Raw genomic sequence first — 72,089 nt, 5'->3', positions numbered from 1 at the left:
GCTGCAGGGGCGAGGGAAGTGTGTAACAGAACTTGACTGTAATTTTTTTGAGAGCCCAGTAATCTTTGCAAGGCCGCAAGACTACTTCTTTGCCATAAAGAAAAAGCTGGAAGCAGTAGGGGAATGTAGCCTTGCTGGAAGTACTTCCACACAGTGGCGAGCGGTGACTTTTTTCACCGGGTATAACCCCCCACCTCATCGGCTTTTAGGACACTCAAATGGTGCTTTTCCACTGCATGGTACGGCACGGTACGGTTCACTTTTGGGGGGTTTTCCACTGGGTACAGTACCTGGTACCTGGTACTTTTTCTAGTACCACTTCGGTTGGGGTTCCAAGTGAACCGTACCGTTACCATAACGTGACATGTAAACTCTGCTGATCACGGATTGGCCGGAGAGAATCATCACTACCTGCGTCACTGAACTTGCGACACAAACACAAAAGAACCGCTAGATTTAAATCAGCACAGCCAGTGAAGGATCGAACTGTTTTGAATGAGCGCACCTTTTTTAACAACCAAAAAGTGGCTGTTCCCCCTGTTGAGGAAGTACAGACGTTCCTCTCGTTGATAGCAGAGGAGCGGATCCAGCGAGAGCTTGATGAGGCGACACGGAAAGAAAAAGTTTTTTAGGAGTCGCGGCAGTAGAGGCAGCGCAACTATAACGACATGTGAATAATCCTGCCCATTCTAAAGGGGTACTGAACTGCAGTGGAAACGCAAACCGAGCCGAATCGAGCCGTGCCATGCCGAATCGTACCATGCAGTGGAAAAGCGCCAAAAAGGGATCACAGATGACAAATAAGAAATACTGTGGCAGGGGTCGATTTAAAAGTATGCACATTTCCTACCTTATTTGTAAATTAAATTAATCTCCAATCCTTCTTCTATCATTTCTGGTTTATCCATTGTTATTCGAATGCAAGAAAAATATAGCTGGTTTTCCAAGTAAAAACCGCCAAATAACTTTTAGACATAGTTACCTTATGATACGTAATCAGAGGGTGGGGAGATGGGGGGATTCCCCCGGTCTATATGTCTCTCTGCATCAGCTAAATTATTTTTTTTATTCCCAGTGTATAAGAGTTAAAACTCCCACCCTGGTGACACTACTCCAATAACAGACAATGCAAAATACCCAAAATATTTAAAATATTGCAAAGTAACGTTGCAACCTTGCAAACAATAATAAAATCACTTTATGACTTCAACTGTAAGCGACACGAGCTTACGCAAAACAAAGGGAACAATATGATGTTTGTTATTATTAAAATTGTATATACCCAACGTTTTTATAAAAAAAAAATTAATTTACCACTTAGGCAATAACGTTGACAATAACGTAAATCTTCAACATATGTTGTCTATGACCAAAAATGTAAGAAGATATGTATTCAGTGGACTTTTAAAATTTGCTTTGCTTGAGAAAATAAAAATATACAGTTATTGTTTTTTTTCTTTTGATTTTGTCGAGTTGGTTTTGCATCAAACACAATGTGATTCTCGATCTGGCAGGAACAGCTTTTTCTGCTTGGGCGAGCACTTCGCGGACAGCTAACCTCGCGCATGAAATCCAGCAGACCAGCAAAACATTGAGAACGCGCTACAATCCTGACGAGTTATAGCAATAGAGTGGAGGCGAGAAAGCTGTGAAGAATCCGCTCGCCCGGAAGCAACCGCAACTGGTAGATTTAAAGAAAATGACTGCCGTTTGGCAAATAAATCATTTTACGTACTTATTCTTAACTCTTTAAGTTAAGTTAAAGTTACATTTCAAATGACAAGGGATCAACTTATAATCATGTTTATATGAATTATCCCGTGAACTTTTTCTCTCAAATGGCCTGGGTATGCGGAGCAGTCACAGCTTATATGGACGGAACACCACTGCTTCCACATACTCATAAATTCCCTTCTGTTCTGGAAGAGAGAATGGATTAATCTTTCCATGGGTCACTGGCTCACCCGGAAGGGCACAGTATGTCAGTGGCACAGTCCCATGGTTGGTGTGGCAGTAACTGAGATGCTTGTTTAGGGCAAAAGACATCTTGATAGGTGGAGTAACATGACAAGATCTCAACTGACTGTTGTTATAGAGGACTTTTGATGGAAGTGAAATTGATGGAGATGGTCTTGCAATGTGGAGATGTAGCATAGGACAACTAGGAAAACAGTCTGTAAAACAAAGAGTACTCCACTTCAAGTCTTCTCCGGTTGACCAAGAAAGAACAGGATTGTACTTGAAGACCCAGGGTCGCCCTAATATAATACAGTTGATTTATGCACTCTTTTCACTCCTGCGTGTGACCATCAAATTAACCATCTCAAGGCTCTGATGGGACAAAGCAAAGCTAGGGCTGGGTCTGCCTCCTCCGGGGGCAGCGCTTGCAGGCTCACCACCTGATCCCTGAAGGGAGTAGTGGGAACCTTGGGCACATAGCGGGCCCGGAGCCTCAGGATTACCTGGTAGTCAGCCGGCCCAAACTCTAGGCACGAATCGTCGACCGAAAATGTGTGCAGGTCCCCTACCCTCTTGATGGAGCCAGTATGAGCCAGTCGTTGAGGTAGCTGAGAATGTGAATGCCCTGCTCTCTCAGGGGAACAAGGGCTGCCTCCGCAACTTTCGTGAAGACACGGGGCGACAGGGACATCCCGAAGGGCAGGAACTTGTACTGATGTGCTCGTCCTTCGAACGCGAACCGCAGGAATGGCCTGTGGCATGGAAGGACCGAAACATGAAAGTACGCGTCCTTCAGGTCGATCGCTGCAAACCAATCTCAGGGATGGATGCAACCGAAGATATGCTTCTGTGTGAGCATCTTGAACGGTAGCTTGTGAAGGGCCCGGTTCAAAACACGCAGATCCAAGATTGGTCGTAACCCACCGCCTTTCTTGGGTACAATGAAGTAAGGGCTGTAAAACCCCTGTCTTCATATCGGCTGGAGGGACCGGCTCTATCGCATCCTTCGCCAGTAGGACTGCGATTTCTGCATGCAAGACAGGGGACCACCGATGTACCTGCGGTGGGGCAGTACCCTACCCTCTCGGTGGCCCGGGAAAGCATAGCCGTTGCGATCTGACTCATGCATTGCCGCCGCCCAGAGAACGGCAGCGCAGCCGAAACTTCCTCTCCAGAAAGCTCTGGCTCACCCTCCGATGCAGCGATCGACATCCGGTCGTCGGGAGGAGCTCCAAATGATACCATACCGCCAACACCAAGAACTCCAAAGAGCGCGCTGAACTCGTTCAGTCTTCTTCTCTCAGTAGAGTAGTCAGGAGCAGAACGATGTGATCGCTCGGCTCCGAAGCGAAAAGCTGATTATGCGTTGCACCTGCTGCCTAGTTATACTCACGCTGCGATCAGCGGCAGCTGAATGCAATCATCACATGCCAGTGTGCATTGACTTTTTTAGTTTAAACTCGAAGTGGATTGGTCTCTCTAAGTGAGATCCCAATTCATCGGTCATCGATGTGACTCGGAGTGACCGACTGAAAGGGAACCATACTTTTAGTGCTTAGCCCTTAGAAGGCAATGATAGAAATCTGTCAGCCAGTAAAGATACTACATAGAAGAAATACATATTCAAGCAATTTACCATTATTAGTATTAAAGCTTTTTAAAATGACAAATTACTTCTATCACATTTTATTAATTACTGGCAATATTGAAAAATCATCTAAACATTTTACAATAACCTAATTGCATCTTTCTTTTTTTTACCTCGAGTTCTTTATATTTTTCAGCAGTTGGCAAACAAAAACAACACTTCCTCAAACCTGAGACATTATCCCTGTAAAGCCTGACATATGAAATTATACTTTGAATTTTTTTTATGGAATAATTTTTTTCTAAATTTAGACAACATTTGATCAAATCCATAAGTTTCTTTTAGACTGTTTTGACTCATGTAGTATGGAATATGAGAATATGAAGCTTAAACTTAAGAAGGAAAGAACACAGTTTTATTCAGAGGCATAAACTGAGCAAAAATGTAGCAATTTGGTGCAGATTCTGATATTTATATAATCAAAAATTAATATGAAATTCTACAATACATTGGTGATTGAGATATGAAGAAATAAATCTTTCCCAAAAGCCTGATCATCATATTTGGAACTCACATTTGAACATGATTTTTCTAAAAAAAAAAAAAAGTGATGAAATATTACTAACAATATCAAAGTTTTTCTTAACATTTATTTTATAAAAATCAGTCAAGATTTCACATCAAAAAGACATGTGAAACACAAGCTGAAGGTGGACATTTGTGCAATTATATTAAAAGACCTTTTACTTGATAAAAAGTCTAAACTATCAATATGACGACAAGGCATGTAGTAGATTGTGTTCAACAGATTTTCAGCAGTTTTGATGATGTTGATCATTTAGAGGCCTTAGAAATGTTAGTATCAAATATGATACAGTAGGGTTACAGAGCAAAATATGATAATGTCTCTTCTGCAAGTGGGTCAACAGCTGCAAGCATCTAAGGTACAGGCAAGCCAACAGTGACTCACACAGTATGTTCTTGGGGTAGGTCACCTAGAACCTCCGCATCCCGTCCAGGGACAAGACATGAAGTTTCTTGAGGTCTGGACGCGGGTGCCACAGGGTGCCCCATCTCTGAGCCAGTAGATCTTCCTCAGAGGAATCTGCCAGGGTGGGGCTGTCACGAGGAGCATTAGTCCCGGGAACCAGGTCATCCGTGTAAACCACAGCATGCCTGGAGACCTGTTCCAGGGGCACTCCTGCCCGGAGAAACACAAGGTCTGACCACGGAGTGAAGGTTTGGAGGCAGGCCGGTGTGATTTGGACCCAGTGAGTGCCTCATTGCAACGCCCACCTCAGGTCTCGGCCATGGAGCCAGTGTTGAAGTGGTCTCATATGAAGCAGTCCTAGCGGCGTGACTGCCGCTGCAGCTACCATATGCCCCAGGAGCCTCTGGAACTGTTTCAGTGGGCACGCCGTCCTGCTCTTGAACATATTCAGGCAGTTCAACACCGACTGAGCACGCGCCTGTGTGAGGCATGCTGTCTGTTCGACCGAAATCCAAACTCTATACCGAGAAAAGGGATCCTCTGCGTCGGGGAGAGTTTGCTCTCTTCCCAGTTGACCCGAAGGCCCAACCGGCTGAGGTGCAAGAGCACCAAGTCCCTGTGTTCGCACAACTGATCCTGAGACTGAGCTAGTATGAGCCATTCATCGAGGTAGTTGAGAATGCGAATGCCCTGCTCTCTCAGGGGAACAAGGGCTGCCTCCGTAACTTTCGTGAAGACACGGGGTGACAGGGACAGCCCAAAGGGCAGGACCTTGTACTGTCATGGTTGTCCTTCGAACGCGAACCGCAGGAATGGTCAGTGGTGCGGAAAGATCGAAACATGAAAGTACGCATCCTTCAGGTTCGATCGCTACAAACCAATCTCGGGGATGGATGCACACGAAGATGCGCTTCTGTGTGAGCATCTTGAACGGTAGCTTGTGAAGGGCCCGGTTCAAAACACGCAGATCCAAGATTGGTCGTAACCCACCGCCTTTCTTGGGTACAATGAAGTAAGGGCTGTAAAACCCCTGTCTTCATATCGGCTGGAGGGACCGGCTCTATCGCATCCTTCGCCAGTAGGACTGCGATTTCTGCATGCAAGACAGGGGACCACCGATGTACCTGCGGTGGGGCAGTACCCTACCCTCTCGGTGGCCCGGGAAAGCATAGCCGTTGCGATCTGACTCATGCATTGCCGCCGCCCAGAGAACGGCAGCGCAGCCGAAACTTCCTCTCCAGAAAGCTCTGGCTCACCCTCCGATGCAGCGATCGACATCCGGTCGTCGGGAGGAGCTCCAAATGATACCGTACCGCCAACACCAAGAACTCCAAAGAGCGCGCTGAACTCGTTCAGTCTTCTTCTCTCAGTAGAGTAGTCAGGAGCAGAACGATGTGATCGCTCGGCTCCGAAGCGAAAAGCTGATTATGCGTTGCACCTGCTGCCTAGTTATACTCACGCTGCGATCAGCGGCAGCTGAATGCAATCATCGCATGCCAGTGTGCATTGACTTTTTTAGTTTAAACTCGAAGTGGATTGGTCTCTTATGCATGAACATGTTTGACTATATTTTGTATTTTTGAATCTACAACTTCATATGATATCCAAAAATATATGATTGCTGACTAATCAACACGATTGCTAACAATGCATTTCCAATCATGCATTTACTATTATACTATTGTGCCAGACATTTGCTGATTATGCTGGATTTAAGTTAGATCCAACCTTCATTCTTCCATCCAAGCAATCAAACCTTAACCATAACCCTAATGAGGAAAAGGAGACGAAGACAAAAGAACATGACATAATGTACAAAAGGCCAAACCTACAAGTGTCATTTCTGACATATTTGAATTTTTTTTATGGAATAATTTTTTTCTAAATTTAGACAACATTTGATCAAATCCATAAGTTTTTTTTAGACTGTTTTGACTCATGTAGTATGGAATATGAGAATATGAAGCTTAAACAGGAAAGAACACAGTTTTATTCAGAGGCATAAACTGAGCAAAAATTTAGCAATTTGGTGCAGATTCTGATATTTATATAATCAAAAATTAATATGAAATTCTACAATACATTGGTGATTGAGAGATGAAGAAATAAATCTTTCCCAAAAGCCTGATCATCATATTTGGAACTCACATTTGAACATGATTTTTCTAAAAAAAAAAAAAGTGATGAAATATTACTAACAATATCAAAGTTTTTCTTAACATTTATTTTATAAAAATCAGTCAAGATTTCACATCAAAAAGACATGTGAAACACAAGCTGAAGGTGGACATTTGTGCAATTATATTAAAAGACCTTTTACTTGATAAAAAGTCTAAACTATCAATATGACGACAAGGCATGTAGTAGATTGTGTTCAACAGATTTTCAGCAGTTTTGATGATGTTGATCATTTAGAGGCCTTAGAAATGTTAGTATCAAATATGATACAGTAGGGTTACAGAGCAAAATATGATAATGTCTCTTCTGCAAGTGGGTCAACAGCTGCAAGCATCTAAGGTACAGGCAAGCCAACAGTGACTCACACAGTATGTTCTTGATGGTGTGAATTTTCTTTTTCTCACAGTACTCTAAAATCAATGGAACAAGCTAAACTATGCATGAACATGTTTGACTATATTTTGTATTTTTGAATCTACAACTTCATATGAGATCCAAAAATATATGATTGCTGACTAATCAACACGATTGCTAACAATGCATTTCCAATCATGCATTTACTATTATACTATTGTGCCAGACATTTGCTGATTATGCTGGATTTAATGCTTCATTCTTCCATCCAAGCAATCAAACCTTAACCATAACCCTAATGAGGAAAAGGAGACGAAGACAAAAGAACATGACATAATGTACAAAAGGCCAAACCTACAAGTGTCATTTCTGACATACGGACATCAATGCATACAGATGCTCATCTGGCCATGACACGTTATTATAAATTAAAATGTAGCTTACATTTACATTATGCATTGGCAGATACTTTTATCTGAAGCAAATTACATTGCATTCCAGGTTTGCTTTTTATTAGTTTATGCATTCCCTGGGAATTGAACCCATGGCCTTGCAACAAGCCCCATTGTTCTTATCAGGGGCGCCTGCAGGATTTCTTCAGAGGGTACACAGTTTTTTTATTTATTAATTTTTCTGGGGGGACACTGTTCATAATGAATGTGTCACATGTTTTAAACTCAACAAAATGGTAAAATACATATATCAAGAGCATGCTCACAGATGAAAACAGAGAACAAAACAGCGTTGGATGAAGTGGATTAGAGCCCTGCACGGGCCTCAAATATAGACCCTAGCCAGTCTTTTTCCCCTTTTCCCAAAAAAGCGTATACTACTGTTTCAGCAATTAAAATAGTTCAGTTTTGTATGTAATGGAAAAGTGATTATATTTCGTTTCGTTTTTTTTTATAAAGTTAATTTAGAAAAACGTTTGGAGCATTTTTTGTTCGTTAAATGCACGTTTTTTTTTTTTTTTTTTTTTAAGTAATGACCAAGCGGCCAGCGGCAGACAGTGAATTGATCAGTTTTAATGAGATGTTTGATCAATTTAGCCTTCTCAAATCATCACGACTTGCCTAAAATAAAATCTATATATAAAACAGTTCAAGCATATCACAATGTTAGTTTAAATGTTTAACCTAGATAAATGTGCCCTGTTAGACGCATATCCAATCGTTTGAGCGGAGAGTGGAAGCTGAAGCGCACTCTGCAGCACATGGAGGCACCAGCGCGATCACTTGCATTTTTTTCTAACAGTGGAAACAACTTAAAATATGCAGTAATTTTTGCTCATAAAGGTAAGAGTAATACATCATTCTAAACTGTAAAGGGTCTAGTTTTATTCGTGTGCACTCACAATATCAACAAAATGTTGTGCTTTTATAAAATAAAGAAAACAAACGCTTTCTGCCGTCTCGGTCTTGAACAGGAGCGCTTCACAATGATGAACCTAAACTCAGGGAATTGCCTCACAGACATGATAAAACATATATAGAAAGCTTTAAATTACTACTTTAAAACAAAATAATTCAAATCGAAAATAGATTGGATTGCATAATTGATGGATGTCTAAAATATTAAAATAAGGAAAAGCCTAAAACAGGCCCGATTAAAATTTGTTTCATTTTATAATTCTGTACAATTAAAAAATAAAACACAAATTACAATGGCATATACAGTATGTGTATATATATTGTATAGCTGCTTATATTTTTATGTTGCTCTGTTCTGAATACCTTAAAATTTAAAGGATTTGCTGCAACGCAGTTTTGTATGATGTGAATTATTTATTAGCCTATTTTTTTTTTATCCAAGCAGCAAATGCTCTAAAAACAGCTTTAAAGTCACCATGAAATCAAAATGGAAAATTCTTATTTTTTAATGGAATACTGTAGTGTTTATTATAAATAATTTATCCGTGCACTTCATTATTTTTTTTAAATTCATGTGCCCTCGTAATCTTTAATCAAAAACGTTAACCTTCCCTCCCCCTCAAAACGACTCCTCTTCTCTTCCGGTCACGAGCTATGGCGCAAGGGCGGAGCTAGTGACGTGAGGGGTAAACGCTGGGATAAACGACGAAAGCTGATGCTTCACTTTATAGCACTGACACCAGTCATGAGGGAGTATGTTACCCCTAAACATCGAAAAGATATTAGGATATTATGACAACATTACTCTTAGGACATCGCAAACTAATTTTTTGCTCAGTCGTTCAGGCAGTCTCTCTCGCGCGCACACTGTTTAGGCATGTTTTGTGCCATTGATCGTCGTCGTCGTCATCCTTAATAAATAAAACATTTGTTCATGCTTGGGTGTTGGCTGTGAATCCAGTGGAGAGAAATCCCCCACCACTAACTGCAAACTGGCATCTTAGATCTGCCTCCATTTTGTTGGCAACGCCCCAACTTCCAACGATCCAATCAATTCCCGTAGGACGAAATCAAGTCCCGCCCTCTCATTTCAGATGCCGTTTCACTCGGATATACGTCACAGCAGAGAAGAAAAGACCATCGCAACTTCCGTTTCATGCCGACTTTAAAAAATACTTTATTGCATTCCAGACGCATTTAAAGTACTTTTCACTATAAATTTTACGGGTAGCTTAAATGTAAAACATTGTCATGAATTCGTTGTATTCCCATTTGTAAAATAGCCAACAAATTCATTGTTGTAGGCTAACCCGAGTATGATGTGAATTATTTATTAGCCTATTTTTTTTTTATCCAAGCAGCAAATGCTCTAAAAACAGCTTTAAAGTCACCATGAAATCAAAATGGAAAATTCTTATTTTTTAATGGAATACTGTAGTGTTTATTATAAATAATTTATCCGTGCACTTCATTATTTTTTTTAAATTCATGTGCCCTCGTAATCTTTAATCAAAAACGTTAACCTTCCCTCCCCCTCAAAACGACTCCTCTTCTCTTCCGGTCACGAGCTATGGCGCAAGGGCGGAGCTAGTGACGTGAGGGGTAAACGCTGGGATAAACGACGAAAGCTGATGCTTCACTTTATAGCACTGACACCAGTCATGAGGGAGTATGTTACCCCTAAACATCGAAAAGATATTAGGATATTATGACAACATTACTCTTAGGACATCGCAAACTAATTTTTTGCTCAGTCGTTCAGGCAGTCTCTCTCGCGCGCACACTGTTTAGGCATGTTTTGTGCCATTGATCGTCGTCGTCGTCATCCTTAATAAATAAAACATTTGTTCATGCTTGGGTGTTGGCTGTGAATCCAGTGGAGAGAAATCCCCCACCACTAACTGCAAACTGGCATCTTAGATCTGCCTCCATTTTGTTGGCAACGCCCCAACTTCCAACGATCCAATCAATTCCCGTAGGACGAAATCAAGTCCCGCCCTCTCATTTCAGATGCCGTTTCACTCGGATATACGTCACAGCAGAGAAGAAAAGACCATCGCAACTTCCGTTTCATGCCGACTTTAAAAAATACTTTATTGCATTCCAGACGCATTTAAAGTACTTTTCACTATAAATTTTACGGGTAGCTTAAATGTAAAACATTGTCATGAATTCGTTGTATTCCCATTTGTAAAATAGCCAACAAATTCATTGTTGTAGGCTAACCCGATCTCATGAAAGTGCGTATAGCACGATTTTCTGCTTCTATTTGGCACAATATTTACAGTATATGCAGAAATTGACTCATGGCATGCAAAAGACTGATAAATTCATAATTAATGGCATGGCTGGTTCAGTCGACAGAAATACAGGACACACAGGCCTATAATAACTGCTGAAATGTTTGCGGGGAAAATCTCAGATCAGTCTGAGCGCTCATGGTACTCACAGTGCGTGCAGCCGTACACCTGCAGGCGCCACTGGTTCTTATTGTGTGTGTGTGTGTGTGTGTGTGTGTGTGTTTGGACTTTATTATATTTCAATGCTTGCATTACAAGGCACATAAATTCACTTTACACTTAAAACATTTTGGTTTGATTACTTATTGTTGGGTAAATGTCCATTGGTACCACAGTGCAAAGCTTAAATGTAAACGTAAAGGTCTTAGCTTGAATGTAATATAAGATGCTTTGGATAAATGTCTCCCAGATGTGCAAATGTAAATTAATATGCCTGTGTGTATAAAAGTATAAAAGGACTGCTTTTTTTAACTGTAACCCCCAAATACCTCTGTGTCTGTTGTCTTGCATGAGATGCTTTTCAACCCCTCGACCACCAGATGGCACCAGTTTTGATACACTTTGAAGCTCAGATTCACACAGATTTTGTTATTCATTGCAAAATAGGTATGGATGTTTCTGAGATTATAAAAGATGCAGATCTTGGAGATACACAATGGCAAAAAAAGTACCTTAGTGACCTAAGATTACAGAATTGCAATTAGGTTGCAGTGTATAGAGGAGTCCATTGAAAACAAAGCGGTATTATTATTAATTTATTATAAAACAGTTATAGGTAAAAAGAAAAATCAGTATCATGGTGGACAGATCAGTGTTGTACTGCTGTACAAAACAATAATAGAAAGTGTTTAGGAAGTTAGATTAGTGAGACATTTGTTTGAATGTTGAGGGTAAGAGGGATAGTTTGAGCAGCTAAAAGGAAATATTGGAAAAAATGGTGTAGTCTGAAATCATGCGTCACTTTTCCGGTGTCCAAACGCTCCTTCAGAGCCCAGAAGCAAACAATAAACAGTGCAAATATACACTGTAATTTTAGCAAAAAATCTCCATACCGAAACTTCAGATGGCCAGACAGTGATTCATCTTTTCTGAATCACTAAAATTTGTGTCTGGGACACTGTCATCCAGAGGCTGTGAGATTGAAAGCTTAACTTAATGAACCGACATCACCCTCATTCCCTTGACATTTTAAATTATTGCAGAAAACGAGCTCTCTGACCAACAACAGTTTATGATTCTTACATGTTTTACTCATCGTGATAAACTTCACAAATGAACACAACCTTTATCGATTATGAAGCCTAAATTCAATCGCCAGAAGTAAAAAGCTAAGCGTAGGCTATAAACATGATCATAAACATAGTGAGGCTGTGAAGTGACTAGGGATCTCCTGGAGAGCTACTGTCCTGCAGACCCTGGACACCTTGATTATCTGGTTCAGGTGTGTTCGATTGGGGTTGGAGCTGAAATGTGCAGGATGGCAGCTCTCCAGGAGCAGGGATGGTGACCCCTAGACTAGTGAGTAGATGAGTTTACCTGTCTGCTTCAATAGTCCTCTGTAGGCATTTAACCAAAAAACCCATTCAAAAAACACTGGAACCAGAAGTATTAAAATGCAACCTCGTTTCCAGAATTCAGACAACAAAAATATGTCTCCCCTGCAGCACACCTTACAATGTTCATCACCTAATCAGATAAAAAAAAAGAACGCGGCAAAGACATTACCCAGTCGCAGCAGTGGGATGGTTACATTAAAGACAATAAATGAAATAAAATGTGCTCAAACACATTAAAAACATCTCAGTAATTCACACAAAATGACTTCATCAGTTCATCAGTTAACGTCTTGTGAAGCAAAAAGCTGCATGTTTGTAAAAGACAAATCCATCAACAAGATATTACTAACTTAAAACCGTTGCTACTGGCCAAAATACGAGTCCTCCAGTGAAACGTGGTGTGGTCTGAATCAGGAGAGCAATCTGCACAGATCAAGCACCGTTTACAAGCCAAAACTGTCCAAAACAGTTTGGGTGGATTTTGATGCGAGAACAAAACGGGATGACATTTTTCACTGGAGGAAGCATTATTATGGATCATGGACTTATTGTGGATGCTCTCAAGGTATTTTGGACAAGCAACATTTTAAAGTTATAGGTGACATATTATTTCATATAATTTTACAATATGTAATATAAGTCTCTGGTGTCCCTACAATGTGTCTGTGAAGTTTCAGCTCAAAATACTCCACAGATCAATTATTATATAATTTTGAAAATACCTATTTTGAGTGGAAGCAGAAACACGCTGTTTTCGGGCCTGTGTCTTTAAATGCAAACGAGCTGCTGCTCCCCGCCCCCTTTTCCAGAATAGAGCTTCGCCATTACAGCTCATACCTGCTAAAAACATCTGTTTTGGTTCTGATTATCATGTTTATCTCTCTGAAATCATGCGTTTTAAACCATATTAGTTTAAACTTCTGATATAAGGTTTTCTGAGAGCACACGCACAGAAAGCGGCACAAAATGACGGCGCCTTGAGTGGAAGTTTACAGATTAAGGGGCGGTAATATTATAATGAGATCCCTTTGCCACGTCACCAAGGGAGCGAAATCAGACGCGCTCGTTTTCTCAGATGCTTGCAGAAAAGGCTTACCTAAAGAAAGTGATTGGGTTAATCTTTTTCACGTTTCCTTGGTTGGTAGATGCACCAGGGACCTGATTATAGCACTTAAAACCTGGAAAAGATATGTCACCTTTAAAACATCTTGATGGATACCGAGCTTTTTTCGCTTCACAAGATGTTAACTGATGGACTGGAGTGGTGTGGATTATTGTGATGTTTTTATCAGCTGTTTGGACTCTTTTTCTGACGGTACCCATTCACTGCAGAGCATCCATTGCGGAGCAAGTGATGGAATGCTGCATTTCTCCAAATGTGTTCCCATGAAGAAACAAACACTTCTACATCTTGGGTGGCCTGAGGGTGAGTACATTTTCAGCAAATGTTCATTTTTGGTAAACTATTCCTGGGCCCCTTTAAACTGTGTTCAAAAGGGGTTTACAAATCAGTGGAAAAAGCAAATTATGACAGATTTTGATGTATGCAAGTTCAAAAGATAAAAATGCAATTCATGGCCCCATTAACTTTTCCTGTGCTTTTCCTTCAATTTTGCAGCATCTGAATCCATTACCTCTAAACATTCATTGTCCTGTGGTGAACTTTCATTCATACCTCACTGCCTCTCTGTTCAGATGTGTAATTCATTACGCACTAGATTCTAGGCTGGGAGGGAAATCTCTGAGCATGTGCTATATTCAGGACATTTTTTTTCTCCTGTATCCACTTAGAGGCGTTTCTGTGAGTTGGGAGTCCCCACGGAGAGATAAGCCTCGCTGAAATGAGGGGCCACGTTACAGGGACCGACACACATATACAAGCCCACATGACAGGGAGCCTTTGTGGCCTAATTGTGCAACTTGGCTCTACTCCCAGGCTGAACCCTGAAAAGAAAACAGCTCATGTGAAGAGAATGTGTTCTCCTCTGGGCCAACAAAACATTTGCACAGATTGCTCTCTTGTTTTTGGGGAAAAGATAATGCTCGTCTTCTTTCAACCCCCACACTGTACCTAACCTAAAGTCAATGTTAGTCAATGCTAACATTAAACTAATGCTAACTAATGGGACCTTATTGTAAAGTGTTGCAAACCTCTAATAATTTATACCTGAAAAGCATGTTTTTCCCCACATACATTGCTGTCTGATTTTCTCTACACATTTTGCTTTTACTTCTCACATTTTTCAAAAGAAAGGGATTAAACGACTAAATGTAATGATATTACTGATTTAACTGCACTGATACGATCAGATGAGAACAAAACATGAAACTCAAATTGAGCTGGATAATGACACTTCACAGCTGAATTTGTTTCATTAGTGAATCATTTTACAAAAATTGCTGCTTTGCAACAATTTGTACCATTAAAAAAAAAAACCGCTATATAAATGTGACTAGACATACGGTATGTTGGAAATAAATCAGCTGTTTCATATGTGGCCATTTTATTGTTGAAAGGCATACGTTGCAGTGCAAACAGTCTTTGGCAAAAATACAATACAAAATATAAGAATAATTTTGACCACTTGAGCATGTTCAGTCTTGCAGGGCAGTGCAAGTCCATGGCAATGTGTGCACAGTTTGGTTTGGGGGAAGATCTTCAAGAGGTTGCTCGATCATTTAGGAAGGAAGGAAGGCCGTTTGGGAGTAATAAAACACTGATATAGAGTCACACAACAGAGATAAAAGAGTTGAATGCGGTCGCAAATGGTAAAATAACGGTCAGAAATTCAGCTGCTCTCAACACAATAGCACCACTTTCCCAATCACTAACCAGCACGACTACTAGCGTACAAGCAGACAGTAATTGTAATGGGGCTTCCATGGCGTTTCATACAGTGGAATGTTTAGAGAGGAGCAGCAGTGCAGCTCAGGATATGGCTTTCAATTTCAGTGGGACTCCAAAAAAAACAAAAACTAAACTCAAAAACACACCACAGCTCAGACGTCTCACCAGTGCAACACTTCTACTGATATGATTGGGACATCACACCAAGCTACTAAACAAGATTTTCCACAGCATCAAAGCAAAACTTGAGTCTTCAGTCTGAACTGAACAGGACAAACACAACGGCAAAAGCACAGATGACACTGTGAACTCCTTGCTGGCTGCACAGTAACAAACATACAGCACGAGCAGTGTAGTCCGACTCACAAACAAATGACTCCTATGCAGTTCAAATGGTACAACATTATTTAGTGATTCCTTAAAAGCACTAAAACGTATCGTTAATGGAATCAGAACATAAATGCAACTCTCATCTCAAATATTGCTCTTCTGCTGGATAAAAGCGTCTGCTGAATGAACGAATATGAATAGAATTGAACACTGGATGCTGAGAGAGTAGTGTGTTTCAAGTGATGTATTGTGATGAGGCACAACTGTTTACATCTCTCTGAACACTGTGTGAAAAGGAAGGAAACATCTGGACCTTGATTCATGACAAGAATATAAATACTGGGCCGGTAGAACAGAGCATTACAGAAAAGTACAGTAACACCCTAAAAGAGAGCCTGACATCAGCTCAGTGCTGCACTTCCCAAACGCTTCACCTCAGTCGCTCCCAAACCAAAAACATCGAGCTTTCTGTCAAGATAAAGCAAAGAACACCAGGTCTCAGAAAACCCGCAGTTGCCAAGGGAAACAAACATTTGGTGATCAGTAGAGTTTTTTTCCCCATTGCAAAGATTGTTTTCAAGGTATTCACATTTTTCTCCACGTGAGAGGAAGATAAAAAAGCGGGACCTAATATTCTACATATGTCCAGAATATGATACTATGCACCATAAACAAAGTAAAAGTATGAGTAAGGTTTACAATTTCTTTAGCGTAACTACAAAACGAAGGGTTTTCGCTCAAGTGCGGTTTTAAAAAGCTCATAATGAGTGTATATACTGTATGGTGCATTGCATATTGCAAAACAATTAAATGCATAAAACAACACTCTTGAGACTTGGGTAAATCACTTAAATGGAGTAAGATAGCACCAGTTCTTCAGCATCCCAAACCTGAGAATGCTTCTTCCGTAAAACAACCAGAAATGAGAAACTCCGGTCCTGGAGTGGAGAGTTCAGCTCCGTCCCCAGTCAAACAAACACATTTAGGCCTAAATTGAAGAGTTATGCATTTGAATTGCGTATCAAATTTCCATCCAGTTGTTTTATACAGTTTTAACATCAACTAATAAACTGTGATGCACTCAAAATGCAGATTTCGGCACTCAAAAAAAATCATGGCACAGTTTATTTGTAACTCTTTGCATCCATTTGATTTGATCTAAATATGAATATTTTCAAAATGCATTAATTGATTTTGCTCAGAATAAGCATAAATCTGTTCATGGTGAAAACAATTACATTTATTATAAGTATGAACATGGTTAAAATATGATTACCTCTGGAACAAGCAATAATCAGCTAGTTAGAATGTATGAGATTGAAACACATTAAATGTAACGATCATAAATATATAAACCTGGTTACTGTGTATTCAGTTTAGAAATCTTACCCGTTTCATTGAAGTATAACTGACAAATATGTATCGCATTGACGCTACTAGCAGTCCAAATGCACAGACATTTTATATGCAATTCAAATATGTAAATCTCAGATTTAAACATAAATATTTTTAGAATGCAACTGACTGTAATTTTCAAGACTTTGGTTTGGTGTGTTCGATTAGTGATAAGAGCTGAACTCTGCAGGAAAGTGGCCCTCCAGGACCGGAGCCGCCCATCCTCGTGAACACTTTGGGTAGTCGCCTCCCGGTTAACATGCCTGAGGAGGAAAACAGGGCCCCAACATTCATCTGTTCAAACACTTTTTAAGGCAGTGTATTTTTGGTTCTTTGTTTAGGGCATCTGAGGATATGCAAACAAAAATACCAATACATGACAAACAACAAAAAACCCTGAAACGCAACTATCGTACAAATGGAGGCATGAGCTCAAGGTCACATTGGTTAAGTGTCCCGAGGTTATACGTGGCGCTCGTTATCCTGCGGTTGTGACGGCTGGTTGAGGCACACGGGGCAGCATGAGCCTTTGGGCATCACTGGCTTCAGACATGCTGTCTGCGGACACTTTTCCACGAAACACGTCACCTGGGCCTCCTAACAGAGACAGAGACAGAGACACAGGAACACCTGAGCTGTAAATGGGTCAATATTTCTGCAGGAATCATCACAGGTATGTGCCTTTCTTTTACTTGTGGATTATTGTGGTGTTTTTATCAGCTGTTTGGACTCTCATTCTGACGGCACCCATTCACTGCAGATGATCCACTGGTGAGCAAGTGATGCAATGCTAAATTGCTAATGCTAAATTTCTCCAAATCTGTTCACACGAAGAAACAAACTCATCTACATCTTGGTGGCCTGAGGATGGGTGAACTATAACATTTTTGGGTGAACTATTCCTTTAAACTACATGTGATTGACTGCAGATTCTATCCCAGATTGAGTTATAATGTTACAATGACACACAGTACCATGTGAGGGCATTTTTCAGTTTTTGACAGCTAAAGTTCCCCCCCAGTTTGTCTACTGATCTATCTATCAACAATTCGAAGTACATGAGAGTGCTAGAATCCTGCATATTCATTTGCAGTGAGATAAAGTAAACACAGATGTAACAGATATTTCACATCCAAAACGAACACTCAATAAGTGCCAAAAGTGAGTAGAATTTGGCATTATTGAGTACATAAAATCTTCTCAATGAGTCATTTGGTAAATCATAAATAAACTATTGCAAATGATTTTCAACACAGCCTAGTGAAACTTAAAAGTGTGTAATACAGTTGAAAATCCATTGTTTTTGTTTATGTTAAAATCAATAACAACGCTTGAGTCTCTGCTACACTACATACTCCACTTTCCTGTAACCCTGCAATTCAGCATTGAAGGTTGCATTTTTTGTAATGAATCACACGGTCAAGACTGTTTGATACAGTCAGAAAAACAATGCTACTGTACAAGCAATTCTGTAATCCTGAACCAAAGCCAGTTGAGAATCACTGCTTGAGATAAGTCAAATGTTTCTGTGTCTAGAGTTCACAATACCCTGAACATTGGTACATTGTGTAAAACTACCGTGTTCACATGCTCATGAATGCAAGTAAAAAATGCAGCACAGTCTACATGTCAGAAATGCTCAATGCACTGATAAACTTACATGACACTGACAGGTGGTGCAGGGGTTCTTCTTCCAACTCTCTCCATCTACTCGCTCTCTCCCGTCCTCATCTGCACAGTCTGTCCTGCTCAGACGGCCTTCAAGTCTTTTTATCTGTCAGTTCCAACAGTGAGAAATTGTTTAAAATGTCTACTCTATGCATTACAATAAATGCTACAGTATATTCTGTTTTAAAGCACCATACTATACTGATTCATATTATAATGTGTGGGAGTGAAAGGCAATGGCAATAAAATGACTACTTTATTAATTGTTATAAAAGTTATTAATTGTGAATGAGCAGTTACCTTTTACAAACAGGTGGTATAGAGTATAATCGGGTATTTTGCAACATCTTTTGTTCTGCTAATTCACTGCTTTATCTGATATCGGATAGACTTGAAAACATCTATTGTGAAGTGGACAAAGAAAATATGGAAGCTATTTTTAATATCACTGTGACTGCCTTGTGTTATTAATCAAAAGAAGTGTCTGGAAAGTTTGATTCTTGGCCTGTTGCACATTTTCAGCATCTCGGCATCACCGCCAAACGCTTGTGTCTGAGCAGATGGCGATCGTCCTTATCTATTCAGTTTACCAACAAAAGTCAATTCATTCACAAATTTCTGCGACTGGATTTTCACAAGGTTTATATAAACGGATAACAGAAGTATATAGTGCAGCTTGGCATTGCATTGCACCAAGTGAATCATGAGTCCTAACCTGTTTTCGTAAACTTGTGATAGTTTTCTGCATGTCAGCAACAAAGTCTTGGAAATCCTTAATGGAGGGTTCAGTGCTTGACTTTGGTGATACAGTTATGTTTACTGCAGTTAGAGCTTCTTCCAAAGCGCTGAAAAACAGAAATCATTAAAAGTATGATTGATTGATATATAAGCTTTAACAATTTAAATTATGCATTATTTGTTATTACTACAATAGACACTTTTCACAGACTGTGATGACGTTTCCACAGTTATTTTCATAAAAAAAAAAAATGTAGATTTGATATAGTAAAACACTATACTTTCTGTTATCACCTTGGCATTAAATTTCAGAAAACGGGTTATTCTTTTCATCTTTTAGAAAGACATACACTGTAAAAAATGACCGTGAATTTAACTGTAAAAGACTGTAAAAATGCTACAGTAAAAACCTGTTAAATGGCTAACTACTACATACGGTGAAAAACGTCTCGGGTTACTTATGTAACCATGGTTCCCTGAGGGGAACGAGACACTGCTTTTGTGCCATGCTGCGGACACAAGCTTCAGACGAAGAAGTGATGATGTGCGCTACCGGCGCCTATTTTGTACTAGTTGCGACGGTAGTGACGTCATGGCTGTCGCCGGCCAAACAAGTTGGTGTTTTTTCAATGTAGGCTTCAGACACGGGTCACGACGAGGCGTTCCCCATAGCGACCCCTAGAGGACGCAGTTCGAAGTTCCACGAAAGGGAACTGTAGTGGACATTACATGTGATTTTACGGTAGTATACCGTTTTTGAAAGTGCAAATGACCGTATAATTTACAGTGAATAACCGTAAATTGAAAGCGTTACATTTCAAATGTGATGGTTTTTGTTGTTGTTGAAATAACTGTTTCTTCTTAGTTTTTTCTAATCAGTTTTGTATATTAAGGTTGTGTGTTACACCTAATGTTGTTAAATTAATTTTTATAGAATTATTTCAGTTTCATGTGTGTCACCGTGATGGTGTTTAGTGTTTGTGTGAATGACACTGTGCACCTTCTATATATGTTATTATTTAAAAGCTGCTTGTGATGGGCTTTTGTTCATCAAGTGACTTTCTCATCACCTCCTGCATTTGGTGGTTATCAGTTTATTACAAAGGTACAAAACAGATTTCAGTACGTCAATAGGTTGGTACATTAACATTATATCAGTTAATGAAATTACGGTATTTAACTGTAAATTTACGTTAAAACGGTAAAACCTAAAACGTCGCTACCTTATTTTTTACGGTAAAATTCCGGCAACCACAGCTGCCGTTTTTTTACCGTAAATTTTACAGATTTTTTTTTACAGTCTAATTTCTGTTCACCACTATAGAAGTTTACAGAACTTTGGGCCAGTGCAAACCGTCTTTTGGTGTTAAAATAGTACTGTCAGGATTTACTAAAGACGTGCAGTGAAGAATTAGCACAAACGGCGTGGGCACAGTTATTTTTGCGCCTGACCTTATTGAATATGCATTTGTAGGAGTTCCCTTTCAGACGCAAAATTTATTCAGGAAGAGAGTATTCAAATGAAACACGCAACGTGTACTAACGTCTGCGCTCGTCAAATTACTGGTATTTGTGCCATTATTTAACGTCCAAAAAAAGCATGTCTTAAAGCAGGCGGTAATTTGCGCTGCTCTTGGTAGATTGTGCTGGTCATTATGGAAATCAGATGTTGCGTCTGTGTTCTTTAATGTGAACCTTGCCAGTAAATCACACGCAGAATTATTTTCCCCTCCCATCGGCGCTTTTATGGAATTGCGCTCTAATGCTAATTTGCCCTGTTTAGTAAATCTGGCCCTATGACTTGTTTCTGAGAATCCTGGAAATGTGAAAAGGATCCATTATCAGTAATGCTATGAGAATTTACAAATGATCTTTGGTGAAATGCAGAAATTAAATGGAGCATGTGAGTTGTACCTGCTGTTGTCGGTGAGGTTGCTGGCAGGTTTCTCCTCTGCATAGCTGTGCTCGGCTGACCTGCGGCCTCTGAAGTGGTACGACAGGGCGTTGAACTGACCTTTAGTACGGCAGTCTGCAGGTGCAAGAAATTCAGCCTTTATTTGAAGCAGAAAAAAACAGCTGTACAAAAGACTAGACAGCTTATACTATGGTCATTTACAGCACTGACAAATTAAAGCGGTCAATGATTGCAAAGCATTGTACAGTGGAGCTGTGAGTTGAATTACTTCAGAAACAGAAATGCTTATAATGTAGTGGTTTCGTGTGTGTCTGTGTGTGCTATGACTGATGAAGGGAGCTTATTAATATAGAACAGTGTTTTAGCTACCTCAGCATTACAGAGTTTTAATAGACACCTTCCAGCCAGTCAGAGTATTCAGATAGACTATGGTATAATTATTATTTAAATCTTACATTTTACACAATGAAAAATGAAACAAAACTATTCAATATTAATGAAGAGGAATATGAAAATGAAGAAAAGATAGAGCACAAATGTCAAAGACATTCTGTAAAAAACATACAATCACAAAAGAATAAATAATTCAGTGTATATGTGCATATACAAGCAAGTCTAGCTGAAATTATTCAATAATTAAATTAAAAGCAACACAAAACGTATTATAAGGCCTTAGTGAGAATACTGCAGTTGAAAACAGTGATTTGATGCTGATTATGCTGTTTACGTTGGGTTTTGAATGCCTTTTCTATGATAGATATCCTATCCTACATAGATATGTTCCTGTGGCCCAGTGGTAGAGCATTGTATTAACAGCGCAAAAGGTCGTGGGTTCGATTCCCAGGGAACACACATACTGGTAAAAAATATATAGCCTGAATGCACTGTAAGTCTGCTAAATGCATATATTATTAGATTTAAAATAATCAGAAATGTTTCTTGAGCTGCAAACCAGCATATGAAAATGATTTCTGAAGGATCATGTGACACTGAAGACTGGAGTAATGATGCTGAAAATACACAATTACATTTTAACATCCATATTCACATATATAAAAAAGATTAAAACAGTAATATTGTGAAATACTATTACAACTGTTTTCTATGTATATCAAATAAATGCATCCTTGGTGAGCATAAGAGATGTCTTTGAAAAACATGAAAAGTCTTAAACATTCCCAACTGACTGATAGAATATAAGATGTGAGTCATGGTAAACCGAGTCTCGTACCTTCACAGCAGTCCTGCCACATACGGAGGTCAATCTTTGGTAAATCGTCACAGCTTCCATAACCGTGAGGGAATTTAGCCACGCTAAAGACATCTGACTGGACTCGGGTGATGTTGTCACTATTGTCACACAGCACCCGGGCGAGAGACGTCTGCTTCAGTTGCGTCAACTGAGCAGGGCTAAAGGACCCAGGGTTCTCATACCAAAACCTATAATTACATAAAGTGAAGTTGATTAATTGATTTAACCGTGTCTGGGATCATGATTAAAATGCAGTGGCTGCCTCTAATTTCAAATGTCTAGAGATCATTTTGTTTAAGGCCAGTTTGCTTGTTATAGAGCAAATAATATGGAAGACAAATGTTTTTGGAACAAAAAAGCACGTTGAATTGCACTAACTGAAAAAAGAATGCATTGCGTTAACAGTGCTTGCATTTTTAGTGGCTGAAATCCAACATAGTTGTATATTTAAGCTGTGAATATTTCAATTCAAAACATTTCACACACATTTTCATGATTAAAAATTCAATAATTCATATTCACCTTCTAGAGTTCACTTCCAAAATATTCAATCTGTTTAAAAATACGATGTATACTATTTGACAGGCAATTTTCGGTCCATTTTATTTCACTTTACAAATTCGCTTCCACAAATTCAGTGGTTAAAATTCGGCATTGCACATCCGGGAACTGCATGAATAGCAGTAGAGCACCGATGCATGATCTCCAGCTGCTGTCAGTCGCTCACCAGCAGGTGGCGCAAGCGGCTGTTGATAAAAACCAAAACAACCGGTAGCGCAAGTCATTCATTCATTCATAAAAGCTGATTTGCAGGAATGGAGCAAGCGGTAAGTAGAAGTGATGATAATCAGGGCCGGTATGTAGCCTATATGCGGAAAAGCTGATTGTGTTTACGTTTAATTCAACATCTTCGCTGTTACTCGTTTAGCCTGCATGTAAGCAGGTTTCTCTATCGCAAAGGAGATTATAATGCTATTTTAACCGATGCTGACGCTGTACAGAACTAACATTACATTGGAGGAAGACATATATTGATTTTGGTTGCTTATTTCCCTTAACTTTGTATCATGGCTTGTGTGACGCTGAGTTCCCCTCATACGTCACACTCCAGGATTCCCCAACGACACGTAACGTGAAAAATGCATAACGCACGACAGTGAACTAATGCAGTGATATAAGAAGACCAAACTTACACCTTACCGATGATGCAAACTATATACAGGCAAGCAAATGAGGCGAGAAGAACGCAATGTGCTGCATTTTCTTTATAATCGTCGCTTTTCTATCGCCGTTAGTTTTAGGATCGATATTCGCCCGACATTCGCTTTCTCTTGCTACACTGATATAGAGTCAACAGTCCTACAAATATATCACTACCACGATTAGTTTTAACAATATGCAGCCACTTTATATCGACATAAAAAAAAAATGTCAAACCCGCCTATGTGTATTGTAGCTGCATATTTAAACAGGAGAAAGCTTTGACGCGCTATCTCAAGCCATGCCCAAGGGACCGTCTGACAGTTCCACCGACTGGGTTCAAACGTTCAATGTATTGTAATTCAAATGACTTTTAACATTTAAAATTACACACTGTCAATGTATTACTCATAGTGTAATATCCCTATACTCAAACACAGTACACAATTATGGTCATAAAAAGTCCCCTAAAGGCTTTTTTTCGTGTTCCTAAAGGTTGTAGTATGTTGCTAGTGTCCAGGTTGACTTACTACAGGTGAGATTTTGCCTTCATATATGTACAGTACACAATTATTTTAATAAAAAAAAGTTACAGTAAGTCCCTGAAAGGATTTTAATTTAGTACATTGCTAGATACTAGACGACTTACTGCAGGTGAGATTTTGCCAATACCTCCCTTACTGTATGTACAGTACACAATTATTAAAAAAATACTGTAAGTCCCCAAGAGTGTTTTCATGTTATATCTGTGTACTGTACTGTGATAAAATATCTGTGTACTGTAAGGGAGGTATTGGCAAAAATTCACCTATAGTAAGTCATTCTAGTCACTAGGAATGTACTACAACCTTTAGAACATGGGAAAAAAACATTAGGTGAATAATTATATACTGTATGTACAGTAAGAAAGATATTGGCACAATTTTAGTCTGATCACTAGGAACATACAATATTTGGAACACAAAAAACTCAATTTTGATGAATTAGGCTACTTTTTGTTCTTAAAAATACACTGGGTACTTTACATACTTAGGGGAAGTATTGTCTAAGGCGAGAAATTGGCAATATACAGCATATTTAGTCATTTTGCCCTCTTTACTATAGCCTTGTAAACATTCATTTGAATGAATTATTGTACTTCGTTTTGTACTGTGTAAACTGGTAAATTTGCAGATGGTCCCTACAGCAGTCTAGACCAGAGCATGTGAGCGAGGAATGTACTACAACCTTTAGAACATGGGAAAAAAACATTAGGTGAATAATTATATACTGTATGTACAGTAAGAAAGATATTGGCACAATTTTAGTCTGATCACTAGGAACATACAATATTTGGAACACAAAAAACTCAATTTTGATGAATTAGGCTACTTTTTTTTCTTAAAAATACACTGTGTACTTTACATACTTAGGGGAAGTATTGTCTAAGGCGAGAAATTGGCAATATACAGCATATTTAGTCATTTTGCCCTCTTTACTATAGCCTTGTAAACATTCATTTGAATGAATTATTGTACTTCGTTTTGTACTGTGTAAACTGGTAAATTTGCAGATGGTCCCTACAGCAGTCTAGACGAATATGCTGCGAATATCAAACCTAAAACTAACTTTGTGCTTGGTTTTCTATAGGAGAAAAAGGCTTAGGTAAAACTTTGTGGGTTGTGTTAATATGGGCTCACCTGCTTAACTATACATAGTATATTTTATTAATTAGATACCGAATTTGGTCATTTATTATCAATGTCTTATAATCAAGGCAATAAACGTTAGTGTTTTCTTTATGGAAAATGTTTAAAGTGCAGTTTTGCACATTGTGCAAATTGAAATTGAAATATTCACAGCTTAAATATACAACTATGTTGGATTTCAGCCCCTAAAAATGCAAGCCCTGAAAATACAAGGCATTAAAATGCAAGCACTGTTAATGCAATGCATTATTTTTTCAGTTAGTGCAATTCTACGTAGATGACCACTGCTGTATGTACCATAGCAAATCTCAACAGCTTGATTGTATATATTGTCGAAAAAATTTAAACTATATGTAAACAATATATTAAAAGTTGGATATATAGTACATCCTATTTTACCAACATACATACTGTATACTCATGTAGGACGATATATACTATATAGCAAATCTCAACTGCTTAATCACTTGTATTATCGCAAAATGTAAACTATATTATCACCTAGCTGTAATCTGCTAAACTTGACTAGAAGGTAGGAATATAAGATATTATAAACAAGAACATCATAATTTTTGGAAAGCTGCTTTGAAACAATAGGGCTTCTCATACTCTAAACCCAGGTAAACATAATTCTGCTTCACGTTTCACACTGCTCACAATTTATCTGCGGATAATGTTCTTATTTGCTGTGTCAGTGTCATTGATTGAAAGAAAGTAGCAATACATGTTTACATAAAATTTTACATTGCGCATCCATATTTTATATATTGCAAATTGTTAAATTGTCTAGACAATTGTTGCAAACTGCTATCACTGCTCCGGAGCAGGCTTTCATAACATAAAACTTGTCTAAATTACAAGTGTGAAGCATGCCTTAAGCCGAGGTTAAAAATGGGGTTTATAATCACGATAACCCAGGGTTACGCGCAGTGTGAAAAGCCCTAATGTGTATTATGAAAAAAAACTATAAAAATAAGTTTGAAATTTGGAAAAAATAAAGAAGCAATTTGAGAGGAACAAGGCCAGGTCTTACCGGTCACCATCTCTGAGACGCTTGAATTGGGTTGCCAGTAAACACATGAGGGTCGGTCCCAGTCTGCTGCCAGGCACCAGCTCTTCAGCCATCAGCGCAGGAAACAGGTCAATATTCTGAGGTGTGCCATACAGCCTGGGAGCAGAACAGACCATTACACCCAGAAAATGCTGAATGCGTCTTTCAATGACATGTGATATAGAACGAGACCTAACCTTTGAAGCTTTTCTCGCACGCTGGGGTTCTGAATCTCATTCCTTAGATCATCAAATGTCTGCGCGGACGTCAGGTTGCAGAACACCCGGTAGTCATTGTAAGGTGGCATACCGTGGTCACGTCCCCTTTGGATATTCATGGCAGCAAGGTCAAGCGCCACGGAGTGCGCCATCGAGAAAAGGCGTTCGGTAAGTTCGGTGTTAAGCAGTTGAGTGGACACTCGCATTTTCCCCGCCACTCCAAACAAGCCACGGAGCAGAGGATCGATGCCTCCTTCGTTCACAATACGGAAAGGTGAGAAAAAAGCCTTATGCAGCGAAATGTGTCCTTGCTGGATGGGCTGAAAGTTTTCGTCGAGCCGGTACAGAATGGGGTTAATGAGCGTATGGCCAAAGCGGAAGGCAGCAGTGGCAAAAGCATTGAGGATGCCAGCATTAATATTGGGATTATAGCCATTATAGTCACCCATTAGCCTCATGCCAGCCTCGCCCAGTATTTTGGGCAACCAATGGCTGTAGGTTATATGCTGCATTTGGGCTCCGACTATCTTTCGTGCCTCATGGTAAATGGTGTCGCCATCCCAATGGGGGTTGAGACGTAGCAACTCGCTGGCTATGCGGTTATGTTCACGAAACCAAACCGTGTGCATAGCCGTCAACCCAAGCTGCTCATTTGCACGATGGTCCCCAGCTAGGAAGCAAGGAATGGGACTTTCGTTTTCGTCCCGCATGCACTCTGTTGGTGGGCCAGTTGCAAAGGGGAGCAATGGCTTGCCGGTGCGTTGCACAATACCCTGCCGCAACATGCCCCGATGGCTGGCCAAGTCACGGATCTCTTCTGTCTCATGCTGTGAGCTGCCGTAAACATTGGAGGCATCGATGTAGGAGGTGAGCTGGTTCATCTGCTCGCGTGGATACACAGAGTTCATAAGCAGAGAGGTCATTCCACTGCCGCAAACAGGACTAGAGCGCACAAAGAACATGCAACGTGCTCCGTTGCGCCGCTGCCGATGATCGTCAGGAGGGAACATGATTGGAAAACAAGGTGGGTCATTGGTGCACACCGAGGTACACAACTGTCCATCAGAGAAACGAGACTGGCTGAGGGATACAACGGTTGAATCCAGGTCGTGGTCAAGGAACTGGCCCCATTGCATAAGCATGTGTGTGTAGCGATCATCTGGGGTGATGGTCTCCGTCCCAATCATGGTGGTGGAGACCAGGCGTGGAAGAGGCAGAGGGAAGCTGTTATGCCTTCGTTCAGTGGCGCCACGCGGGAGATTGAAGCCATTGTCATAGACGGGCTTTAGTAAGCGCTCAAAAGCAGTGAGTGAGGCGCCCCACATAGGGTGCTGCAGGTTGTTGCAAGTGCCATCGTGGGTGCGATACTTCTGGTGGAAGCAGATATCTGAGCAATTGTTGAAGCGTCGATGGGCCGTGCAGCCAGACAGGTTAGCTATCATATCCAGGAAACGTGGCGACACCAAGTCATTGTAGCGGTAGGCTGTTAAGAAAGAAGGTACGAAAGAGTGAAAATGTCACTTGTAAAAATCACTCTGATCTCAGTTTAAAAAAAAAGGTGCTGGACTACTACTATTTTGTAAAGTGACAAATACAGTTGAAATTAATGGCTCTAAAGGGATAGTTTAGAGAATTTTGTCATCATTTACTCACTCCCATGTAATTCTAAACCCATCAGACTTTGGTTAATCATTGAAAAACTAATGAGGATTTTTTAAATGAAATCTTGGATCTCCATTGAAAGTTCAAGTAATCAAAACTTAGGAGATCTGAAAAATGAAATCCACATGTATTGAGTGTTTAAAAAAAAAAAATCTAAGTCATGTGATTAATTTAGGGTTTAATTTACATCTGAACAATGATCGACACACATAGATTGAGAACATCACATATGGTAAACACAGAAGCTCAAACACACACGTTTATGATGCACACGTTTCTGTTTTTATCATATGTGATTCACTATGTATGTGTGCCAAAAAAAAAAAAAAAAAACGCTTCGTATAGATTTGGATAATTCATATAGATTCATTTTATGATGCCTTTATGACCTTTTTGGATCTTTTGGACCTTTTGGTTACCTAGACTTTCAATGAAGGGACAAAAACCTTTTTTGAAAAAAGACATTTGTCAAAAAAAATTTTGTTTCAAAGATTAACCAAAGACTTATGTGTTTGAAACAGCATGAGAGTGAGTAAATCATGTCATAATTTAAATTTTTGGGTGAACTATCCCTTTAAGAGGGCACTTTAGTCTCATCCTCAAGCAATAACTGGACAAAACTGGTTCCAATCGGACTGTCTCACAGCTATACCGTTACACTGGTTATTAACAGTCTGGTAAGAAAGTTGTGTTGATATAATGTGAACTAATTAGATGGAAAGTGGACCAGACCCTATTATGATGGTTAAATTCTGATTTAAAAAAATGCTGAAATTCTGATCAGCAATAGATGCAAGTAATTGTGCCTGTTGACCCCTTCTTGGTACTTGTGTCAGTGAATGTGTCCAGAGGGTAAATGCTCAGATTGGGGCAGGGCTTGTCCAAACATGTGAGGCCATTTTGCCTTAGTGTGGCGATGAAAGCTGTGCTGTTGTCATAACCAGAAAAAACAGTGACCCATGTCTTCTGCAGCAGAAAGCGCCACAGTGTCTGCTGATTATTTAGTAAAGCAGACATTTGCCATATACTAGTTGCATAATGAATCACCATAGCAAAAATCTCTCATTTGAAAAGCAGAATGTTGGTGTGAGATACCTGTTCCATTAGTGTCCACCATGAGGCCCTGATTCACATGCCTCTGGATGAGAAGTAGGGTCTGCTCAAAAATCTCTCCAGCTCTGGCCTGCTCCACTGTGTAGGGGTCCCGGGGGTAACGAAACAGAGCCAGAAGCTCGGCAGGGGTACGAGGAGATCTGATGATGGTGGAGAACACATTAACTTCCACATTCACAAAAGCCATTCAGACTCACTCTGGAAGAGAATACATATTAGCAAACTGCAGACCTGCATTACATCTAACAGATAAGTAGATCAATCTCATAGCGCAATCTCATAATTTCTTATTAATCAATTCAAAACTTTTTTTCAAACTGTGGACAGTGGACAGGCAAGACACCCCTGGTAAATAGGGTAAAAATTAATTTAATAGATGTCACCATGTTTTCCCCTATTGATTGATTATATGTGACCCTGGATCACAAAAGCAGTCTTAAGTAGCACAGGTATATTTTTAGCAATAGCCAACAATACATTGCATGTGTCAAAACTGATCAAAATCGATTTAGCCAAAATCATTAGGATATTAAGTAAACAATAAAGACCAGTGACATGTCAATAAGTTACATTTTAAAAGCTGACTACAAATAACAGCCTACCTACCTAAATTCAGTTATTTATGTCAGAATAACTACAAACTAATTTAGTGTTTACTAGGGTTATTTGAGAGAACCATACCAAACAATGAATAAGCGTTTTGCCAGAATCAACAATAAGCATTTGCTCCAAGGCTGTTGGTGTCGATTCAAACAAAAGCTAAAGAACATCAAAGCCGTCAGCATTAATATAATTTTTATCATTCAGAGAGTTGGCTTCACTTCACATATTATCTCTTGTGAACTAAGAAGGTGCCAAGTTATAACAATATATCTGTGGTCATTTGTGCCAAAAACATTGACAGGTTTTTTTTTCACCCATGACCAGTTGTTTTGGACTGCATAAATTCAATAAGCATGCTTTAATGTCTTGGCAAGCTTAGTCAAAATGTCAACTAACTTTGTAATTTAAAATTTAAAACAGTCATGTGAGGAAAAATGACATCAGTTTTGTAATTCCAAATCTAATCTTTGGCAATCTCTCTTTACTATGATAACATATCTCCATTAGACTTCATTCAAAAGCATTTGTCTTTGAAGCAGTCCTCTCCAGTTATGAAACACACACACTCTCAGTGAGCTAAAGTGAGCTGGCACTGGCCTCGACAGACAAAATAACCCCCTAACATCAAGCTCAGAGCGCAGAGTTCCCTTGCAGTGATAAATTAGGAATCATACCGCAGTGACCAGCCCTTGTCTAAGGCATAAATGCTCCCAGTAAATTCCTGATGGGTTACGGCACTGTGACTCACAGCAGAAGAAATTGTTTTCTTGGCATGTTTTGCCTGTAGCACCAAACGCTTACCCGTCAAAGAGCTGCCTCCTGGTGGAGTCTATTGCGCTGTTTATGCTCCGAATGGCCTCTTCAAGAGACGTCGAGACAAACGGATCACCCTCCCTGCTCACTTGCGGGACTGGAGAAAATGATACAAAAATCAGTATAAATAAAAGCTTGTGAATTGGAGTTTAGAAGGAAATTTTAAGCTGCACACGTGATGAAAGACTGAACAGAAGTTCCATTCGTTAACTGGAGCTTTAATTAACAGTGACTTAAAATGTTAAATCATGCAATTATTTAAAAATACAACTTAATTAATTGCATGATATGCCAATAAATTAATCAAATGAATCACATATCAAATGCTTGCTGAGAAGTCTCCAAATTAAGAAAATCTAATGCATTACATTATTTTCACAGATGAGTGAATAAACATTACAACAAGTGTAAGACCCTCGTAGAGATTTAGACAAGTGGAGCTGGGGGAGGTGGAGGGTCCAATCGTGCAGGACCAGCTAACAGTAAACAATGAGACAGACTATTCAAATGTTAAGCAAGTGACCTCATTGGCTACAGATCCAGCAGAGGCCAATCAGCTTGTGCTATTTAGTATTACTAGCAAATTACAGGTTTTTTTCAACTTCATGCTGTGCTATGTAGGCCGATCAGCATCTGACTTGAAGCTGTGCATCGTGGTTAGAAATTTTGTTAACTTGAGACAGCACCGAGCTTGGAGCTCGAATAGCGACACAGCTGTTTCACAATTGGCAGGATTCTCAAATGAAGATGAGTTTTTACTGTTATGAAAAAAAAAACTAAGTATGCAGTGGAAAAATACACAGTTTTGTGTTTATTCTGCTAATGCTCACAAATCCATGTTTTTATAACAGTAGAAACTCTTTCATGTTATTTGTGTCATGTTTATCAAAATAAGATGAATAAAAAGTCCACACTTTATTGGTGTTTAAATAGTCTTATGTCCTATATGCTTATGTTTACTTTATTCCTGTACATAAAGGCACATACTGTGTAAGCAGTACGAAGTTTTGACTGAAAAGGGTTTCTGATGCTACATGAAAACATCTGAAACGTCTGTGTATCTGGAAAATATCAAATATAATTTTTTTTTTTACAATATTTAAAATATTTAGTTATGATAAAGTATGCAAACACTGTATAAGTGTCATTATGAGGAGCAGCAAATGTCCAACTTCACATCTCTGTTTTTAACTTTCCCATCTGCAAGTGGCAAATCTCGTTGATCGGTTAAATCCAGTTAAACACACTTTACATATCAAGGAGCTATCAGTTTGAGCCAGTCTACATTTTCATGAATTAATCGTTAATTTCAACATGAAAAAATGTGCCTAGATCTCCATACTCATTTTGTTATGTTCCATCCAACTATGTTTGAACGCAAAAAGCATTATTCCAGTTTGTTCTTCAATGGTCAATCCTCACTACATTTGACCACCCTCCCACCTCAAAATCCTCAATATGTGTTTACAGCCTTCAATTCTTACCTTGCACTGTTAGCACCATACTAGATGAGGAATATCCAATGGAGTTGCGGGCTACACACTCATAACGTCCCCCATCGGCAAGCCCCACGTCATGCACTTCCAGATAGCCATCTGGACTGATATGAAACTTCCCACTCTCTGTAATCTGGACTCCATCCTGTTGATCAGGACCAGAGATTGTTTAAATGAGTCTGGTCACAAACCCAGGATAGTCCCATGGGGACCAAAGTGGTGGAAATGGATGGATTGGCCAGTTGTTAGGGAATGTGGCAGCTAATGGATCTAACCTTGCTCCATGTGATGATAGGTGTGGGCTCACCCTGCGCACTGCACGGAATCTGGACATCTGATCCAGACTCCACAGTCGTATCCCTTGGAGCACTTGTGAAAACAGGCGTTACTGGTGATGTAAAACCATATGTTAATGATTACAGCGCACAAAAACGCAGCTAAATCTATCATGAGTCATGCACATAATGTACAACATGAAAAGAACACGCACAGGTCATACATGGTGCTAAGATCTTGCCGACTGTCAGGGTTCTGTAATTATAAAATCTATGAAAGGGCAAGAGGTTGAGTCTGAGAGAGGCATATGTGAGTCTTCAAGGCCAAAATGGATTGGTTTGTTTAAAGAGCTTTATCCAAACAAGGTGGTGCTGAGGTCCTTAAAGGGATAGTTCAGCTTGCTGTTAATTTACTCATCCTCAGGCCATCCAAAATGTAGGTGACTTTTGAGCGAACTATCCTTTAAGTTATTAAAAACTAGTGCATAATTACCCCATTTTACAGTTGCTCTATAATAATCTATAAGAATTTGCCATCAACTACTATATATATATATATATACACAGGTATATATTTATTTATTATTTTTTTCCGTAGAGATGGAAAATTACATTTTAAATCTTGTTTTGTTAAAAATATATCAAAATGAGGTGAGTTCTTGCTAAAAATAAAAGAAGAATCTACCAATGGGGTAAGAAAAATAAACTTAGTTTAAAGGGAAAACAAGGTTCTTTTTCTTGTTAAGCAAAAACTCACTTAATTTCTTATTTAATTTTATTTTTCACGTTCAGTTCTGCTCACAAGTTCACATACCCCTTGCAGACTATGCAAAATGTTTATAATGTTAACAAAATGGCATGTTATTTTTCTTATTTAGTACTGTCCTGAATAAGCTATTTCACATAAGAGATGTTCACATATACTTCACAAGACAAACAAACTGAATTTATAGAAATGACCCTGTTCAAATGTTTACATACCCTTGAATCTTAATACCGTGTCGTTATCTGGATGATTAGTGTCTGTTTTTATGTTTTGTGAAAGTTGTTCACGAGTCCCTTTTTTTTTGAGCAGTTCAACTTCCGACTGCTCTTTAGAAAAATTCCAAGTCCTGCACATTCTTTGGTTTTCCAGCATCTTCTGCATATTTGATCCCTTTCCAACTGTGACTTTGATTTTGGGATCCATCTTTTCACACTGAGCGTGCAATTTTTACAATTCTTCTTATTTTGTTAAAATTATTAACATTTTGCATATTCCACAAGAGGTGTGTGAACTTATGAGCAGAACTGTAAATGTGTCTCAATTTAAGAACGTTTAGATATTTTTACTGGAAAACAAGACAACATTTTTTGCAGTGCTCATGTTGATTTCTTTCTGCATCATTTTGGGTTATCTATTCCTTCCATGAATTCCTAAACTTTCATTTAGTCTGTACTCACTCTTTCTGCAGCTGTTATAACTAGTAGAATTTCTCACAACTCTCTCCATTTCTTCAGATACTTCCTGTAAACCTGTTCTAAATAAAAGCGACCATGAGCCAAACCTGTGTCTGGGGTTTGAAGTAAATACAGGCGGTTGTTATGCAGTGTGTTAACAACCATTACTACATGGAAACATCTTGCCATGTGGGAATTTCAAAGCTGCATGCTTTCCTGGCTATTCCACAAGTCTGTAATAAAGCTTAAGAGGTGGTTTTTAAGGCACTTACATGCAGGGACCGGGTCTTATGTCTGTCATTGAGACTTTACGGGGGTATTGTTGTTCTAATTGAAGGCTTTGCTGGTGGGTAAATGACAAATTAGTTTATGAAGCCAACCCTCCTTCCCTCCTGTTAATGCCATGTCTAGTCTTGTTCTGAAGGACCGTTGAATGAAGAATTGACTTACAGTTTATGGTGTTAGGGGCTTGTTTTACGCTATACTGAAGTAACATGGAGTAACATAAATGCTGTGTCCCAAACACGTCAAGATGAGGCAGACATTAAATGGAGTTCATTTGTTTACGGTTGAGGAGTAATGTCGTATCTCATTGCATTAATATATAGCACATGTGATGTGCGCATGTCAGAAATGAGAACTTATTAGATTTACTCTTTTGAATCTTTTGCAGGGTTACTATTGTTAACTAAAACCATAACTATTGTTATTTGAAATAAAATAAACGCTAACTGAAATAAAACTAATAAAAAAAAAATAAAAAAAAATGTTCATTTAGTTTAAGTTGAAGTACTAAAATAACTACAATTACATAAACTAAAACTAATAAAGCAACATTTATAAATATCTGTAACATGGGGTTTTGGGTTTTGTTTCATGTTCATGTTTTCATGTTTTCATGTCTTTTATTTTGGAGTTTAGTCACGGCCCTTGTTCTGTCATGTGATTCTCTTGTGTTCTGATTGGTTCATGTGTCATGTTCTCATTGGTTGTCTTAGTCATGTGTCCTGTCTCTCATTGATTGGTTATTGTCATGTGACCTGCATTGTTTGATATAAATAGCACTCATGAACTGTGTAACCTGCTGTTGGTGAGTTTGTATTTCTGTTCATGCTGAGTCAAATCTGTTTAGAAGGCAGAAAGAGCTTTATTGCCAAGTATGTTTGCACATAAAATTAATTTGCTTTAGTGTCACAAGCTTCCAGTACACAGAGATAATAATAAATAAAAAAAAGGTGTGAATAAAATACACATGCATAAATATAAATAAACCATAAAAAAAATAAATTGTATGTACAGGTGTGCTATAGATAGAATAGGGTTATTGCACAATGGGAGAACATTAACTGTCCATGAGGTAGTGCCTGGCTGTCCTGGTATTCGGTGCTCTGTAGCGCCAACCAGATGGCAAAAACGTTCAAAAAGGAGATGACTTGGATGTGAGGGATCCAGAGTGATTTTCTGAGCCCTTTTCCTCACTCTGGATGTATACAGTTCTTGGAGGGTGGGCAGGAGACCAGACAGCCAGCTGCTCAACCTCTTGTCTGTAAGCAGACTCGTCGCCGTCCTGGATGAGACTGATGACTGTAGTGTCATCTGCAAACTTCAGGAGCTTGACAGCGGGGCCTTTAGAGGTGCAGTCGTTGATGTAGAGGGAGAAGAGCAGTGGGGAGAGGATGCAACCCTGAGGGGCGCCAGTCCTGGTGGTGCGGCTGTTGGACTCAGTACTTAGTTGAAGCACCTTTGGCAGCAATTACAGCCTCAAGTCTTTTTGGGTATGATCCAACAAGCTTTGCACACCTGGATTGGGGGATTTTCTGACATTCTTCTTTGCAAATCCTCTCAAGCTCGGTCAGGTTGGATAGGGACCGGCGGTGGACAGCCATTTTCAGGTCTCTCCAGAGATGTTCGATAGGGCTCAAGTCAGGGCTCTGGCTGGGCCACTCTAGGACATTCACAGAGTTGTCCCGTAGCCACTTCGGTGTTGTCTTGGCTGTGTGCTTAGGGTCACTGTCAAGCTGGAAGTGAACCTTCGGCCAAGTCTGAGGTCCGGAGCGCTGTGGAACAGGTTTTAATTGAGGATATCTCTGTACTTTGCTCCATTCAGCTTTCTCTCAACCCTGACCAGTCTCCCAGCCCCTGCCGCTAAAAAACAGCCCACAGCATGAGGCTGCTACCAGCACACTTTACTTTTGGGATGCTACTCTGCAGGTGATGAGCAGAGCTGCTTTCCTTCAAACATGATGCTTAGAATTGAGGTTTATCAGACCAAAAGAATCTTGTTTCTCAAGAGTCTGAAGGTCCTTTACGGTTTTTTTTGCAAATTCCAAGTGTGTTTTCATGCGTCTTCACTGATGAGAGGATTGAGTTTGGCCACACCTCCAGAAAGCCCAGATCGATGGAGTGTTGCAGTGATGTTTGTCCTTCTGTAGGTTTCTCCCATCTGCATGTATGATCACGGAGCTCAACTAGAGTGACCATCAGGTTCTTGGCCACCAGTCTAGACAAGGCCCTTCTCCATCATTCGCTCAGTTTGGCTGGGCGACCAGCTCTTGGAAGAGTCCTGGTTGTGCCAATCTTATTCCATTTGTGAATTATGGAAGCCACTGTGCTCTTGGGAACCTTCAGTGCAGCAGAACTTTTTTGTAGCCTTCCCCAGATCTGTGCTGCGATACAATCCTGTCTCTGAGCTCTGCAGACAGTTCCTTTGACCTCATTGTTTGGTTTTCGCTCTGATATGCATTGTCAGCTGTGAGGCCTTTTATAGAGAGGTGTGTGCCTTTCCAAATCATGTCCAATCAATTTAATTTACCACAGGTGGACTCCAATCAAGGTGTAGAAACATCTCCGCAATGATCAAGAGAAATGGGAGGCACCTGAGCTAAATTTCAAGTGTTGTTGCAATACTTATGTAAATGTGATATTTCAGTTTTTTTCTTTTAAAAAATTTTTACAGACATTTCTAAAATTCTGTTTTCACTTTGTCATTATGATGTATGGAGTGTAGATTAATGAGAAAAAAAATGAATTTAAACAATTGTAGTATCAGGCTGCAACATAACAATACTGAAAAAAAGTACTTTCTGAATGCACTGTATATACCGTAAATGTGAACAGAACTTTTCTGTGATTTTGGACGTGCTGGCCACCTCTCGTTGAACATACTGAAATAATCTGTCAGAAGGTGATTTATATCGTAAACAGGATCTCACCGGTTTGCAGGATGTTTAGATGAACAGCTGCTCTGACAGTGCCAACAGGACTGACCGCCTGGCACTCGTACTGGCCCTGGTCATGAAGGGCCACGCGGCTGATGCGCAAGCTTCCCGATGAGAGAACAACGTGCCGTCTGTCATTAGGCAGGGAGCTGCCTATTGTAGGAGAACAGAGTTTTAGTGATTTTGTCCAAGCTGAAAACAGTTGATATAATCACTGACAGAAAGCAATTCAATAATCTATAAATGTGTCCTTGTGGCCTTTTAAGGAAAGTTCAGGAGAAATTAAATTCTATCTGAGGCATGCTGTTGATTCAGACTCATCTCTCAGTTAGTGAAGACAAACAAAAATCATGTTTACAGCACATACAACTGTGTAGGCAGTGTTAGAATGCATCCAATCAGAATTTCATAATTAGATCTTTGTGAAAAACGACACCTGTAGTACACAAGTACAAGAATGTACACTTGTAAAGGGCTTCAATCGTAAAAGCATATTTTATATTTGTACTTGCAGATAATATGAATGAAATAAAAATCTACTGAAATGTACTTAGACATTCTTGACTATGTTTCTTAACACACTTTTATAAAGTGCACTTTGTAATAATGTCAGATTAAAAGTTTTACTTTAAAGCATATTTTAAATACATGACTTACAAGTTTGAACAGAAATGACATTACAGTATATTTTAGCTTGTCAGTGATTATTATATACATTTTTATTTAATTGTAAACACTATGCAATTAAGTGTCCAACTTATTAATTTAAAGTATATTAAGTAATTTTTTTAACAAGTAGTGTTTTTTTTTTTTTTAAGTATGCCAAAGTGTACTTTTTGCATATGGGGATTTATCCCCCTTTTTTCCAAACTGAGGGACAAATTTCTGTGGTAATTGACAGCTGGAATTAACTTGGAACATTCGTTTAACCTTAAACAAAACCATTGCCTGGATTGTTCTGATATACTGCCCTAAACTGTTTGAATGCTATATTATAATTTTTAAAATGAATAAATGCCAGTTGGTCAGTATTAAGTGTCCAACTTATTAATTTAAAGTATATTAAGTAATTTTTTTAACAAGTAGTGTTTTTTTTAAAAATTTTTTTATTTTTTTTTTAAGTATGCCAAAGTGTACTTTTTGCATATGGGGATTTATCCCCCTTTTTTCCAAACTGAGGGACACATTTCTGTGGTAATTGACAGCTGGAATTAACTTGGAACATTCGTTTAACCTTAAACAAAACCATTGCCTTGATTGTTCTGATATACTGCCCTAAACTGTTTGAATGCTATATTATAATTTTTAAAATGAATAAATGCCAGTTGGTCAGATTTTTACTAAATAAAAATGCTGACCAGACTTGACTTAGGCAGATTGTTGAATAGTGTGGACTCCACTCTAGCAAGTCAAACAGACAAGGCGGCATTATGTAATCTCACCGCCGCGAGTCCATGCTATGACAGGCTGAGGATAGCCGCTGGCCTCGCAGGGAAACTCAACTGTATGACCCTCCAGCACAGACTGGTCCTGAGGGGTCACTGTGAACTGAGGACGAGCTGAGGAAGAAGAAAAGAATTGAGAATGAGCACAACCAAAGACTGGCAGAATGACAGACAGAACTAATCTTTCATATCAAACAGGTACAAGCTTTGGATCAAAAGAAAAAGAAAAGAAAATTGTTACAGAAAAATGTATTAGTTTTTTCAAATTATATTTATGATTTGGTTCCAATCTTAATTTTTGATTTAATATTAATTTAAATGTAATTTCATACAAAATAAAATAAAAAAAAGCATTTATTACAAAAAGCCCATCAGTTTAATAATTATATTTTCTTTAGACATTAGCCAAAGTGTTACTTAATGTAGATCAGTAAAATATGTTGGGGCTTTTTACAACCTTATTTCATCATAAAAACTAATTTAGGTTTAATATAAAAGCTGAATTTTCACTTGGGGTAAATCTAAAACATTCTGTTAATGTTTAATTTTGTTTACTTACTATTACTATAGACAAATTTGTCTTTTTAAAACACACACACACACACACACACACACACAAAGCACAAGAAGGATTAATTAAACCCTTAATAATGTATTCTATCTATGTGTTCTGCACATCAACACTGTTCTCAAACCAAATTCTATTTAAACAAAATTGTTTCTATTAATTCTTTGTATGGGGAGTCGTATTTGCTTTTAGACAAACTATGAGGAAACTATGATTAGACCAATATATATATATATTTTTTTTAATACACTTTCATTAGTGCTTTTTGAATAAGAGAACATAACGCTGCTTATCCCTTCCATTTTGAAGGACTGGATGTTTACACTGAACAGTTTAAAAATACATATTTCCCATTTGACTTACATCTGTTCTCAATCAGAGCTTTTGTGCTACTTCATATATAAAATCCACAAATGAGTAAACAAATGAGTATCCACAAAAGTAACAAAACGTTATATATTATGTGTATACATGTTACATTTTGATACATTGTAACAATATCTCATAGCTGCTTTCAGATTATATGTATGGTGAAAGGCTCTATATACAAATAAACATGACTTGGGTTAACTGATTCCTGGCTAATTTTTTACTTCCATCCTTTACACTGTATACCACGGGTCAATGCTCTTTCATTAACTTCACAACTGCCACCTTAACGTCACAGTGAATGACACCTTTAGGCAACCATTACTTGAAATTTAAATAGCATATACAAGAACCTAAATTATGTAAAACAGAATCATGATTATTAACTGACGTAACACATTTCCACTTCACTTACCCTGTACTATAATTTTTGGCGCTCTAGCGGTTAATAAACAGAACTGCACACATCCCGCGGAAGAACATTCCAACCGGAGCTACTTCTCTAAGTTTATGTCTATGGCGATTCACGCAGGTATGTGTTACTCCGCAGCGGTGACGACCCGACCAGGCTACAATAGTCCAAATATAAGTACTTATTATAAGTGTACCGTAGTGATTCGGAATAAGACAAAAACGCAGTTTGGAAGATGAATTCATGATGTACTCGCTCATTATATACATTTTGCAAATTTTTAACACGGAAAAAGTTACATAGTGCTGCTTTAACGTCCCAAGTGTCGCTGGTATTGTATTAATATGTGTATCTTGCTCTGTAGCATCAGCATAGCACAGCAGATCTATTCGGCCAAGACTAAACACATTAACATCATATCAACTAACATGCTAAAACTATATTCATGATTGAAATAAGTCTAATTAGTACTTTTATGGCGTTTTTGTCATTTTCAGACAGCCTCATTATGGAAAGAGCTCTCTAGACATGCTGTAATATTTCTTCTTGTGTGTTCCATGAAAAACAGGTTGTGTCTGCTTTGAGTAACATGAAGGAGAATAAAAGACGACAGAACTTTATTTCAAGCTGAAACTATTCCTTTAAACATGTACATTGAGGGAGGGAGCTTACTTGTTTCTGAGCCAGATGATCTGAGGTTTGGGGTTGCCTTCTGCCCTGCATGTGAAGTACACAGTGTTCCCAGAGGTTACGTCAACATCCTGCGGCTCAGATGTGATCCGGGGAACTTCTGCTCCACAGTAGAGACACATTCAGATGAAACTAAATATAAGTGTGCCGCAAAAGACGAGGTGTGAGGAGAAGTAAAACAAGTTTAATTTGGTCTGTAAAAGCTATTGGAATTACAGCACTGAAGGTTTATTTGTAGTGGCACAGTGCGACTGCTGGAAACAACATTCGACATCTCCCTCTTGCCTCACTTCCTCTGAACTGGTTTGGCTGCCCGTGTTGGTTGACGGCCAGGCACGAGGTGATTGTGTCTATGGTCACAACGGCATGTGCCAAACCCCAAACATTACCCACCAACACCAATGTGCACTTGGTGAAATGTATCCCTGAACAGTCTGACAGAACTGTGAAACTCTTTCTACTGGCAAAACCAAACGTCTGGTTGCACACTGAGTCAAAGTCCTTGCATATAACAGAAGAGGGACAAAATTCTCCTTTCGTGTTCCAAAGAAAGAAAGAAAATCATGCAGTTTTGCAATTCCAAGGGGATAAGCAAATGATTACAATATTTTTGGGTGACCTTTACTTTTCATTCTATGACTAACTTTTGTATTGCATTGCGCAGTGTGGCAGTAATGCGACAGGTCCTGTGCCAGTCCCAGAGAAACAGCAGCTGTCTGGCGGGCTGGTGCTGTGTTTTGACAGGTGCCTCAAGCGTCTATGTGCTGTGTTTAATGTATAGAGGGGGTGGAAAAGCCATACGGTGTTAACCCCATTCTTCTACAGAGACAATAGGGCCGTTTGTGGAGCTGCAACAAGCCTGAGCAAGTCTATCGAGCACAACTGCTACTGTACTGAAACCTCTACTGCTGCTCAGAGGTCACCCAATGGACCACATTTCAGAGAAAATATGTAGACGGAAATAATTATTATATCAATTATTCGTTTCATTTCTATTTTATTGAACATAATAGTAATAAAATAAATAGTATGTTTAATCATTTATTACTAAAAATGAAATAAAATCAATTAAATGAGTGAGTTCCGCCAAATAAATACTGCTGCAATTGTACGAATATGTTTTATTATCTGATGGTTCTATGTGTTACATGTTAATAGCCTTGAAATAGCTTCAGTGTAGTCCATTACGTTTTGTTCGTAGCTTGTAGTGCAGCAGCTAACTACTTTTTCTGTGGGTGGTTTGACAGTAGTTTGAGCACTTGAAATTATAAAAGGCTTCCGTTTCGAACCACTGTAAAACTGTAAAAAAAAATGCCACAGCAAAATACCTTTTTAACTGTAAGTCACGTAACATATACAGTGGAAAAACCATCAGATCATTTCATTTAACGGTCAAATAAAATGCATGTTTTTGCAAGTAAAATCTATAAATTACTGTATTGTTTATGGTGAAAAACACTAAAAATCAATTTTTAAAAGTCCCTGCATGAGACATGTCATATGATTATATTTGACTTAAATAGTGTAGTTTCTTCTTATTTTTGTTATCAGTTATGTACATTAGGGTGTTCTGTGTTATATTACCTGTTATTTAGTTAATGCTTATTGCATTATTTTAGTGTTGTGTGTTATCCTGATGGTGTTTTGTGTTTATGAACCTTATGGCCAGGCCACTAACAATGAACTCTGATTCATCAAGTGGCTTTCTATTGTATCAGTTAGTACATTAAAGGTACAAAAACCTTAGTATTTCAAATAGTTCTGTATATTAAGATTACCATAATTTGTTTTTCAGTTAACCACTGAACTGGTAATTAACCCAATATCTGAGCTGCTTTTTTCCCCAGCTGACAATTCTGACGTCAGAAAGCCCAGTAGAGTTGACCTGTATTTGTTTCACAGATGGTTGAAACTGAAAAGAGTCACGTTTGACCCTTCACTCCTTCCAGTGTTTCACGAGGAGGTGGCGTAGCATGCAAACAATGACACATCTGGGAAATCTCTCCATAATCCAGCTCCCAAAACCAGATCAGCATCTGTTATTTATTATGATGATTAAAATGTTCAAAGACATTGAGTGGTCCAATTGAGCAGAATCATGTGGGGGCAGATGCTTTAAATCTTTCAATAATTTAGTGTCAGTTCATCATTTTGTTTTTGATTTGAAAACTATGTGTATATTGGTGTGTGTTTATGTGTGTGAATGGCCTCACCACAGTTGAGCTCCTCTGCAGTGAGAGTTGCGACCGAGCGTCCCTGCAAGCGGCTGGGATAGTCGCATGTAGCTGCGGCAGCATAATTTAAAATCACGAGTTTAAAGTTTGTCGATCGCACGTCTCCAGTGAAGCTGAACTCTCCTCCGGTCCGCATTCAATTCACACGGACCGACCGTCACACAGAGAACACAGGCATTGATCATGCAGGATACACATGCACACTTCAGTTTGCAAGGTTTTTGAAATTGGATGTTTATTAGACATTCAAAGATTTGTTTAAATGATATAAATGCGTATTTGCTGAATGCTGATGGCAAACAAGAAAGTATTATAATGTTTGCCTTTCTATTACTAATAATATTAAAGCAGTCGTTATAAGACTTTTTGTATACATTTTAATTCCTTTGTTCTATCTGATTATTAGACAGACTTCTATCCGTATTTAGACAGAACTGTTAAGGACAACAGCGAACAAGAGGAGGAGAATGTGAGCACTGTGTGTCCAGGCGCTGCCGTTCTCAGCGCCGTCAAAATAAAAGTCCTGCCTCAAACGCATCGGCCAAACAGGAAAACTTATCGGCCGATGCTGATATTTAAAAAATGCCAAATATCGGCCGATATATCGGCCTTGGCGATATATCGGTCGACCACTAGTTAAAATAAAATTGTTTCCTTTTTTGCAAAGCACAAATTCACATGGTTGTGACACTTGTAGCAGACTGGAAAACAATGCTTTCTGCTCAAATCCCTGATACATGTGTAGGTTGTGTAGTTGGTGTGGTTGAATGACTGCTGAATATTCAGCTTGGCAACACAGGAATAAATTACACTTTAAAATATATTACTATAGCAAACCGATTAAATTGTAATATTTCACAATATTACAATTTTTACTGTATTTTTGAACAAATAAGTGCAGCCTTGGTGAGCAGAAGGAAAAAACTGTAGGCCTAATTATTCCGAAATGTTGATCTGTGGAACAGAGATGCAAAGATGAAGGTCCACAGGGATGTTCTTATTTTCTACCAGGTCAGATGGGGTCACATTCCCAGGGATGACATTACTGTTCACAACTAGTCAAATAAACAATGGGAGGCATACTTTCCAGATGCAGATTCGTTATACATTTTCACTTCTTCACCAGCTTCTAGCTTCTCTGTAAACTCCAGCAGCGAACTGGTCCCTAACTCAAGTGTTAGTCCTTGTTTATGTGCGAGTGACTTTCCCGTCATTGAAAGACATCAGAATGTGTGTGAGTACAGCGCAACAAATCTCCAAACATTTAGAATTCGGGTCAACAGAAAGAAATGCGACAGAGAAAACTGTAATAAAAATGATTTAAGCTGCTTGTACAATTTGAGCTAAACAACACAATCCACTTAAAAATTAAAAACTGATCTATTTCTGCTGGGATTACCTGAAACTGGGCAGTGGATTGTTAGTTCCCAGCATGCTTTGCACAGGGCTGGATCATGAGAGTAAATGGTGGCATTAAGTGCTATTTTATGTGTTTTTAAGTAAAGAGAAAGACCTGAACCTTCATACTGAAGTCACTCAATGATGAATAGCTGTTACTAAATAAGTGCAGTGGCATGGAACTTCTTACTTGTTCACTGTAAGCATGTGCTTTGCTACATACAAAAACATTAAGTGTTAATCAAGAGTTCATATTACTTACATTTTGTTAATACTTTGTTAAAGTATTGTGTAGACTTAATTTAAAAGACTAATTTATTTTGTGCATCTTAGTCTTTACATTTAAGTGGTCTTAGGGTGACCATAACGTCGTCTTTTTGGACCTAAAAAAATTATTTCTAAATCTCCCAAAATGTCCGGGATTCGGCTTTTGCTTTCTACAGTCGTTATTCATTGTCTGCACTTTTGTATTCGTTTTTGTAAGACTGTTTTCTTAATCCTGCTTCCACTGAATTTCTGACCATTACCGGCCTGCTCCCACAACATGTCTTTTCCGCTCCTGCGATTTTTGTGTCCAGTCCCGCCAACATTCCAATACTGCATATCATTTTCGCGCATCAGTGAGCAGAGCTATCAATATGTGCAATATTGAAATCCCTTTTGAATGAGTGCTCGTGGTTCACTTTCGATTTCGCAATCATGCGTACTCTGTGTAAAGGAAGCACATCTTACGATCTAAGATATTTGTCAATGAGCTCAGGATCTGTTGAGCAGCAAATCCGCCACCATAGTCTGTCGGTCATCTCTCCTTACTCTCGACCCATGATCAGTCAAATCTGACTCCTGCAGCTCGTGTTGGACGCAGGGCTGTCAAGTCCGCGTTTTCTTCAATGGATTTGGGCTACTTTTAAACTGTTGCCAATGGGTTGGTTTGCATAAATTACATTTGACTGAAATGCTTGTATTGAAACATTTTAGCTATGTTTATGATCAATCTGCATAACAGTGACTGTATTTTGAATTCTGATATTTGGGATATGGTCACTGCACTAATTTGGGGGCTACTTTAAAAATATGGTCACCCTATCTTTACCCAACACATGGGATGAAATCTACCCAAACAAACTGAGTGCAAATTGCACCCTTAATTTTTTGGAATAGTTTCAACACTGGAATTGGAGGAGAAACAATTTTCATTCCGACAACAGAGAAAAGTGAATCTCAATAAACCTGTTGTACACAATTGGCATATTTAAGATATTTATATACTTTTATGTATAGTATCTGCTATAAGATCTGATTTACAGCTATCAGAATTTCATCTTACTCTTTGCCTACATAAATATCAGAATCCAAATTGCATATTTTTACCCAGTATGAGCTCCATATTCTCCCTTCAACATACTATATGAGCCAAAAAAATCCTTATGTATAAAATATGATACAATCAAAAACACACATGATTTTTCTTTCATATGTCAGGGTTTACAGGGTCAAAACATTCATTTGAAGACAATTCCTCTCTCAAAACAAACTAGAGCATAGGCTACAGCTCATAGCACACATTTGCCTACACGCTCGTCTTTTTTTTAATCTCATTTCAAAAGGGACGTGTTGTCATGACTAAACATGCAACCCTGTAGGGATCGGAGTGACGATTTGAGGTTTGAGATGCATGCGTAACTCACAGCCGCTCCAGCTTGGGTAGATGAGAGAAAGACACCGGCTCCAATGACTCAATGTTGTTGAAGTGCAGGTATCTGTGAGAGAGAGTCACATTGTTTTACTTGCCATAAACATAGTATCTAGAGCTTTTCCTCAGTTCATTTTGAATGTTATTACCATGATATAACAAAGAGTGAAAAATTTAAGGGGGTCTGAATACTTTCCGTACCCACTGTATATATATATCTTTTCTTTTCTTTCTTTTAATTGTTGGTTGTTTTTTACAATGCAATTCCCATAATAAATCATAACTGGAGATATTTTTTCATCATAAAAATATCATTATAGTGACTTCATTATATGCACTATATTCTGAGTTTTCTGAAAGCTGTACAATAGCTTTGCATCAGAAATTGTGTGAACTATTCCTTTAACTTTGAGAGATATTAAAAACTAGACAGGAGGTGACAAGGCAAAAGGTTACTTACAGCTGTTCTAGAGAGACGAGCCCCTTAAAAGCTTCTCTGTCTATCGCCTGGATTTCATTCTTGTACAAATAGCTGAAAGAATTATTCAGGAATATTAGTACATAGCGAGTGTCAAACATTGAGGGATCTCCTATTTTTAACAGAGAAAAGAAAAATAAAACATGCACGACATGTACACACAGAAATAAAGATCAAAATGAACTTTTTAATCAGATAATGCAGGAATAATAGAAAAAAAACTGTTGCATATTGACTGTATACTGATAACACAGATAGGGTGGCCTGTGGGAAACAGGAAGGAAAGTTTGTGGTTTTCCTGTTCTGTTGAGAACCAGCGCTCAGTCACATAAACCACATGATCCTGTGACCTTAAGGACTATGACACCATCCCACAGGAAGTATATGCTGCAGATATGCCGTGCCTTCCCATACAAGTATTCAATATTTGCATATATAAGCACCACTAAAGCAATGCACTTTAAGATGTGAGAGCTGTTCAAGTTAAGAATCTGCCAATAATATTATTACTGTAATGGGAATATCACTCAGACCATGATGGAAACTGAAATCATTAGGAAAAAAATTTCTTTTTCAATATTACTCCATTGATATTAATTTCTCTATTGATATTATCAGTAACAATTTGAGTAAAAAGTCAAACTGAAAAGTGTATATGAATATTGTTCCTCAAAATGCCTTTAAACGTTTTGAATTCCTAACATTTTCTACTTATGTCCAGGTTTCAATGATTAAAAAAAAAACAAAAAAGAAAAAACAGATTTTTGGACCCCACTATATATGTAAAAAAAAAAAAAAATCCAGCTGGTGGCTAATTAAACTATTATAATATTAGTTCTTCTAGATAATATTGGGATTTCAATTTTTATTTTCATTTTAAAGTTTTAGTTGTGTGTTTTTGTTGTTTTTTAAAATGAATTGTATTTCAGTTTTAGTTATATTAGTACATAAAGTTAAACTAAATATGTTATGTAACTATAAAACGGGAATAAAATCAACCCTTTTTTAGATTTCATTTCACAATAATAACCCTGAAAAATGTGAGGTTTTCTTATGCAAAACCCTGTTGAATGTTTACAGTGTCTGAATTACAGTGGTAAAATGACAAACCAGCCACAAAGCAGGTTACATTCACTTTGTCTGGACCACTGGACCTTGCTTGAGTAACCAGAAGGGGACATTTTAAAGTACTCTTTCAGACAACTCCACAGCTGGACATCATGACTGTGTGAACTATCACATGTGTCTGATGGTTGTACCGCCCAAGACCAGGTAATGAATGAAATAATACTCAGCCTGAGACTTATAATACTCAGTATGTTTATCTGGAGTGACACACGAGTTGTAGTCTGTGAAGTCAGCGTTTGTCATTTAGACCACCAGCACTAGAATAACAGTGGGCTCCAACTGTTCAGCCTCTTGTAGAGATTGTTTAGGCTTCACACAGTCCAGTGGTCAATCACCAGTGAGTTGTACAAATATTTTTGTATTATAATTCTTAAAAAGAAAATTAGTGATGGATACACGATACACTAAGAGTGAACTACTTTTTTTTGGCTTGTTTTGGCAGTATATATATATGATGAAAAAAAAATACAAATAAATACATAAAAAATAAATAAAATAATGTAAATAAATAAAATAAATACATATTTCTTTATTTAGGGGTAGGGATGGATGTCCCAATAATAATGTGTAAAGTAATAATAATAATTAATGCCACAATGCAAAATTTGTCATAGTGGTGATAAAAAAAAAATGCTTAATTTTCTTAACCCTTTAGGTGCCAGGGATTTTTGGAAAAATGCTGGATTTTGACATCAAGATTTCAAAAGCTTGTGGCTTGAAAGGGCTTAAAGATAGAGATCTAATGTAAATTAGAAAAATGTTGGGCATGACCGAAAGTTTATGTGGGGTGTAAATATGCTTGTCTAATCTGCATATTATGACGTCATCAGAGGCGGCCATCTTGAATTTCATAATATTCAGGAAATAGTAGATATTGAACTGATGTTTGAACTTATTTGCATGTTGTTGTTTTTTTATCCTCATTCCAAATGATCAGAAAAGAGGAAACCAACAATAAAACAGGAGAAAGTACTAAATTATTACTATAGTACTATACTATATAGAGAGTATAAACGCATGTGAACAGTAGCCTACTTTTTGATCAGTTCATCAGTAATATTCAGGAAATTATTGATATTGAATGGATGTTTGAACTTATTTGCATGTTTTTTTTTGTCTTTTTATCCTCATTCCAAATGATCAGGAAAAGAGGAAATCAACAGTAAAACAGGAGAAAGTAGTAAATTATTACTATATTACTGTGCCATAGTAAAATGCATGTGCCTATTTTTTGATCAGTTGGCCAGCTATCTGCCCAATCAGGTATCTAGGTGACACAGTTTATAGTTCTCGAGAGTATGGTACCTCTCATTGCATGGCACAGCGCACAGACCTACCCCACACTGTCTGCACCGTGTACCACTTCTTTGGGGCACTGGATCCAGAGCCGCTCTGAGTGGATCCAAAGAGCTAGTGCTACTTCCAGCCCCATTTCTCCTACCCCTGCTGCCTCTACCTCTAGCAACAGCTCTCCTATGGACACTACGACCACGTCCACCCCTGCCACCCCATCCCCGTTGGGCAAAGGGTCGAAATGATCACTTGTTTGTGCTTCGTGAACACTCTCGCCTTGCACGGTGGCACCGGGAGAAGCGTGATTATTAGACGACCGATCGTCATTTCCAAAAGACAAATATTCCACTTCAGAATCGGCGAACAACATTTGCAACACATCCTCACGGTACAACTTTTTATTAGCCATTTGGCGATTTTCTCTCACAAATCTCACAATTTATTCGCACGCTATGAACTGAACTGCTTCCGCATCAATGACACGATCGCTCACTTGCTCTGCTATTTCCTCGAACACTTTGAATAGGAACGTGACGTAATTTTGGTCTAGAATCGAAGTACTACATGTCTGTCATCTAGTGGTAGGGAATACAAATGAGATATTACACCATATTAGGAACTACAGTCTATTTTATTAAGTATGACGTCTTATCGCAATTTTGCGACTTTGGCGCTTAGAGGGTTAAAGCAGAAATATGTATTTATTTTGATTTGGGGGTGAAATATGACCAGACATGTTTTTGACAAGTTGGTGAGATTGACCTACACATACTTTACTCTTACTGTATTCTCTTAGCAGCTGAGTTTAGATGTTATCTAGGCAAAACCAGGTGTGAAACATTTCAAACAACCAACTGTATTTAAATATAAACACAGGCTGCTCTTACCACAACTAAAGTTACAGATTCTCAAATTGCTCTGTGACGAACAAAGACAGGAACTGTGCAGCGTCTGCCCAGAGAGCAATTACTCCAGCTCCGCCTGACTCTGATCTCCGCGCTTTTGGGTCAGGGCCGTCAGACAGATAATTTTACAGTGCAGGTAGGCAAAACCAGGTGTGAAACATTTCAAACAACCAACTGCATTTAAATAAAAACACAGGCTGCTCTTACCACAACTAAAGTTACAGATTCTCAAATTGCTCTGTGACGAACAAAGACAGGAACTGTGCAGCGTCTGCCCAGAGAGCAATTACTCCAGCTCCGCCTGACTCTGATCTCCGCACTTTTGGGTCAGGGCCGTCAGACAGATAATTTTACAGTGCAGACAATTAAGTTTCCCACATGTGTGAGAGTCTCTTTCCATGACCTCAACTCTCTTCTGTGTCAAACAATGGCAGTAGTAATGACTGAATCATTCATACAAGTGGTGAGCATGGTGCAACATGTTGGCTCATGGTTCTGAAATCAAGTTAAAGGGAACATTTTTATCATATCACCTACTATACTGTACATTTTAACTTGAACTTTCAGGCAGTGGTTGTACAGTAGCTATGCTTTAAAATTAATATTACTTGACTTCTCTAACTCAGAACTTAAGCTTTTATCCATAAAGCATCACTCTTTCTGTATTTTTATTTATCCACAATTTCAATATTTTAATAAGCAATCAAAAGAGGTAAAGAAAAGCTCACAGATATTTTAGGTTTTCCAAATCTTCAAAGGCTCCTCTTGGGATTCTTCTAATGTGGTTGTTATTTAAAAGCGAATTTTTTTTATAGACTTGTCAGATAAAAAAAATAAACGCAGCCTTGGTGAGCATAAGAGACTTTGTTGAAAAACATTTTAAACATTGTATTCCCACCTAAGACTAATATAATATAACTAGTATAGTTGCACAGTGAGATTATATATCATGTGAGTACCCTGAGAATGTAGGTAAATATTCAATTATTGCACATAATAATAACAGTTATTGTAAATGCATTGAGTGAGGTAGAAATTGTGCATTCAATATCTAACGCTCCCAAACCCACCAGAAGATGTATACCCCTTTCCTTCATGGCCTCTGAGATATGGAATACACTCAGCTTGAGTCTATCTTCTGTCTAGCCAACCTCTTAGCATATTTATAGATATGCGCTCAGCTGTGCTGTATTGTTAGGCCTGCTGGAATCCCGACTAGTATTCTCAGGATATAACAGACTGAGGATATTAACCATAATCAGGGAATAAATCACAGTTTTCTCTGACTCTACCTCACAAGCTTCTGTCCTGATCAGATCCAGCCCCACCAACACTTTCCATTATCCCCCACCTTTAACTCATCTTTTCTGAGGAACTGTATCTGATGTTTGTCATTCCATAAGCCAGCAGATGAGGGATGAGGGATATTTCCCTGAAAACTGCTTGGATCGCGACGGTAATCTCAGGCTGGGCTCCAATCATATAATTGCAACTATTATATGTTATTTAATAACACATTAACATGTGACTATTACGCTTTTCTGTAACTTTATATACTTTGGCCTAGATAATTTAAAGGGGTGGTTGACTTTTTTTTTCTAAAATGTGTTAAAAGGGATAGTTCACCTAGCCTGCTGGAATCCCGACTAGTATTCTCAGGATATAACAGACTGAGGATATTAACCATAATCAGGGAATAAATCACAGTTTTCTCTGACTCTACCTCACAAGCTTCTGTCCTGATCAGATCCAGCCCCACCAACACTTTCCATTATCCCCCACCTTTAACTCATCTTTTCTGAGGAACTGTATCTGATGTTTGTCATTCCATAAGCCAGCAGATGAGGGATGAGGGATATTTCCCTGAAAACTGCTTGGATCGCTTGTAATCTCAGGCTGGGCTCCAATCATATAATTGCAACTATTATATGTTATTTAATAACACATTAACAAGTGACTATTACGCTTTTCTATAACTTTATATACTTTGGCCTAGATAATTTAAAGGGGTGGTTGACTTTTTTTTTCTAAAATGTGTTAAAGGGATAGTTCACCTAAAAATGAAAATTTGCCTGTGTTTTACTCACTCTCAAGACATCCTAGGCATGTCTGACATTCCTCTTTCAGACGAACACATTCAGAGTTATATTCGAAATTGCCACAGTTGGCTAACTCACGCTGAGCATTATGGCAATGTCATCAGTGCAGCTGCTTTGAAACAGTTTAAATAAAATTGAATCAAACTGAAACTGTGCTTGCTGATTATGTTGTGTCTTTGGTGCATTTACCCGTAAACTGAAACAGGCATGTAGTAGTATGGCAAGGTACTAGTGCTCAGTATCTTCACCGGCATCATAAGTGAATTTAGTCCATTATGACAACAAATACCTTCAGGATAACATTACAAGCAGTGGAAGGCTGGCTGTATTTTCTCTCACGGAGATCACAACATTGATTTGGCTTGCAAAAACCACCAAATTGCTGTGTAAACAGGGCATGTGCCAACTAACTTCTAACAAGCGTCTCCGTAGAACGTTCTCAGAGAACAGGGAATGAACTCCAACTAATAACAAGGTCCACAAGCTTTTCACAAGATTACTGCTAAATCTGCTTGTGATATATCATCATTTACTCATCCTCATGTCATTCCAAATCCCTTTACTTTCTTTTATGCCATCTATGTAAAGAAAGAAAGTTGAGGTTTGGATTGACATGAAGGTGAAGATGACAAATTTCGAAATGGAAGAACAAAAGCAACAAGAAGATAATGCACATCTTCGCAGCTCTTAAAGTTTTCAGTGTCCACTTTCTGTTGTGTGATGTAAACATTTAAGTAACCTTCTTAAGGACTTTTCTATTAAGGACTATTAAGGAATTCTAGTAGCAGAGCTTTAAATCCAGTCAATGCCAAATCATTTGGAGTTAGCATTATGAGTGAGTCGAATCAAGTTATAATTAATTCAGATTTATAGACTTGTGTAACAATACACACATACCCCCCAAAAAAGGTGGACACCTATGTCATGCTGGAACAGCTACTTCAATGTTTTACTCCATTCACATCTGCAGGTGTGTTAGAGGTCTTGCGAGGTCACAGTGTGCATAAATTCAAACACTGGGAATTCCTCACTGACCAGATAACTGATGAAACCTCGTGGATAAACATCAAACATCTTATTTACAGCCGTGATCTACTATCTCCGACTCGATTTTCCCAGGCATTATAGATTGACATGAAAACTTCCATGTAAAAACATCTGGATTTCACATGAACAAACTAAAATCCTTCTATGGTAATACAAATATCACTTCCGGAAAACTCATTCTTACCTCACATGTACAAAAGTTTAGTGCAGGAGAGAACATGTGGCCAAAGCTTAGATTAGTTCGATTAGATCATTTGAAATCAAATAAACTGTGATTGTACATTCTAATAAATACTGGGTTATAAACAGCTCAATCTAGGTAATATTGGCAACCCAGCACTTGGTCAAAAAGGGACAAACAAGGGTTGGTTTGACAACCGGCTGCATTGGGTTTAATGTTAGACACAACATGCTGCTGTTTTACTGAACTCAACTATTGTTTAAAAATGACTATACTGCTTAGATATGATTAACCCAAATGGATTGGAAATTAAAATTCCACACACAATTACTGCAGAAACATATTGTAATCAAAAGGTGAACATTTATGGATAAGTAGAATCACCCAGAAATGGACAAAAATATAGGCAAAAAGCAACATATACATACATGTACATGTGAGTTAGAAAAAAAGTTCAGAAAAGAATGGCAACTCAGTGGTTAAATGAAACAGTTTAAGAGTTTAATACTGAATATCTTGACCAGTTATGTCATCTTTTCCTTTTCTCCCACCAACAAACACACTATTATAAATCTCTCTGGTTCAAGAACATCAATCAGATGGGGTTAAATGCCTCTTTCTCTGAAGATGAATGGCATTTGTTTTGTATTTCTTTGTATCATTTTATTTTGTTCTTCTGTGCAAATCTGTACTGGTCAAAAGCATTTACTCGTGATGTTTCTTCAGAAGTCATTAACCCTTCTAATTTATTCAAATGTTTTATTAATTAGTGATATATAGACAAATAACCCAACCAGTATAGTTTTATGATATAATAATTCATCCCAGACAACTAAGCAATTGTGGGTCAATTCTGGTCAGATGTCTGGCCCATATCAAGCACAAGACTTTCCCTCCAATGTACACACTGTAAATTGTTCCTGGATCACAGACAGAACAGGAAACATTCCTGATTCATTTTCACATAAGGAAAGTAAAAAGCAGTAAATTACAGACAGATAAAAGTCTTTGTTGTGTTCTCACTTTTGCCAAATGAACTGAGTAAGTGAGTGAAAGAGATGTTGGAAGATGTTTCTCTGCCATCAGGACTCTAAGCCAAGACTTCTTTGTTTATGTTTCCCTGGGAGTCCAGCAACTGACAGTATGAGCCGAAATATGCACTTCTATCCGGGTCGTCTGTTCATCTGAAACGCTAGAAGACAAACGACCTTGCATGACAGCCCCTCACAGAGACGTGCTCAGACATGGGCTGCTCAGATTCCAGCAGGCCCCCATCCCGCCTCAGGAAACACCCTGAGAACAGACTGAGCTCATCTACTGATCTGCACAACATAATCGACACATTCACATCATTCCTTACCGAGATATGGCTCGGAGTGGTGGACAAGTCATCCAAAAACCAACTCGTTTGTTAGTGAACCTATACTGAGATTCTGTTCGTTTAGCAGCTTTAAAGGGTCATATGATGCTGCCAAAAAGAACATTATTTTGTGTATTTGGTGTAATGAAATGTGTTTATGTGGTTTAAAGTTAAAAAAACACATTATTTTCCACATACTGTACATTATTGTTTCTCCTCTATGCCTCGCCTTTTTGAAACGCGTAAATTTTTACAAAGCTCATCGGTCTGAAAAGCGAGGTGTGCTGTGATTGGCCAGCTATCCAGTGTGTTGTGATTGGCCAAATACCTCAAGCGTGTGACGGAAATGTTACGCCCCTCACCATACCGTGATGCCGTGTCCGGCCGGAGCGACGAGACAAAAACATTAAAACCCATTATAAACGAGGCATTTGTTGCATCCAGTGGGGACATAATTACTGATCATAATGACTTGTACTGTCTTTTTATGCGCTGCGTTGCATCGCGCCGCGTAAACATAAAACCATGCCTGCATTTGTGATCGGAGAAATGACAAACAACAAGTGCTACTCTACACTGCTCAAAACTTGCGGCGCGGCCGGCGGATTCGACAAAGGAGCGGCAACCACATGTGACGACCCCGGGCTGGACTCCGCTTCGTCCACGATGAAAGCCGATCCGGCGATCCACAGCGCAAAGTTGATGTATTCCCTCAGCGACCAGCACAGATCAGCTCTAGGTATGACGGCAACAATACTACAGCGAGAATAAAAGTTACGCCTTCTTTCTTTGCGTGAACATTTGTGCGGCGTTATGCAAATCTTCCCACATTGTGAGGTAGACATGTGGGGCGTGTTAGAACAAGCCGTTTTAGGTAGGTGTGGCTGACTCTTAACTTCTATAAAGAATATCTCTTTGGATTTGAGACTTTAGTCTTTGCAACTTTACAGATCTTCTTTATGCACCAAGAGCTTGTAACACTCCAAAGAGAAAGGAAACATTGAAATCGCATCATATGACCCCTTTAAAATGAAGACAAATAAGGAGCATCTCTACATTACCTTTAAAGCACCTTCATCAACACGTTTCAAGACAATTATAATGCAGGAACTAGAAATATCGCATGCGATTTATCGTGTAGCCCTAATTTTGATCATATTTAAGTACAAAATTCAAATTTAGTTTTTCAGCCATTTTGACAGCCCTAGTAAGAACTTGGCCCCTGTTACCAGTTTTTATGCTGAATTTGTAGGATTCCTTACTTTTGTAAGAACTAATGATAGTGTTTGTGTAAAAAAAAAAAATAATAATATTTTGTTGAAAGCCTATGTTTTGTGTTCATAATATTGCTAAAACACATTAGTGTCTGGCAGCCATGGCTCTAAACCAGCCTATACACAGAAATCTCTTTATACTGACTAGCTATTTAGACAACACATTGACTGGTTGATTTGGACTTTATTAGTGTGTTCAACATAATGTTGAATTTGGTGGGAAATTGCATGCTTACGTCATTTGTTCTTGCATGTTCACATTATGCCTGTAAATGTCTGACTACTACAGCCATCATTTGCACTAGATCTGAATAAACTGTAACAGTTTAACACAGTCTATTCCTTGCATTTTTCATAGACAAAATCCATCACGTTATCAGTTTCCTGGTGGCTTATCAGAGAGTGAACTAGAGAACACAGGGTTATGCATCAGACAAAACAAAGCAGGTCTGCCGTAAACTACCTATTATACTCCATGAGCTCATGCTGAATTATGCCTCAGACTTCCTCTCGGCAGGGAACATGTAAGATGCAGTACTTTACATTGTCTAATAAAACAACGTAAAAAAAAAAAACACTCACACACAAAACAATCAGTTTAAGAGGAACGTGCACAGCAATCTCCTAATCCAACAAGACTGGACAGCAATTGAGCCTTTGGTGATTATTACATAATGAGTACCGTTTATTGTCAGCTGTAGAACAAAAAGCCACAACAGACTTTTCATAGATTATTACTGTATCTGAATGGGTTTTTGACTCATCGTCTCATGGGTCTGAGTTCTGCTATCTTGGCCACATGTTTGAGAGCTTAACTCATATAAAAGGGCTTGGACTTATGAACAGCAGCGTTTGGCAGCAGTGACTTTCATAACCAAAAGCACACAACACATGCGAGAAATAGAAAGAGAAAGAGTTCAGAAAGAGGCCAAGATGGGCGATATGGTTCATAATGCAACATAACCCCAACAAAGCCCACAGTAAAATTACAATACAAAATTTAAACCTATTTCCTTTCAAATGTTAAACCATATAGAGCTTTTATCTTGTTTTGTTTTTGTTTGTTTCATAAATCCGAAGAGAGAGAGACCTTTAAGCTTCTCTTTTGATGACAACAGTTTTATAAGCCATTATATTTTGACTGGTTATTTAAATGCGAGTTTGGCAAAGTGAGCTTCAGCTTTCCCCGTTAAATTAAATACAGAACATATTTAATTTAATTCAGCTGCCTGAATGCATTCCCAAGACTGTTGTCGAGTTGCTGACTGTTGACAACAGATTTATTTATCATTTATGGGTTTGATTGTGGGTTTCTTCTACAAAAATATGTAGATTTGCACATATTTATATTACAATAATACTATACTGTATTCATGCCTGTGCAAACCCTTTGCATCTGACAATGTGCAAAAAAACTCTGCATGGATAAGCAATTCTTATAATGGAGAAAAATAAGGAACAAACTGTTCTGAAAAGTGTTCACTTATTTTATAGTGGTACCACCGAGGAGTGACAGTGCTGACACTATGGCAGAACAGAAATGTGACCTGATAGCAGGAGAACGCATGTCAACAGAAAACAGGATGTGGTCTTGGTCCTTGTAGGCTCATGTCCAGCCTAATGATATCACAGAGGAAATTCCACACTTCAGATATATGATAAACAGCAAGAGAGAACCTGAGACAGACTGACACAATACTGGTCCTGCTGAACCCTGTAACGACTGGCATACCAAACAAAACATCATGTTTTGAAATAGAACAGTTTATTGACACTCTAAAAAGAATATGCAAGAAGTTTGCATTTGTGATTTCTGTTAAGCATCATATTTACTACATCAGGCTTTTATGGCTCATATAGTATGACAAAGTGAGAATATGTAACTCAAAGAGGAAGAAAAAACACCTCAGTTTCATTCAGAGACACAAACTGAGCAAAAGATATTTGGTGCAGATGTTGATATTTATGTGGCCACAAAAGAAAGATGAAATTCTGATGCTTGTAATGTAAATGAATGAATCTTTATACCAGTATTACGGACTACTTACATTAAATGATATAAATATCAGTTGTCACTCTATGGACCCTATCATACACCCGGCGCAATGCGGTGCCAGGTGCCATTGACCAACAAAAACCTGGTCTAAAGTCAATGGCACAGTGGTTTTTTTGTTATTTAAAGAGTGCGTTAGTAATATGCGCCTATAGGCGGGTCCACACCACGCGTACACTCTGCTTATTACATACACAGGCAGCAGCACACAACCATGCCAAATATTAAAAATGAAAGGATAACAATGTAAAAGATTATTATTGTGTAGGCTACATAAATATAAAAATGCCTACATGTCATAATGGATAGTCATTGCATGTATCAGAATTAGGCTACCTATTTGCTCGCGCAAGAGCAGCTCCGTTTCCTCTCTGGAGACGCGTTCTCTTGCGCTTGCAAATTCCGCCGCGTAAATAGCGAATCCGCCATGGCACGAGCGCAACTGGTTCTGATTGGTTTATTGCACGTTATGCCCAAAACACACCCATTACTCAATAAGAGAATAGGGACAAACTTTTTAGACCATGCACGCCTAATTTTTTCCGCCATCAAACTAGCAAAAGTGGATTCGGACACACCCTAAGTGCACCTGCGCCTTGCGCTTTAGACCATGCACTTATGGCACTTTTCCACTGCATGGTACGGCACAGTACGGCTCGGTACGGTTCACCTTTGGGGGGTTTTCCACTGGGTACAGTACCTGGTACTTTTTTTAGTACCACCTCGGTTGAGGTCCCAAGCTAACCGTACCGTTACCAAAACGTGACGTGTAAAGTCTGTTTTGAATTGAATCGCAACTGTTTTGAACGAGCGCACCTTTTTTTAACAAGAAAAAAGTGGCTGTTTTGTTGTCTGTTGAGGAAGTACAGATGTTCCTCTCGTTGATAGCAGAGGAGCGGATCCAGCGAGAGCTTGATGGGGCGACGTGGAATGAAAAAAATTCAGGAGTCGCGGCAGTATAGGCGGCACAACTATAACGACATGTGAATAATCCCGCCCACTCTAAAGCGGTACTGAACTGCAGTGGAAACGCAAACCGAGCCGAGCCATGCGGTACTGAGCTGTGCCGAGCAGAGTCATACCACGCAGTGGAAAAGCACCATAAGATCGATAAAATAGGGACCAAAATATCTAATAATATGTCTTAGTAAAATGATATTTAAATGCTTAGTTTGATGAACAAAACCATGCACCATAATGCAATGCAATACAATGATGACTGAGAGATGAACAAATAAACGTTGCTCAAAAGCCTGATGATCATATTTGAGACTGATTTTTCTAAAAAATGATGTCTGGATAATCAAGTAAAGCCGAGCTGCTTCAGTCCAGTACGTGTTAATCTGGAAATATTGCTAACAATTATTCTTACGTTTCGAATAAAAGACATGTGAAGCACAAGCTGAAGGTTGACATTTGTACAATTATACAAAAGAGCTTATACTTGCTAAAACAGTCCATCAATCAGATGAAAGAAGGCATGAAGTAGATTGTGTTCAACAGAAGGTTAAGCTTAAAAGATGCTCTTCCAAAGTCACTTTTTAACATTCAGCATGGATTTAAGCTGATATATGGACATAAAAGGCCACACAAACAGCTGGCCAGACAAAGTGAACACGTGTTTGTCATGTAGAAAAAAATTCAGCGCAATAAAACAAATAATTTACGGTCAAATAAAAGCTTCAGATGGACTGCCAAGAAATGATCTAGGGAATCGCTGATTGACTGGCCAAATAAGAACGAGGCTTAATTTATGTTCTTGCACAGCGCATTATTAAGCTTCGACACTCTGCTCATAGAGGTCCTCAGTCTACATCAGGGCTCACTTTCAGCTTTTTAACATTGAAACAGTGCAGCAAACAGGAAGAGAGGGCCAGGAGTGCTCTTTTAATAACTATCTGGGCCCATATCTTCTCTGTGCAAATGAGCAAAGCTTTAGGGATTTTACTGGCTTTGCATTCCACAATGGCGCTGAGAATGAATGGCTGACAAAACCTGACTGCAGCAAATTCCACACAATGCCGCTTCCCTCTTCCTTACTAACTCACTCAGACTCAACGGATCCTCTCTGAGAAAACCAACCGATGGAAGACGAAGGACAAATTGTTCAAATTTAAACTTATAATCTTCTTATGTACATTTTTAAACATTTACAATACTTCCATTTTACAAGTAGATAAACTGCAGGTAGACTAGCTACAAATTGTAAAAATAAGGTTGTCATACTTAAAAATCTTTAGATGTTCCTTGAACTACTCTAGACGCTGTGTTTTCAAAGAATATGTTAAGATGTAGTGAAGTCAGTCTGTACCTGTCTGCAAATGCATCTTGCAAGCCATGAAAAATAACATAATATAAATTTGGTATTTATATTATTTTGCCATCAAAAAGTTTATTTTGGATTCTTAGAAATGCCCTCAACAATTAGCAATTTTTGCTTTGACATTTCTACAGGTAAATGTGAATGACATATTTTAAACCGTTTTATATTTTAATATGTTCAATTGATTCCTGGAGGAGATTATGATGAAAATGTACACTAGCAAAATCTTTCAATACAAGTGAGCAATTTCAAAAGCGCATTCCTGTTACATTCTTGAAATGTTTAACACAGGGTATCTTTAAGACTTTTTAAGACCTGCACAAATAAAATGAATACCACACAGATTGTTGTGCCAATAATAGTAAAATCTCTATACTGTATATTCAATATATTCAATGTGTTAATGTTCTTAGTTTTTCCTTTCTGTGAAGAGGCGACCACAAGCCAGAGGAGTTTGTTGAATTAAATGCCAAATACAATGCATTGTGCAACCAAAACACCAATATTCAGAATTATTTTTTTTAAATACGATACTTTAGTTAGGCCTACAATCAAGCCTGAAATACATTCTACACTCATTTTGAAATGACCTTGCTTTACTACTTCCAGCTGCTCATTCAAACAGATGAGGGAGAAAAAATAAGCACTCTTACAACCATCTTCATCATATTACAAAAACACACACACACACACACACTATAGAGTAAACACTGTCATAATTCATCAAAAGATTATGAAAAATTGTTTGGCACAAATGCATGGTGTTCACTTATTGAAAACTGCTTTGAAACCTCAAGATCCCTATTTTATCGATCTAAGCGCATGGACTACAGGTGCACTTAGTGAGTGTCCAAATCCACTTTTGCTAGTTTAACGACAGGAAAAATGGTCGGCGCGCCCGGCGCATGTTCTAAAGGGTTGTCCCTATTCTCTTAATGAGTAATGGGTGTGTTTTGGGCATAATGTCCAAAAAACCAATCAGAGTCTCATCTCCCATTCCCTTTAAGAGCCAGTTGCGCTCGTGCCATGGCGGACTTGCCATTTACACGGCGGAATTTGCAAGCGCAAAGACAGAACGCGTCTCCAGAGATGAAACGGAGCTGTTCGTGCGCGAGCAAATAGGTAGCCTAATTCTGATGCATGCAATGACTAACCATTATGACATGTAGGCATTTTTATATTTATGTAGCCTACACAATAATATTTTTTTTACATTGTAATCCTTTCATTTTTAATATTTGGCATGTTTGTGTGCTGCTGTGCGTCCCTGTGTGTGTAATAAGCAGAGTGGACCCGCCTATACTAACGCGCTCTTTAAATAACAAAAAACCTACTGCGCCATTGACCAACAAAAACCTGGTCTAAAGTCAATGGCGCAGTCTATTTCACTTGCCTCAAAATAACAACGCGCCAGCAACGCACCTGAACACACCTCGTTTTCAGACCAGCATGCCCATGGGCGCACAAATGGGCGCAAATGCATTTGCTATTTAAACAACGTGGCGCAGGACGTGAAAATGACAACTGCTTTGGGCTGAAACTAGCAAAAAACAATTGCGTCGCGCCTGATGCCGCATTGCGCCGGGTGTATGATAGGGCCCCAAGTCTGTAAAACACAACAGCAGTGCATTTTTGCTTTTAATGTGCACTGATCCCATTTAATTATTTATTATAGTTCATGGCTCAAGTAGCACAGATCTACAAGTTACTCAATCAAAATTCAATTTCAGATGTGCCTGACAGTCATTCCATAAATACACTATGGTGCCTCCTATCCTCCAACAGTCATTGAACTGAGGAAACCGTTTGTCTCGAACCGAAGACCGATGACCTACTGATATGCGTATGCGTGAACCGAACACTTGAATGAAGGGGCCAAATGAGCGTCTTTACGGTTGCTCATAAAATGTTCAGATTAGGACTAGTTTATTGACTTTACATGCTTTAGACATGTAAAACATCCATGTGTCATATCGTTATTGGGTGCTTTAACAATATAATTGTGTATTTGTCAATGCATTATTGAATCTGTTATTTGAACCGAAACCAAAATGTCTGTGGAAAAGAATAGGATTTCCACGTTTGCCTGAGACTCGAAATTACAGGTGATAATGTTAGAAATAATGTTCAGATTTTTGCACAGACTGATCATTTCGCTTTATAAGACCTCAATATATCGTCAGAAGCCACGGGTATTAATTTTGTGTTGCCGGTTATGCTTATTTTGACTCAAAGTGGCGGTAGTTGTTGACTTGCATTTTATGAATCACCAGGGACCCTGATTTCAACTCAAAATCTATTCTACTGGAAGAAAAAGTCATCACCTACCTCTTGGATGAAGCTAACTGGAAATGTAACATTTTGGGTGACCTATCCCTTTAAGACTTCTCAATTGATTTTTGCCTACTAAAATTAGAACAACACATCAATATTAAAGATACTTTTACTATAATTAAATGTTAAAAACACTGATGGAGAGACTGACAAATTCCTGCAGGGTAACTGCATTCTGGTCCTCAGTTACATCACAAATCATACATTTTGTCTCAAATTATTAGCCGTTTGTCAATGAACCTCTTTTTCAGCATCTTTTTTCAGGGAACTGGGAAGTTCAGTCCATTGTTCATCATCTAAATATCATCTAAACTAGCAGTGCCACATATGTGACCCTGGACCACAAAACCACTCATAGGGGTCCATTTTTTTAAAATGTTTTTATATTTGGCTGAGATACAAATATTTGAAAATCTGGAATCTGAGGGTGCAAAAAAAACAAAAATTGAGATTTATATATCATCTGAAAGCTGAATAAATCAGCTTTCCATTGATGCACGGTTTGTTAGGATAGGACAATATTTGGATGAGATGCAACTATTTGAATATCTGGAATCTGAGGGTGCAAAAAATTGAGAAAATCATCTTTAAAGTTGTCCAAATGAAGTTCTTAGCAATGCATATTACTAATCAATAATTAAGTTTTGATATATTTACGGTAGGAAATTTACAAAATATCTTCATGGAACATGATCTTTACTTAATATAGATTTTTGGCATAAAAGAAAAATGTATAATTTTGACCCATATAGTGTATTTTTGGCTATTGCTACAAATATACCCCAGCGACTGGTTTTGTGCTCCAGGGTCACATATGATAAAGAGGTAAAGCTTGACAGGATCCTTCTGAGACAGCAGGTGGAAAATAAATGATCCAGCAGCGGAAAGAGTCACTGATGTTCTTTAGATACAGTGTTGAGTCGTGCCAGACTGGAGCAGGATGTTGTTAAGCTGGAAAAATGAATACTGAACATTCTGTCATAGTGAACTCATGTGAAACAACAGCATGCCTTCTAAGCAACAAATTACTGGCAACAGACACTATAATAGGCTAAAGTCTGCCATTTTATTCTAATACGGTCAGAAACAGCCCAAATGATCACATTCATTTGGACCGTACCTTAATGCCAATACTTCCGCCCACTTTGTCTGTATTGCATAATATATGGTAAGGGGGAGAGGTTGCTGAAGAGTGTTGAACCTTCTTCTCCTGCGTTCTACTGTACAGACGTGAATTTACTTTTGCTTCAGCCTGAGGTTTATTCATTACACTTTTTGGTGTGAAAGAGCTTTTATATTTGCTAGAAATAGAACTTCTTATATTAAAAACAATCAAGCCCTGCTTATATTTAAGAAGTAACGCGAAAGTAATGCAAAAGTAATATATAACGCATTACTTTCCATAAAAAGTAACTAAGTAGTGTAATTAGTTACTTTCTTAGGGAGTAACGCAATACTGTAATGCATTACTTTTAAAAGTAACTTTCCCCAACACTGTCTGTGGTTGGTTTACAAAAGTTCAACTCCAGCACAGACATTTTGGGAGCAGAACAGCGGTACACCTACAAGTGCAGAGGTAAAAATCCCACTGACTGTTGAGCAAAATGCATTTTAAAGGGATAGTTTTGGGTGAGCTATCCCTTTAAACAATTGTATAGATTTTTCAAGACAAACATACAACAAGCTTAAACACAGAGAATCAATCCCTCGAAAGAGAATTTACTATATAACACAGAATGGCACAAACTTTTGCACGTTTCAGAAGAATAAATCAACACTGTAAAAAATGACCGTGAATTTAACGGTAAAAGACTGTAAAAATGCTACAGTAAAAACCTGTTAAATGGTTAACGGTAAATTCCCCTACTCTATACGGTGAAAAACTGTATTGGACATTACATGAATTGGCTTGTTCATCATGTGACTTTCTCATCACCGCCTGCATTTGGTGGTTATCAGTTTATTACGAAGGTACAAAACAGATTTCAGTACTTCAATAGGTTGGTACATTAACATTATATCAGTTAATGAAATTACGGTATTTAACTGTAAATTTAAGTTAAAACCGTAAAACCTAAAAGGTTGCTACCGTATTTTTTACCGTAAATTTTACAGATTTTTTTTTTTTACAGTGAACAGTAGGGCTGTATACTTAATCAAATCATGATATGAACTAGTGTCTGGGAATATTAAAGCACTAAAAGACTATTTAAAGATCTAGTCTGCACATTTCACTCCAGTTTACTACAAATACTGAAAGACACATGACGCTTATGGTAAAAAAAAAAAAAGTGTTGTTAAACTTCAAAATTAATTATTTTAATTGACTAGACGTGCTTTTTGATTATTAAAATGTAATCAAATCAAAGCCGATTCAAGAAAAATATAGTATAAGATTCTTGATTTCAATTAATTAGAGGTGCTTTCTTATTACTACAATTTAATTTATCCATTAAAATGGAATGCTGAAAAAATAAAATGGAAATAACAAACAAACAAACAAACACAGCTTTCTCAGTGCACTGGGTTTCTCCCAAATGAAGAGTAAGCTTCACACCGCACTTTCCTATTGCTCAGACACAATGACAGACCTCAACAGCATAATGACGCACTGGCCTCGGTTCAGGATTTCAGCGGCGCCCAGCGCAGTGATGAACTCAAGAGGCTTATTATGTTCAGTTTCTGGATGGGCGTCTTGCAGACAGATGTGGAGTTACGCTAATGGAGAGCACTCTGCACCCCTGTTGAGTTTAAGTCACTCCTTTGCAATCAGCCACAAACCTGAATGCAGGCCTCTGTTTGTTTGCAGTTGCACAGATGCATTGTGGGTCTGGAAACAAATGCATACAACTGTCACTCCGGACTATTAAAACCAGCCGAGGAATGCATTGCAAATTCAGAGCGATTTGGGATCCACTCTTTCCGTCTAACTATCTCTAAAACACCAGCTCTGAATTTCCAAAAGGTGTGATATTCAGCATCATTATGCATCTGGTCATGAGTTAATACTGTTCCTGTTGAGACTGAAACACAGAGCTTTAACACAGTGAACCACATAAAAGACTTCATTAAAGAAGCAGCTGTAAAAAGCCATTCATTCATTCATCAGTCAGGAGAGACTGTGTAACACAATGCTGTTACTGTTGCAATTACATCAAAGCCTCAAAGGCAACGCTTTAAACCACGAGAGGTGATACAGACTGAGCAAAGTTACACTCTAAAAAATGCTGGGTTAAATATATTTGGCCCAGCATTTTTTAGAGTGTACAGCCCAATGAAAATGGTATTATTTTTTTTTCCAAATACCAATTAACCCCCCCCCCGACAATTCTTTTATTTTTCTTTTAAGACTACACTTTAATAATTGGATCGAATTTTAGTAATCAAAAAGCATGTCTAAATCATGAAACGTATGCAATTTAACATCAATTTATTAGAAATTCAACAAAAATAAAGTTTGTTTTATTATTCCCAAATCGTTTTAATAATCAAAAAGCATATAATAGGCTACATCAAATTAGTAATTTAACCTAGTAATTAGTAATTTAACAATGTATTAATATTTTTACAGTAAGAGATTTAAAAAGTGTTTTATTTTTTTCAGAATTTCTGTGCTGTCACTTAATCTCATAATCAAATGAGGGCATAAAACATTAACAAATGAATTAATCTTGTAAATATGTAATCAAATGAACTTTTTCTTATTTCTTTTCATTTTTGACGAAGTGCTGCACACTGCTGTAATCAGAGGGCCCTACAAAGCAGAGGGCCCTACAAAGTGCTGCACACTGCTGTAATCAGAGGGCCCTACAAAGCAGAGGGCCCTACAAAGTGCTGCACACTGCTGTAATCAGAGGGCCCTACAAAGTGCATTATTTCTCACCCTTCTGTGGGAATAGCCCTAATCCACCAACATGCATTTGGTTACATCCTTGCTATTAAAACACGCATAACTCTCAACAATAACACAAATCAAAATTGTTTGTGATGAATGGGCTCAAAACTAAATCAAAACACACACAGCGTGATCATGACTCATTTTAACCAACAACTCAATCTTCACACATAATGAAAAACACACATGCAAAGGTTTTAACCTTTCTTTGCAAACACTGTCAGCACTACGTTTTGTTAACCACGTCAGTGCTGCAGTCTGTGAGCTGAACACAATACGATCCACTCGTCTGGACTGCCCTGGCTATGACTCAAAACCTAGTGTGCTGTCTATCTAGACAGCATTTTAGCACATAACGGGAGCACACAGCATTGCTGTAATGGCCTGTCCCAATACCCACACTTGCAGTCTTTGCATTTGTCCACTTGTCTACTTGCATGACATTTTTCCAGTATCTGGCCAAAGTGTTCAAGTGGGCCTGAAGACCACAAAACAAAAATGTATAGAGCTTTATTTACAAATTGTAAAAAGTACTTAAATTTAACTTCTAAATGTCTATTAAGTAGTCCCTATGACAACACAATGTAGTAATCACGATGCTTCTGTTGAGTTATAAATACATTATACAGATCAAACACAGATATTCATGTCTTCACTATGGAAGCAATTCTAAATCTATAAACTCAGAATTGCAAGATATAAACTCAGATCTGTGAGATACAAATTTGCAATTCTGAAAAGAAAAGTCAGAATTGTGAGCTAAAAATACAATTGCGAGAAAAAGGTCATTTGTGCTTTTTTATTACGTGTTTGTTTTTCAATGTAGTAATCACGATGCTTCTGTTGAGTTATAAATACATTATACAGATCAAACACAGATATTCATGTCTGCACTATGGAAGCAATTCTAAATCTATAAACTCAGAATTGCAAGATATAAACTCAGATCTGTGAGATACAAATTCGCAATTCTGAAAAGAAAAGTCAGACTTGTGAGCTAAAAATACAATTGCGAGAAAAAGGTCATTTGTGCTTTTTTATTATGTGTTTTTTTTAATTCTGTGGCAGAAACAAAAACAGAATTGCATCAGAATTGTGAGACTCTAAACTCTATAATTGCAACTTTTTAATCTTACAATTCCGACTTTATTACTGGACATAATGAAACAAATAAATAAATAAAAAAGTCAGAATGGCAAGAAACAAATCTGAATTGTGCCTTATGGGATTTATCGGATACACTCAGCATCAAATTCAGTTTAGTATTTAGTGTGCCTTAACTGCATTAAGCTTTGGCATTTTTCACACCTGGGACAGTCTTGCACACTTACTTTTTCTCGCTCAAGTGGCCAAGTCCGCAACTGTGTGAACTGGCACAGGCCCCATGTCATATGCTCCAGTAATTAAGGGCCTCATAAGTACGTGCAGCATTTTTGGCCATCAAAGTGTGCTTGCAGCATTTGGATCTGGGTGATCAAGCTGACTCGAACCGCACTTATGACGCCCAAAAAGCTGCCTAGGTAGTATCTATGTTCAAGTTGTGAGACACACAACCGCTGTGTCCACGAAACAAAGACTCGTCCAGACGAGGAAGGTACATCACAACAGAGAGCGAGACGCTGCCACTCAAACTCTTCTGTACTTAGTATGCACCCGGTATGCGCAACTCTGACACAATGCAAAAAACATCAGCGATTATACTGACAACGTACTCCGAGGTGGAGTAGTAGTATATTTGTAACATTAGATGGGGGGGAAAGTAGGCAAGCACACATCAACCACAGTTTCCATTTCTCTCAGAGAAAAAAAAAGAGTAGTGTACTCACAGGATTGTTGTCTGAGGAAGAACAGCGGGCACTGATTCCAGGTTTAAATGCATGCATCTGACAGTGGTACGGAAACATAAACAGCGGCTCGGGCATGAGAAGACTCGGGATGGGCCACTGCTGAGGAGCAACACGCCGAGTACACTTAAAACACAGGGTAAGTTTCGGACAGTCCGCAACGCCATGACCAGCCAGTGCGCCGTGAGAGCGGTGTGCAGGAATCCAGTGGGAAGTAGGGCAGTGTTACAGCCCGTGTGCGGCATGCAAGACCAATCAGAGCCTCCTCAATCATCTTCACGGGAAAAGCCCATCCTACTAAACTTTCGCATACTGCACACTTCAGAGTACGTAGTGCGTATGCCGAGTATGCGATATAAAGTATAAAACCATCAAGTACAGACAACTGTGGAGTTCTATGGGGAGCGCGGGGCACAAACTAACTAACAGTTGTAACACACGGGGTTTTAATATTACCACACATGCTAGCATAGCAAAATCTACGGTATTTGCCATATGAAAACAAACTATATAGAGAAAAAAGTGAGCACAATTAAAAAAAATCTTTTGAAGATATCACTGTGAATGTATTTTTCCATAGTAAAAGTTCTGGCAAGTAGAGTTTTCATCTCAGTTTTAGTATTAATTTCAAATGAGACAAATCTGCTTTTATTTTAACCTCCAATCTGTTGGTTACCAGTTTATACAGTATTTTAATGCTTCGCTAACTAGCAGAAGACACCAATTTAAAGTTTTAAATTCACACACCGTCCAGGGCTGGATTGGTAATCGGGCATACCGGGCATTTTCCCGGTGGGCCGACGCACTAAGGGGGCCGACAGAAGTTTATTTTTTTTGAGGACCATCACGCAGGGACAGTGAGCAGCCAGTGGGCCATTGGTTTGTCACTTGTATTGACAGTGTAAACATCTAATCAAAATGTGCTATAGACGGAGCGATTAAGTATTTTGCTCCGCCTATATAAAGATCGCTTCACCCCAACTTCTTCCTCGTTGGCTTTTCCCACGTTTTCACAGCAGATTTATCAAGAACATGCTTGCTCTGTGGTGAGTGATGCAGGCCAAAGAGCCAGGCAGGAGGAGAAGAAGAGAGTAGTTGAATCTGTAAAGTGCTTGATAGGGACTCGCAGCGGAGGCAGGCATCTAACCTGTCCTAACGTGTGCGCACGCCATGAGTGTAGAATTTTTTTTTAGAAAATTTTAGATTTTTTTGGCCAAATCAAGTGTGTTCATAGAGGTTTCCATGCATGGGCCAATGCGAATAAAGCTAGATTTTAAATGAAAAAAAGACCTGACGTTTTATTCTTATCCAAAACAAGATGTGATATGAGTGTGATACATAGGCTACATACATACACTACCAGTCAAAATGTTTTGAACATTAAGAAAGATCCAAAGATCAGCATTTATCTGAAATAAAAAGCTTTCGTAACATTATACATATACCATTCAAAAGCTTGGAGTCAGTATCATTTTTTTTTTTTGAAAATGATAAAAATTAATAAATTTATTTAGCAAGGATGCTTTAAATTGATCAAAAGTGACGATAAAGACATTTATAATGTTACAAAACAATTATTTTCCAGATAAATGCTGTTCTTCTGAACTTTCTATTCATCAAAGAAACCTGAAACAAATTCTACTCCGCTGTTTTCAATGTAATGATAATAATAAAAAATGTTTTTTGAGCAGCAAATCAGAATATTTGAATGATTTCTGAAGGATCGATCGTGTGACTGGAGTAGGCGTATAAATATATATATATATATAATCGGCCAGGGCCGATTTTTTGTCCCAGTCCAGCCCTAACTGCGTTACAATGTGTCCCGCTTAATAAACTAGGCTTTATGACATTAGCGATATAATTTACATTATTTATTTCTATGCGTTTTAATGAGAAACCACAAGAAACTGAGTAAAGATTGACAATCGATGTTTAATGTTCAGAAAACATTATTTCAAGAAATGTAAAGCATTTATTTGGTTTGTTTATGTGGGCCGTCCCAAGCATGGTTGCAACGTTCTTTGTCAAACTCCAAAATCAGATTATTTTTCATTCTTAAAAAAAGTGATTATTTTATTTGAAAAAAAATTATATATATATATATCATTAGATCAGATTTTAAAGATACATTTACCTTGAGTTAATACAAACAGCAGCTAAATATAATTCTTTCATTATTTCTCTAATAATTTCTGTTTCTAGCATGTTAACTTTATTGTCAGAGTCAAACTTTGATCATAAACGCTTCATCTGATCACTTTAAGACTACTTACACAGAAAAAATAGCCGAAAATTAAAGGACTGCTTACTTATTTTCTTGCATTGCTCCAGGTGAAGCAGCATTGACTGTTTCTGTGATTTTTCATGTCAGCCTTTTACTTTAAATAAAGGCTTAAAGTTTGGATTCAAACGCCAGAGGCCAGCAGAGCATCACTTACTGCGATCTTCCCTACAAAATAAAAGTCCTCTGAACTCAAACTCATTTTGTTTGAAATTCATTTTTTTTTAAATACTGTTAGTTCAACAACAAACACATCCAAATGAATGAATAGTAGGCTATTCAATAGAAAAGGTACATAATAGAAATAATACACAATAGAAAAGGATACAATGGATACATAATATTCAGTTCAAAAGGATACATAACAATTAAGCTTTAATTTATGATCAGTTAGCCTTTTGGAGATGACAAGATTTCTTTGTAATTTATGTGAAACTCAGGAGATACTGTGAGTGTACCATGGTTCTACGAATGAAACTAAAAGCTAGCTTGCTTTATCTGCTTGTTCGTTCGTTCGTTCATTCATTCATTCATTCAACCTTTTTACTCTGATACCAAATTATAGAGCTTCTCATTCTTGAAATAGTCAAGCGTGGGTCATTCTAAACCCCGGGTAAACAGAATCCTGCATTATCTTGCTTAATGATTCACACTGCTCATAAATTACTATAATTTAGTTTTTTTCTGTTCATAAATCCATTTGGTCTCTAGATAGCAGCATCAAACTGATCTGTACTCGTATACAAATTCACTGATGCCTTAAAGCAATAGTTCACCCCAAAATGAAAAATTTGTCATCATTTACTTATCCTCATGTGGTTCCAAACCTGTTAGACTTTCATTCATGTTCAGAACACAATTGAAGATATTTTAATCAAATCTGAGAGATTTCTTTTCCTTCACTGACAGTTTAACTACCACTTTGATGCTTCAAAAAATTCATAAAGAGCTTGTAAAACTAATCCATACCATTGAGCGATTTAGTTAAACTTTTCTGAATTGACTTGATTGCTTTATATTATGAACGGATTTAATTTAATAATAATAAAATGTCCAGAATTAAAGAGTTTTTGACTGCAGCTCGTTACAACCACCTGGTGAGGCTACACTACAAAGGGGAGGCCACACATAGAGATAAGGTTAGCATAAACGTTTAATCAGAAATTAATCAGATACAAAATTTAAAGGGGTTATGAACTGAGAAATTAAACTTCCCTTGATCTTTTGACAAATACGAGATCATCGTACTATTAAAACACTGTGTAAGCTTCAGAACTCAACTTTCTCGTTAGAATAAAAACAGCTGATAATGAAGCCAGTCTGCCAAAACGACAGATTGTGGAATGTGCCACTTTATGACACAATAGTGTTGTTAAGCACCACCTCCGCAGAAGAGGATCGGCGCCTGCTTCTACATCACTGCCTGTTTAGCTCCACCCACCAATTTGTGCACATAGTAGGTAAATGACGAGAGCGGCAAAAGCAGGTCTATGCAGAAACCAAACGCTACAGTTTTTTTTTTTTTTTTTTACTTTTTTCAGACCACGTCAGTAAGAACTTGGT

The 72,089-nt window shown here is 38.3% G+C and overlaps 1 protein-coding gene and 1 long non-coding RNA gene across 2 annotated transcripts; both read right to left on the bottom strand.

Moving 5' to 3' along the window:
• Positions 1-16,696: 16,696 nt before the first annotated feature.
• LOC107558450 (peroxidasin homolog) lies at positions 16,697-40,520 on the bottom strand. The gene is made up of 15 exons (XM_016242115.1): positions 40,513-40,520; positions 40,017-40,039; positions 38,662-38,778; positions 37,214-37,372; positions 32,562-32,674; positions 32,275-32,431; positions 30,779-30,887; positions 29,357-29,514; positions 26,579-28,082; positions 26,364-26,498; positions 22,422-22,630; positions 21,190-21,304; positions 19,253-19,382; positions 18,530-18,643; positions 16,697-17,466 (listed from the first exon to the last, which is right to left on the bottom strand). The coding sequence occupies exons 1-15, from the start codon at positions 40,518-40,520 to the stop codon at positions 17,332-17,334; spliced, it is 3,186 nt and encodes a 1,061-aa protein (XP_016097601.1). The 3' UTR covers positions 16,697-17,331.
• Positions 40,521-46,021: 5,501 nt separating this feature from the next.
• On the bottom strand, positions 46,022-50,632 carry LOC107558484 (uncharacterized). The gene is made up of 3 exons (XR_001605484.1): positions 50,561-50,632; positions 46,489-46,560; positions 46,022-46,095 (listed from the first exon to the last, which is right to left on the bottom strand). It is a non-coding gene; the product is annotated as an uncharacterized lncRNA (long non-coding RNA).
• Positions 50,633-72,089: the final 21,457 nt, after the last annotated feature.

The sequence above is a fragment of the Sinocyclocheilus grahami genome, unplaced genomic scaffold (genome assembly GCF_001515645.1).
Source record: "Sinocyclocheilus grahami isolate Dianchi unplaced genomic scaffold, SAMN03320097.WGS_v1.1 scaffold646.1, whole genome shotgun sequence".
NCBI lineage: Eukaryota > Metazoa > Chordata > Actinopteri > Cypriniformes > Cyprinidae > Sinocyclocheilus > Sinocyclocheilus grahami.
The sequence above is the reverse complement of the archived record's forward strand: the minus strand, read 5'-3'. Positions and strand labels throughout refer to the sequence as shown.

Coding starts and splice junctions, on each gene's coding strand:
- LOC107558450 (XM_016242115.1), bottom strand. Junction 29,515..30,778: donor AGGAGGCAGCTCTTTGACGG/GTAAGCGTTTGG, acceptor CACCATCATCAG/ATCTCCTCGTACCCCTGCCG. Junction 26,499..26,578: donor GTGCGAGAAAAGCTTCAAAG/GTTAGGTCTCGT, acceptor TTCTGCTCCCAG/GCTGTATGGCACACCTCAGA.